Source organism: Mizuhopecten yessoensis, unplaced genomic scaffold (assembly GCF_002113885.1).
Source record: "Mizuhopecten yessoensis strain PY_sf001 unplaced genomic scaffold, ASM211388v2 scaffold9385, whole genome shotgun sequence".
Lineage (NCBI taxonomy): Eukaryota > Metazoa > Mollusca > Bivalvia > Pectinida > Pectinidae > Mizuhopecten > Mizuhopecten yessoensis.
In genome coordinates, this window is record NW_018408021.1 from 623,125 (window position 1) to 695,213 (window position 72,089).

The 72,089-nt window shown below is 35.6% G+C and overlaps 1 protein-coding gene across 2 annotated transcripts; it reads right to left on the reverse strand.

Annotated features, from left to right (window-relative positions):
- Nucleotides 1–2,041: 2,041 nt before the first annotated feature.
- Nucleotides 2,042–36,697, reverse strand: LOC110457942 (organic cation transporter protein-like). 2 transcript variants are annotated; one of them, XM_021509442.1, is made up of 12 exons: nt 36,608–36,697; nt 29,794–30,182; nt 27,017–27,272; nt 26,630–26,733; nt 21,013–21,167; nt 15,822–15,990; nt 15,050–15,082; nt 13,323–13,556; nt 12,840–13,066; nt 9,007–9,188; nt 7,284–7,429; nt 2,042–6,469 (listed from the first exon to the last, which is right to left on the reverse strand). In XM_021509442.1, exons 2-12 carry the CDS (start codon nt 29,934–29,936, stop codon nt 6,370–6,372), a joined length of 1,749 nt encoding a protein of 582 aa, XP_021365117.1. In that variant the 5' UTR covers nt 29,937–30,182; nt 36,608–36,697; the 3' UTR covers nt 2,042–6,369. The 2 variants fall into 2 exon arrangements, with proteins under 2 accessions (XP_021365117.1, XP_021365118.1); XM_021509443.1 differs by lacking the exon at nt 15,050–15,082.
- Nucleotides 36,698–72,089: the final 35,392 nt, after the last annotated feature.

The window sequence follows — 72,089 nt, forward strand, 5'->3', positions numbered from 1 at the left end:
CTTCAGAAGAGCATAGCTCATTACCCACGTAGAGAAACCTTTATCCTGACAAGTTTAAAGCATCCATTTCAGATATTGGTATTATCGTCGGCTGACTCCAATTTTACGGCGACGAAGTTGTATTATAGAACGGGCAATTTATCTTTACTTATGATTAACAGTCACCTACAAAAATAATAAGTTTACTCCCGATAGATATTTGTTACATTGATCAATCAATTGAAGACACAAAATCTGACTTTTAACTATCCCCGCTGAAGAACTTTAAATCGTATATCGTTTTCATAAGATTACAAAGAAGTGCAGCCAAAAATTCTGTAAATCATTACAATTCTGCGATTTCTTCTCGAAGCAGTAAATATCTCAAAAATTCTTGACGTCTTGAAAAGCGTTGGTGTGCTCCGAAATATATAACAAACCATAGGGACTTTAATTTTTATTTGACTTATATCTACAGCGTTTCTTTTTTGTTCGATGTCATTTCGTTTAGCACGTTTTTACTACCTTTTTGTATGACCTTAGCTGTTGATAGGACGTTAAACCCTACGAAGCCAACCAAACCAAACATCTTCTTTGTTAAAAAATATAGTTATCACAATAATGATAGAAATTAATATTTACCTATTGATGACCAGAGTATATGTGAAAATAACGAAATTCTACTTTTCTTGTTCTCAATATCACTTCCTTCTTTCCAGATAAGTTAACCAGATATTCAGTAGCTAGATAGATTATGACAAATACTAAGGCTATATATATATATCAATTCTTTCTTCTTGTAATATGATGTATATGTACATGTAACTGTTCTGTTTCACTGTGTCTTGAAAAGGAGCGGATCGCTCCGAAAATTTGACAACCTAAACTTGTCCACACTGTTGGAATTAATTCTTTGCCCCATATATATATATATATTTATATATATATCAAGCCCTAGCTTATGTTGTAACTCTATACATGAAGTAAAGACGTTCTGTCGAGATCGGACACACGGACGCCAGTAAGGGATATCGATAGCTCCTTTGGGTTGTAATGTCAATCAAGACAAGGTATTCGTCTGACTGATGTCATAAACTAAAGTTTGTTACTTATTGATATCCCGCGACAGACTGTCAAAGCAAGACAAGTCGGAGGCGATTGAACGGATATTGTTATGAAAACCCGTCACGTAACTAAGAAAAGTAAGTTATAGATCAATAAGCTCGTATAGAGATTACGATTGATTAAATCCGCATATATTACAACAACATATGTCCCCTTTCTATTTATGACAGAATGGATAATGATGGATGTCATGTCTGGTACAAGAGAGTTATCGTGTTGAATTCAGTTTGCTACTACAGGCGTCACGTTGTTGGTGATGTATATACGACGATTTTGTGTATAGAATTCCGAAGGTCATCTTTATCCATTCGGTCGGACTGGATATATGGTACATAGTATCAGGTTTTCAAATGAGCAGTGCAGAATTCTGCGGTATTGACCGATGAACCTTTACTAGTATTTAATATAGAAAACCGTTAACCATACCCTTTAAAGGTTTTCAAATTACTAAGAATTATCGTGAATTCTCTGGACCTACGAATTTTAAGCTTAACCTGTGGTCTTCCATGTCAATGTATAGTTCATTGTAGCACGTGCAAACCTTTACATTTCAAGAACTACGAATTGTTTAATCAAAAAGGATAAAGTTACTTTGTGATTAATATTAGGCTGTTTTTGATGACACTGTTGTATTCTATTTAGTTTTTTCATTTAATAATTAGTACAATAAATTTGGTATCATAAACTAACAGTGATATTTTATTCGTGTGTGCTATTTGTGCGTTTTTGCATCTGTTTGAACATGTTGCCCTTTTACTTTGTGGCAGTGGTAAACCTATATATTGAATATGTTTTTTTTCCAAAAATAAGTCTAATTGTCGGCGAACTTCAAAGAATAGAAAACAAAATCAAACGAAGTGTTCTTCGCCCTCATATGGCCCTTGCTGTTTCGAGGACGTTTTGCCGAAACTAAGCAAAAACAAATCAGACTAAAATGCACAAACACGTAAATACATCAGATGAATTTATTAATCAAGAGAATTCCAGAAAAAAGACAGTTCGACTTGAGAATCAAATGTTTCACATTTACATGTATCATATATACAACTCAACTGTACACTGTTTACCTGGTATAAAAGATGTAAAATAAAGTTATGCTTTGTGTATGCAATACCATATTACATGTACTATATATTTATAAACATAGGAATATCCTTCATTGCTGGTAAATTATAATGTGATGTCTTAATATGTGCAAAATACAAACAGAAAACAACTTTTTTTTTTAATTCACACAATTGTGCAGTACATACACTCAATGCTGTAAAGAATAGAAATGCTAACAGATCACTCACATTAACCATTGTTTAACGGCTACAAATTTTCTATAAACATATCTGAGTAACAGATAACGACAGAGTGCCTTACACCATGTGACAAAAATCCCTGCGTTTTGTGTGTGTGTGTGTTAGGGGTCGATAGTAGGTCCTGATATCTTGCTTTTGTTCAACTAGTTGGTAAGATTTGCTGTTACCGAAAGCTAATACATCATTGTTACGCTGACGGCACATAAATATTCATGTTTATCCGACAATGTAGCTACGAGAAGATCAGGAATAACTCATTGGTTTTCACACCCAAACACATGAAAAAAAATGACACAAGATCTGCAGATGACAAGTTTACAAAACCACTCGGACAATGAGAGTGTAAATGCTGCATATTTGCATTTTTTTCAGTGCTGCCCTTTTGGTGGTTCTTGACAATAACGTTTCCCGGATTTAAGAACACTAGGATCATAGGACGTCTCAACTTTTGCTGAAAGTTTGTGTTTAGCTATCTGATCACCTCTAGTCACGTTTTCTTTGTATTTATAAACCCGAATACAGAGGTCACGTGTAGACAGGGTTTACGTTTGATTTATTATTACAATTGTGTCAATTTCAGCCTAACAAAATATTTAATGGTAAAAGTGTATTAGAATCATACGACGTCACGCAATATACACGCAAAAGATATATATTTGAAGAATAAACATACATAAAGAGATGTATATGGCCACAAACATGGCGTTGGGTAGTCTTGGTATGAGCTTTCACAAAACTATTTACGCAAATGATATAGTACATGTGTATAAGAGTATGTTGTCCTTCTCCGTAAAAAAAACCGGTTAAACTTGGAATACAGATGCCCAAACTAAACTTCATATAGTAGAGTTACATGCATTCTTTATAGCATTGAGAATATACAAATATAAACAAGTACGAATTGTGTCAATGGCTGCCTGCACTAGCGATAATGCTAATAATCGCGAAGTGCTTAAAGACAAAAGTCTGTTTTATAAATTTGTTTGTAGTTTAAGCAAACAACATACGTCTTTTTCCCTTATACAATCCAACGCCTTAATAATTCAATAAGCAAAACATTTTACCAAATACATCACTGGAATATGTATCGTCAAGAAGTGTAATACATTTATTTTATTTTCATGAAGAAATAAAAAAATATAAAGTCTTTTTAAATGAAGACATTATCGAGAATACAAAAGTGTCGACTGATAAAAGTAGTTGACTACATATTTAATGTGAAATCTACAGTAGCTTATTGAAATATATAAACAACCGCTGCAATGTAAATTGTTCACCAGTTGTCAGTATTACGTGACTGGGTGAAACTCTGTGATATGTGCCTTTGGTATGGTAGTAGCGAAATAGCACTTTAAAGTCGGCATCAGTGTTATCACAAGGCGGCAAATGCGCCCACATACCCTGCCTCCAGCATACACACACATATGCACGCATACACAACACACATGGAGGCAGGCCCTTTCCTTACCTTAGCTGTTGATAAGAGGTTAACCCTTCAAAACTAACCAACCTTTATGAAATATCAGTGATATAGTAGGTCATATTGGCAGACGGATCGGTGCTGAACCAATTTCAATATATATAGCTTATTACATGCACAAGACATACTCTATTTATTATGCTTCCAGCTAGATAGCACGCGGAATTCTGTATCATCCGAACTATTTCAATACACAAACATACCGTTTCCTGCACACACACCGTTACACACATGGGTGCACATGACATTAGCTTATCATAGTACGCTAAACCAATCAAACATTATCTTAATTTACTAAGACACCTGTCATCACATATAAACCAAAAGTATATAACACCATTTGGGTTTCTGAATAGACACCACTCCGATACCTGTTGTCAAACGAGTTTTTTTATCCAGATAAGTAATTCTAAGACACTGATATTTGATAGATCTAAGCGAACAATGCAAAGGGAGCAATAATGTACCGTCATATGGTTACACGATTCTAAATGATCAATACAAAGATACTCGATAACATATATTATCTTACCAAACTGTATTCAGACACTTATATGAATATGTTACACGAATGTATCCAAAAGGCTTTACTAATATATCTGCCCTCGTGTGATTATTGAAGTGAGCAATATTCAATGTTGTACATTGTATCATCTGTGTACATGTATCTTAAAGTATAATTCACGAGATACCTTACATGGTATGGTTAATTAGATTAACAATATACAGGTACTTCAAATCATATCTGTATTAATATTCACCACTCAGGTGCAGGTTTTTTTTAATTGCATACACCTGAGCATTATTCAGAAAAACTATCACAAAACATACAAAACATGATAAAGACTATGGTTGACTGATGAGCATAACATTTAAATGAACACAGTCATTTGTGTAAAAATAGAAAAGGCATTTTCTGATATATGTGTCAAACCGTGCATAAAATGTCATATTAAACAAACAAAAAACACACAACCAAATTGCATAGGAAATCGATAAATCTATACCAGATTTAGCTTGCTTATTTTGACGTATATAAAAATGTGTCCCATACTGGTTTTGTATTGTTGAACGTAATTTAACTGTACTAAATATATATATGTATATATTAAGAACCGGGTTTTATAACCTAATTATCAATCGACGAACCAACCAACGATCGCTTACGTACTTTTTATGCAGTCATCGATAATTACCAATTGAAAATCATTGCGAGAAAATGTTAATCACATTTTTATAAAGCACATATATTTCACTCCATGTTGATTTTAATACGCTTTCAAATGATTATCTCTAGTTTTATGAGATAAATTTGGCGAAGGTACTTATCGAACACAATCCAGTAGTTACTACATGTATAATGGAGTATTAAAGACGTAGGAAGCATGCTGTTTTCTTTTGCAAATATTACAATTTAATCAGCTATTGCTGATGTCAATTTCCGCAGGACTGTCATTCTATAATATTTAATATTCATACCTTATTCCACCGGAATGACCTTGATGATGTATTTGCTTATAACACGACATAGTCATCAATCAGGGTAAAATTTTCTGAAATTAAATTTACGTCGATTTAATGAAATAGAAAATAAATCGGATTGAAAAATAGAGTAAGATATAATGTAATTTCCTCCAAACAGGCGTTTCTAGGACAGAAAGCAGAACCAAATTCCTCATTAATCTGAAACGCGTATCGTGCCCTTGAAATAGGCGGGTAATGATGCATTTTGTTTCGGCAGAGCCTGGCCTAAGATTATAACCTAGATTAAAATTGGCCATATGATTCGGTCCAGTGTGCCTTAGCTATTGTTCCAATTAATTTCACGTGAATGTCCCTAACCCTCGTGGTTTTATACGATAAGAGCATTGTGGTGTGGATTCGATGCAGCATATGAATCGAATAATTCCGTATTTTGAGGTCTTTCAAATTGGCATCAGATGCAGGCGGTAGATAACCTCAAACAGAAGGCAGTGTGTCATTTCTGTGTAATTTGTTGCATAGCCAAATAGCGCTTCATGGCGATCAGCGTCATTATGATGAATCTCAGAAGTAAGGACAATTCATATTTTAGTCGTAGACTTTTCCTGTCCAAATTTGTTCTTTAACAAAAACTATATTAAGCGAGTTATCTGAAAGGTCCCCAACACTACGATAGAACAATTCATAGCAATATGTTAATTTTAAATGTAATGATTGATTTGAATCTTGAGACATTTTATCACTGAAATATGTTTTGGTTCTCATTTTTCTTTAGAGAAGGGAGATAACTCTGATATGCATAACATGTGTAATGCACAATATAGCATGTATACTGATGACTAGCTTGTGCATTTGGAATGTTAAAATACATCGTAGATATTATGAAACGTAGGTTAGTATTTTGCATCTGTCTTAAAATATCCATTCTGTTTGACTTGTTGTTGCTTCCTTTCGTCTCTCATAGTGTGTTTCTATTGATACTTTAATCTGCACCTACTAAGCTGTAGTTTCATTTTCTTGTGCATTGTACCCATTCATCAATGGTTGGTTTGTATTAACGTCTATAGCTGTGATGTCTGGTCTTGACTTTCGTGGTCTGAAAAGGAAAGTAAAATCCATGATGTATGCATAATAAGATACTTTAAAGAGGCACACGATTAACGATTACCCTACTGAAAACTCGTTTTACGACGTTGTTATCGTTATATAAATTGCATGTTGAAAGTATCAATGTTGGTGGTACACCTATGGTAGTGTAAGTCTTAGTATATTGTTTCTGCAGTAGCTGTTGTACACGCAGTACACTTCAACAGTTGTAGTATCAGAATCTGAGACGAAGACTACCTTGTTTTATTTTTTAACAATACAGGTTGTTCCATGATAGAAAATTGTTACACACGCACTCACAAAAACATAAGTAAAAATATATTGTATCAAGTCAGGTTATTTATGTAATAGGGACGTCACAAACCCATATTCCGTCTTTGCGTATTGCAGAGTTATCTTCTCTTGTGAACATGTATTGATTGTTACGTCATTGGTTTGTGCGAGAAAATTACGTCATTTTCTCAAAAAATAATGACGTTACTCTCACAAACAAGTGACTTAACAATCAATACCTGCTCCCAAGAGAAGATAATTCTGCAATACGCAAAGACGGAATTGTCACCAGATAAGCTACCAAGATTGTTCGCAAAACATTTTTATTTTGTATATAACACATTGTTTGCAGTACTATCGACCATAGGTGTTGATGGAAAAAAACCTAGCTAACCTACAACATTATGTATGTGAACATATCAGCGAACTCGTTAATGAATGTCGTCTTTATAAAAAAAAAATATTTTCTTGTTACGCAAGACCCTTATTGTAATGTACAAAATATACAGCCAAAACAAAGGCTGACTTACTTTTTCATTGAGTCGGCTATTGTCTCTGGTAGGTTTTCGTGTAGTGTCTCTGGGAGATAATATGCCAATAGTCCCGATAAAATGGCACAAAGACCGAATATGATCATGGGAAGGGCCTTTCCAAAGTCTCCATCGACACTTTGAGCCTGTAAGTAAGATGTTCGATATGGAAATAATGAATCCTATAGTTTGTTGTGTCTTTGTTTTGCTTATATGGGATGCTGTCAATTTGATACGACTGATATTGTTCATATATTGACAGAAAGCAAAATCTATCATGAAGATATAACATTAATCTTTGACCAATCATAACAATTAGTTTCGAAAATAGATTTGAGATCTGTTATATTGATATAAACAAAATCAAACAAACACACAAACAAATCCCATAATTGATGTCTTAATTAATTAGTTCTAATCATTTTGCCATACGGTTGGGAGCAAACTAAATGTATCAACTAAATGTACAAACTTTTAGTACACAGTGAATTTGAGGTAACTATCGTGCAATGGGTTTATCACTAAACCATGAGAAGTCATTGTTTTTCAAATCCGTAAGGTCATTAGTTTTTAAACTATTATAAATGTATATATATATATATATACATATATTCCAACCCGCCTATTTCAATTGGACAGGGTGTACATGTATTATACTTTAGATATCCATGTTTCTTCTTTCCAATCACTTTAAGACTTTTTGTTATCAAAATATGAAAATACTTTCATATCCTCATGCAAAACAGCCTTTACTTTTCAGAGTTGTTATATTTCCCATATGATGCCTTATACAGAGGTACATTTATACCAACATAAATAAATACATAAATAATTAGAATCGATGCGTATTCAACAAATTACACTCTTAACAATTAAATCGTTGAATAATATCCCAGCTTTAGAGAAAACCGTCAAGATGGGTTATTCATACATAACCCATACTTATTCATTGAAAAGCGAAAGCCAGCATCAATGCATATCATGTGACGAACCATTTGCAGTAAAACACTTGTTAATAGATTGCATTGATCTTTAGACAACAACGGACATTTTCCATAATATTTTATTAAAATCTCGAATCCCTTTTCGAAACAGTATTTGTCTCTTCAATTCTTAACTACATGAAAGCTGTTGATCTAAAGGATAAAGCGAATCATAGCCACTTTTACGTTGTCAAGGTGAAATTTGTCTTTAAACTTTTCGTTTGTTTCATTTCATTTTCTTAAACATGTTTTATCAAAATTCTATTGGCAAACATATTGTTTTATATGATGACAGGCCACAAAGATTGTAATAAAAATAATGTATGTCTTCTGTTTGGTATTTCAGTGAAGTGACACTATAAAGTCGGCATAAGATCCACAGGGAGTCATATACAACAGCACACCGCCTCCAGAATGCATAAACACTTGCAGAAATACGTTTTACACATGGAATGACCTTATTTGTAAATATGACGCTTATCCAAAACAATTACAAATAAAACCAGTTTGCAGATACTTTGCCCGAGAGAGAAACCATGGCACGGTTCACAAATTGTGAGATTTAAATGTGCGTGAAACTTGCCCTTTAGTGGCACGATAACTTAGCCGTTGGCATTACATCATTCAAAAAACAGAGTGAAGCATACAACGTGTGCAGTATCGGCTATATTTATGAATCAATGTAGTGCTGTTGGTGAGGAAATATACGAAATGCTAACACGTCAATGATTTTTACTCACGAGATCTACAATATACGGCGATACCATCCCGCCAACTCTTGCACAGAAAGAGGCAGCTCCCATAGCGGAGTTTCTGATAACGGTCGGAAATAACTCCGCTGAAAACAAAAGCACCGTGGCAAACGATGCCGAAGCACCGACTTTGCCAATTGTTGCTAATAATACGGCAACCCATTGTATCTCTGAAATGAGAATAAAACGAACATTCACTTTTAACATAAATGGATTTTTTGACAATTGTTTATATTGCATCATTGGCTATGCGAAATTGCCTATCGAGTGTTGTTATGGAACGATAGATAAAACTTGTTTCTATCGAAGATTTTCAAATAATCTTGCTAACAATTCTTAGTTGTGGCCAAATTAAAAACAAATCATCTACAAAATGTACTTTGTTCTCCTTACTTTTACAGTGAGAAATCTCCTTTTTCTAACCAACTTTTAAGAGACCACATTTTTCAAAACAGCAAAAAATTAAACCCTATTCTAACACAATATTGAGAGACCAATTTTGAACTATCACTTTGGCTGTCATTTGCTAGAGATTTGACCTGTCGTTCCCAACAGTTTTAACTTTAAATAGAAATCCGTTGTTAATTGTATGCACTTTTGACGATTCTGTCAGCTATCACAACATTGTTATAAGGAAGTTATTGATACAAAGGGCTCATTGTTTGTGATGAGTTTTCCCAAACATCACCATTATTTAAAAACAAAAACAGATGATAGTAAAGATTTACAAACATTAACAGGGTCAACATATTTGATACAGGAATGTATTAGATTTAGAACTGAGTGTCCCTAAAATCGCAGAAAGGCTACGGTTCAGCCTCCTGTCCGAGACAACAACAATATTAAAACGTCGTGCTTTCTAATGTCCACCGAAAGGTTTGTTCATTTTTGCCTAAGGTTAGTGAATATAACAAAATGTTACCACTAAAGTAAAGCGATTTGCAACAAAAAACAATACTAAATATTAAAAACACAACAGTTTGATATATATATATATATATATGGCAGTGAAATTACGACAAATATTCTTGATTTGTTGTATGGAAATTTTGTTTTGTTTACTAACCACTAGTTAGTTCTAGTCACCCTTTGAACAACCGGGACATAGCGTCCGTGTTTAGATAAGTGATGGTAAGGACTGATTATACCGTTTTCAATGTACATGTACTATGACAGTGTTGATTTTTCAAGGTTATGACAAATGTAAAATAGCCCGTGGCTGGCCCGATCAGCCTTTGACATCTTGTTATATCACTTCAACTGGTGTGTGCACATACAACGCATAACCTCGACCAACCTTGAACTCTTGTAACTCGAGATTAATCCATATACTCTTGCTGGCATGTTTAACGATCGAGTTGTATTGCTGTTTGTGTTTCAATATTAATAGATTTGTAAATATCAACTAGTCTACAATATTGTCTTACAGATGTACGTACATGCAGCATGTTTATACGGGTTCCAAAGTGTCGTTATCAATATTTATATTTATCCGTTGACATAATTTTGAAGAACAGCTGATATCAAAAACGATGAATTTCAAGTTGTTTACATTAAAACGCAGTGAAACGGGAGTATTTGATGTACTGTCAAATGTTATTTCACATGTTTGTAGGAAGCAATCTATAAATCATTGTCCGTATATTTTACACAATTTACTTAAGCCCTTTTTATTTCCGTTTCACAATAAAGCTATATGAAATGCTTTGTTCATGATACAAAGCAAATTTTGGTCAACTAGTACTTTTATTCTGGTCCAGCTATGTATACATTCTTATTCATAAACCTTACTTTCGGTCACAATCTAGTTTAGTCCTTGTTTTTAAACCCTGGATGATCTATTGCTTGTTTGAGGTCAACGGCCGCGTTACATTTGCAATTGGAACAACAGATAAATCTGGGTGTCCTCAATATCTCCTTAGAAATTAATTCGAGTATTCTGGAAGCATATATGTGTGGCCTCTATCGACACGTAGTGAGATACGGCAGGTTTATTCTTTCTCAGAACCTGGTGGGGATACTTTTATAACAAGAATGGCTTGATTTTACTTCAACACCATGCAGGAGAAAATATATGCGCATGGATGGTCTTATTAAGTACCGTTGATGTAAACATAAAATAAATATGTTTTGGGGCGCATCACGTACCTTTAATACAAGCTCTTTGCTACGAATGGACGCTTTGCTTTTGACATTTTACCTTATCCGATGACCACAAAAATAAAATCAGGTGTTTTACTTTATTTTGGTGTAGAAGAGAAGAAAATGTGTCAAGGGGTTAATGAAGTAAATCGTACAAAAGCATTTTACTACGGACGGACGGACGGACGCACTGACAAAACCATAACATTATGTCGTCACTCAGTGGGGGATATGAAACAATAAAATCAGGGTAAAATATGAACAAACGATATATTTACATAGCGACTATTGAATAAGGACAAAGTGAAAGGGACAGTTGTTTCGAAAGTGTAATCGTCTTCTTCGTCTCTATATTGATCTATGACAGGTAATGTCACTTACTCCTAGTGATAACTGTTGTAGTGATAACGAAATAACACGGCACACTTATGATCATAACCAAACACATCGGCCTCCAATTCGCACACATCACGTAACATACATGCCAATGAAATCATAAAGGCGACCATATATCGTTTTCATAGCCATGATCAACTAGCTTTTTTGGAGTTCCTGTGTTGTATTTTTTCATCAGCTTCCGAGACTAACACAAAACCAAGATGAAAATTCACGATAGGCAAATCGTTACACTTATCTAAGATTTTAATAGTGAGTCGTCTATGTTTGTCATGCTTTACGTTCAAAGGAAAATTTAGTGATTAGGTTTTTTATAACCTTGTCACAAAACTCATCGTGATTAAATAGTTCGAACAATTCATGTCGAGAAATTGACAAGAGACAATGTTTTCTTGGCGTTTTTAATCCGTAATGTAGAAATCCTTAAATGTACAGCCGTACGTTTAAGCGACAGCTGTCGGTGAATTTCTAGCTAACAAAAATGTCTTTTCAGTCGAGGACAGAAGGTAACTTATCGCTTTTTTCGCCTAGCCTCTCTGAATACAAGTAGCTGCATCTATTTTTCTTACAGCATCTAAAACATCGTTCAAAATGCGTTTAAACATATTGATATCGTACTTTCTGCGGTTTGAAATTCTCCCTGCGGCACAATCTCAGTGCGTGCATGCTCTAATTGAACCTGTCAGTATTTATTCAAATCCAAATGTGAACAGAAATATCTGTTAAGGGGTATATAGTATGATACTTATAATTCTTACTCGCGGTGTATTGTGTAAATTCAAGATTTTGTTATGTGTGAACTCAGAATCATAACTAACACCGTGTTGTTGGTCGACAGCGTAGTGCTGCACATGTTTACTTCTCACTGAAAGGCCCGGATATTGCGCTATTGCGGTCGTAGCTACTTTTATCATCGGCTTTCCCAAAAGCTGAAAATGACCACACTGGACATTGGCTTCAGGCCATGTCATTATCAATTACGTCAACTTTTGTTAGAAGATATATATTTTCAGTGTCGACTAGATTTTCAGGTTATCAACAAAACTTACTTCACTAAATTGTCCCTTTAAGATTGAAGAACAAATGTTGACAGCTTAGGACTAATTAGCTATTAAAGACCTCTCCCGGATGTTTTATGATACGTACTTTTAGGAAATGCTCATTTTTGACTCTGTTAAGCCTTCCGTTGCCTTATTGCTCAGTTTTATTAGACTAATTATCTGGATTTAATAGGTCAGGAAAAAAAATACAAAAAGATCAAAAATACGTATTGATATACAAACCCGGAGAGCCGAAGATGACGGGGAACGTTGTGCACACACAAAACACCCCTGCACTGACAACGGAAAAGATATACACTGGTCGCCTGCCAAACCTATTGAGGACGAACAGCAGACTGAGGAAACCCAACAATTCAGCCACACTGATTAGAAAGAAGTTGAGGAATATGTTTCCGCTGATGTTTCCAACATTTATACTTAATCCATAAAACACGGAACTGCACACTGCCCTGTAGTAAAAATAACAAAATGGTAAAAAGTAAAACCAGATAAACAAAAGCTCTTTTATAATTGGTTAGCAATGGACCTCCTAGAATTTGTTGAGTTTGTTGTATGAGTGCACTGAAATTACGGCTGTACCCTTGTAACCATTTTCACGCAGACTGAACTGTGATCCCATTATATTATGATGCATCTCTTCCAAAAGAAGATTAAGGACATACTCCGCATCGAGTTAAAAGGGAATATTGTTAAATGGATGCCTACCAATTGAGGAAAATGATCGATGTCCGTCCCGCCATTTTAGCTGTCGAGAAGAGTTTGCAAACTGGAAAACACGACGACGGTTCCTCTGGTTCTATCTTTTCTTCCTCTTTTCCTTTCAGTAATATGTTACTGGGTACATGTACCCCGTTCACACGTGCAGCGTGCTGAATTATCTCCATCGCCTCATCTGTCCGACCTTTGATTAATAACCATCGGACGGACTCTGGCATAATCCTGCAAGGAAAATGTGGGCCTTGTGAGCAGTGCATTTTAGTTTTTTGTATATTTATAACAATTATAACGTTTTTAATTATTATTTGCTTAGAATGACAAACTTCGAAACCTCAGAATACACAGGTTTTACATTAGTGTTATTCATCTAAAAAAAAGTACATTCTTCTCATGAAAAAAATAACAATCAAAGTTGAACTTTACTGAAGGGTAACAAATTCATAAGGATCATGCTTAAAGCAGACGTTTTTTTCTAAACCAATGATACCAAACGAAAACATGACAAATAATTGCGAAGTTTGATGGTATGTACGTTATCAAAATGACTTTTATATTTTGTTAATTGTACAAATATTTTAACATTAACATTAAAAAAGCCCCATAAAAAGTCCGTGGCCATCTGTTTTCTTGATTATGCAATGCTATGATTAAATTTGTTTTTTCTTAAATCACTAAGAGAAAAAACATCATCAATTTTGATTTTAGTTCAGTAAAACATCATAAAGCAAAAGATATCTTTTAGTTAAGTATGTTGATGTTCAGGTATCACATTGTTTGAGACAGGTGTAATAGATTGTGATAACACCACCGGATATTTATTTTCTTTATTGAACCAGCAAACGAGCAAACAAGCAATATAAGGCTATAAACAGAAATATCTGGTGTCCTTTTTTATATCAAAATCAGACTAAATCAATTGGTATTTGATTGAGCCTTTTGAACATCGTCTGTACTTTTAACTGTTTTTGTTTACTATGTGACATTGCACTTATTAAACACTTAATATATGATTGCATTACCCTTGATTTAACAACATGTAAGTTCTTTACGATAGCGATCACATTGAAGTTGATCACAAGCGTATGGTGGTATCACAAGATATTTTCTGCTACATAAAGATTTGTTAAATGTCAGGACATCATATGTACATGTATGTAAAAAAGGAATGCGATATTAGAACAGAGTTCTATATCATGTAGTTTTAAACTGTCTTGGTTTAGAGCTGTCACGTGATACAATTCATTATTCGATCGAGGGTCAGTATCGCCTTTAAGGATAACATGGAAGCGCCTGTGCCCCGTTTTTTGAAAAATTGAAACAAGATTTAGTTGCCTCCCTATTACTTTGGAAAAGAATTTGACCTGGTCGTTGCTCAATTGCTGTTTCAATTTATTCAGCGACAATGACGGTCAAAATATATGAAGCGGCAGACGGAGTTCGATTGAACGAGGCTCTCAATAATCCGCCAACGAGAACTAAAGAGGCAAATGTAACATTTAAAAGAATTCAAGAAATGCTAAGTATGAAAAAAGAGATCAACGTCTTTTGGAATTCAATTCATTTTAACAACGAGAATTACCACATGACAGCTCTGAACTGTTTGAAGGGTCAAAAAGGCAATAACACATTTAATGATCACTTACTGACCCTCTATAGAAACATAGAGGTCAATCAAATACTTACTAACCAATATGTGACTCTTAAGTGGTCATTACCTCACTTCATTTGGAGGTATTCTTAGTGATGCCCTATTCGATCCATGTAATTAAATCAAACAAGAAAACTAAGATTTAGTAGACCTGATATAGATGTTTCGGTTAACGTAACGGTTATGCATCGTAAGTTATTATTTATAAAAATGGGATATGTGGTTTGCATATTTAGTATATGCTTAAGACCTGCTTACAAAAATTGACATGTTTTTTTTTAAAATCGTGTTGTCCCGCGAAATAATTGACTATTATCAATATTTTAACATTTTTTTTATTTCTATTAGTGAAGTGGAAGTAATATAGATATCCGTTTGTAACATGTAACTTAAATTTTTTAATTAATATGATTCACAATCGTGATTATAACAATATATATTATCTCCTGTATAATTTGAACGTGTTTTTTTTTAATCATTGAACCTTCTCGTTTCTGTCATCATAAAATGTATTCACTGTGTTGTTTTCTGAATTTCATGCTGACCTTATCTGGACAATTCAATGAAAAATGTAAAGATAGTGCTCAAAGGGGAACAACTCTTATCAAAGTATATTTCCACATAAAATGTTTAATACTACGCAAAATACACTCGTAAATCTTTTCAAATCTACTTCGTGTTTCGTGTCTTCTTATTTTCATGGCAATATATTATTGGTGAATCGCAAAAATAGAACAGGTTGCTTAAAAGAGTGCAAGGTGTACATTGCTGAAGATAGGAGAATATACAAAGGACATGTTAATACATTTGTGTGCACAGTATCCGTTGTGGACAATTACCATATATATGATAAAAACAAAACTGGAGGTACAGAAACGACAAGATTGAGATATTTCCAATCTCGAATAAGGTAGGCGAGTAGGGCTAGCAGCATGGTCCCGCTGGCCCAAAACAGTTCAATCACGATTCCAGCCCACATTCTCTTGCTTGGGCCCACAAACTCCAGTCCTGTTCAAACATACATATGACGCAAGCAAACTTAAAACCCAGAAACTATACATTGTATACATTTTTATATATTTTGCATGTTAAGTATTAAAAAATACCAACACAAAAATTGACACGGAGACCAATTCTTAACTTCTTGATTACTAGCTTTGCGGTCCTATTTTAGTTAGCCTTCCATCAGTGCGTTTGACTAGTTAATCCAAACTAGGCAAAAACACATCCCTGATATAAGTCAAAAGTGTTTGTCCATTTTTTCGTGAAAACTCGTGGTTAGATTATGACGTCACAAACCATTGATTGTAATGTGACATCACAATCAGCCGGTGACGTATGCTTTCTGATCTTCCAATTTGGAGTACATAAAAATAAATGTCACATGTACATGTAAAAAAAATATATTAAAAAAATGCAATTGAACATAACTAGAATGTCTCAAAAGACTTCCCGATTCAGCGAACCTCTCAGTGGCTGAACATTTATATAAAAGGTAATTTAAGTGAATCCGTGGCAAGATTAATTCAAAAGTTTCTGAATGGTTTTATTAGTTTCATATGAAATGACAGCGAATTAAATATATTTGTATGACATCAATTGTTTCAGCGAATATTTTGGAAACATTTTGCTGTTTGATACTATTCCTGAGGTCTTCAATACATGCGCATCAATTCTATATATATTGTCCGCATCTGTATCTCGTAATTCAATATGGAAGTCTGTAACGTCATTTCGTTACTATATATGACATCACAATAGATATATTAATGTATACCGAATTATAAAATTTATAAGCATTCATGCATTCGATCTTCAATACAGTAGTCATATGAAAATAATAAAACATTAATCCACTGTCACGTGTCAAATTGTATAAACGGAATGCCATTGCGTATTATATTCACGATTGCAGCAACATCCTTTTCATGTTGGTGTAATCTTGCAATATATGAGACTTAAAGTCTTTAAACACTGATAAAATCATCGATCAATCACGTGCGCTTGGAAAACAATAACGTGGACTCATTTGATAAATCAATATAGGCGTAAACGTACCCCCGTTTATTAATTGTCTTTTGTGTAGCTATATACAGTATATAATGATTAGTTGCAGTGACTAACGTTTTTAATAGACACGTAACACGTTTCCAGTGCTCGATTAGCCGCAAACAGGTACCAGATATGTATTGATATTAAAATATTTCATATTACATTTTAATCATATGAGATATCCGATGCTACTAAACCTGAGATATTTACATACAGAAATGTTTTTACCGTTTGAAAATAAATGTTTGGGATCAACAAACCGATTAAAGATCACAATACCACTGCCAAAAACTATCACAAAGTGTTGTACTTTTATTGATAATAATTAAGATGGGTATATCCAACAACAGTGTTCTGAGTGAAGAAGAAATCGGCGAGGAATGAAACACTTGACTTCAGATAGTTTAAGTATCGCTCTGACCAATTGAGTTATCTGGTCAACAGAAGTGTCCTGGCCTAACTATGCTACATTTATATCCAAACGGAATATACAGGGAGGTTACTGTTTATCCAAAACAAACCACAGTGCAGTGCGACAGGGATCTTTACCTATCACACTATATAAATATGACATTTATTAGCAGGTGACAGTGAATATTGTCAACCCGAGAAAATCATTGTCACCCGAGGCGAAGCCGAGGGTGACAATGGGTTTTTGAGGGTTGACAATATTCACTGTCACCTGCTAATGAATGTCATATCTATTTTGTTACACCAAAAGTCTTTGTAGCTCAGAAACGGCAGCAAACCTCGATAATGACATCCTGTTTGTTGATAGTCTGCTGTTTACAATCGCTATCGCACCGGTGCTTGATGAAATTGGCTGTTGCCGTCAAACGTTCTTGTGACCATCACGGTGGGGAAACGAAGCGGTGCACGCACATTTTTTGCGCATGTGATATTTTTCACTGTCTCATGGCAATATCACCCGCGCCCCTTAAAACCAATGTATTTTCAGAGGGTGACAGAGATTTTTGTTTAATTTTCTCCCAACCAATCAAAAAGCTAGAAATTCACTTGAGGTGTAACAAAGTTAAATGTACTTTATATATGCTATAGTTTTGTTTAATTATGACAGGTTCTTTTAACACAACCAATATGATTTTCTATGTGACGTTTCGATGACTAGTACGGTGTGTACACTGTCCCCTTCAGCAAACAAAGCGTAGCTGAATCAAGTCATTTCGGTACATATATAACACTTGTTGTACATTCACTTACAGCGTGGCCAAATGGACATAGATTTTGTAGACAACTCGTACACATTTTACACCTTTGTGTGCATACGCTTTACTGGGCATTTGTCCAATGAAGGTGACATTGTAATACTGTACTAGTCATCGAAACGTCACATAGAAACTCTTATTGGTTGTGTAAAAAACTTTTCATAATCCATACTTACCAACCTGAAGAAAATGTTTAGAAAAAGTTTTGTTTTATTGTTTCCAACTTAACATTATAAACCATCGCCCAAAATAGTATATATTGTATTTGCTTTCCCAACTACGTATATTGTTGTTAGTCGCAATGTTGGTGTTCATAACTATACAGGTTGATAAAGAAATGAGGAGGGTTTACGTAACACAACATTATCAACAGTGTGCATGTATATAGAAGTAGGTCAAGAAACACGTATCATGATACATTGCAGGTAAACAACTTATTATCCCTGACTTGGCCATTGTATGTTTAAAGGTAAGAAGAAAACAGGTTGAAATGAAATCTTCATGGCATGGCTTCAATCATCAGTAGCAAGTGAAGCGTATACACACTGGCGACTAATCTTGTTTATAACGATAATTATTATGACACCCTTGTTATATGTACTGAACTGAACGTTAACAGTTGAAGGACGTGCCAAGCTTGATATGTCATTTGGTGGAGCTTTCACCTTTTAAAACCAGTAATGACTAGTTTAAACTAGCACAACCTTGGGTATTTAATATTAAGATATCTTATTTGAGGATAAGGAATTAGCAATAATCGGTTTAGAAAAGTGGTAGATGTTCTCATTGGTATTTGATATGTCTATAAAAAATGACTACAATGAAAAAACAATAATCGTAATATTTGGTTTGATAAACCCAAAATAATACCACACCATAAATAAATAATCACTCCCCGTTTGCGATAATCATATAAATGAAAATTGTAGAAACTATCACAAGATATATATACATGGTCACACAGCGCAACATCAGCAATAAAGGATTGAACATTATTTATATTATTGTTGTGAGTAGAATTCTATCTGTTCGCTTTACTATTTTATTTTTATTTTTAATGAATCATTTTCAGAAGTGAGACTGCAACGAATGTAAATAGAAGCATATACTCCGTTTTTCTGTTGATAAACATAAATGGGTCTCGGAAATATGTTTGATATCAAATGCCTTACAATTCATACAATTTGCCTCAAGATCCAACGAGGTTTATACCCCGTTAACCTTAACATACCATAATTGAATCCTTTAACAAACCTATGGTTGAACATTGGCTTTATCGAATCCATACTAATCATAAAAATGGCATCATGAGTCACGTGTTTCGTTTTCCTTCATAATGAGGTAAAACAGACGCTGTGACGACACCAATACCCTTAGTAAATGACAAACCACGGTGCATATGGGAACAGAAAAACACCGGTCATGTGCCATTTATTAATTAGTCATATGGTGTAAGGTAGAACTGATATATTTAGCTAAATATTACATTAGATCGTTTTATATTTTAGACACAAACTCTTTTCTATTGATGGTTTTGACGTCATTGAGTGAATAGGAATGCATTTAAATGAACGCTTGCCAAACCATATGTTAAGCGATGGGTGTTAAGAAAAGTTTAAAATATTGAATACACACTTTTATTCATTGTGATGTATTTAAAAGATATTTCAGTATCCTGTTTGGACTTGATTTCATTGGCCGGGTCATGTCATTCAATCGGTGTTCAGATAACTAATGTGTTATTTCAAGTGAAAAACAAATTAAGGAAATCCCCAATCAATCAATGAATTCAAATAAAATGTTGTTAAACACATGTCTTTTAAAACAACTGCTATCCTGTTTGTTTTTTCATTCAATTGGCAAAATAATTAAACTTTACTTTCCTAAACTTTTTTATTTAGCCAAACTTTGTCCAAATAAGTATGTCACAGGTGGTTTTCTATTACAGTCGTCCTATGCACTTGTGTGAGCTTAATTGCATTTATTTATCGTTGTTTTACTACTACTCGACAATCTGAGTAATTTATGGCAAAATAACAATAAAACAAGACGTTTGAACTAAAAGGTTAAAATGTTTAAATCACGCGAAAGACCCAAATAACAATAATAGTGGTTGTTAATCATGATATCATATATTTTTGTATAATAAGTCTAATGTGGGTATTCATATACTAGTGACAAAGAACGTGTATCAAACAAGTACTTTATTACAGGCATTTTTATATTGAATTATACTGACTGCCCTTGTAAGATCGACTGTTATATATTGACAACAGCGCAGATAAATTAGCATTTTTCCCCACGTTTCCTTAAAATTCTACTTAAATCGTTGATCAAGTCAGCGTGTTCGTATGATATTCGATGTAGATTAAGATATCGTGTATTTGTGGAGCATTATTCGCGGAATTACAGTTCAAATAGAAAACTCGTCAAATATTGAAAGTCATAATTCAAAATATGACACGAATATGAAATTTTCAGTAGAATATGTAAAACTGTTGCATTTGAATAAATAAACCCTAGTTTAAACATATTGAAAGTTTCACATACATTAAAAACACTTCTTAAGCAGTTAAAACCTCTTTAAAACACTTCTAAAGCAGTTAAAACCTCTATAAGTAATACTAGCATAGCAATATGTACATTTCAAGAAAAAATAGTTGTATGAAAATATGACAATTTTTTCTCAAATATAGTAACATGTATCTTGTCAAATATAGTAATATGTATCTGTTGTCAGATTCTGTCTTACCCATAACGAAGCCAGTTCCGAGAAGACCACCTACGGAAACTCCCGACAGGAACCGACAAATGACAAACTGCTCAAAGCTGGTAACAAAGCTGCCACTGATATTTGGAATGATATACAACACGATACTGAGGATCATCGCTTTTTTACGTCCAACCCTACAAAAAAAGGTAAATTGATAATTCATCCGTAAAATTTAATTTATTCATACCTTGACAAAATACAGTTTATTATTTTGACACACGGTGTATAACAATTGAGATTTGAATAACAAAATATTTAACCAATTCAGTTGCAATGACAGAGAAACTGACACTGACATTTTTTGTTCTTGAATTCAATAAAAATATTGTATCACGCAAATAAATAATTCAATGGAAAATGTAATATATCCAAACACGAAACAAAATAATGTGTGTGTGTGCACTTTGTTTGGTAAATATAATGACAAGGCATTCAGAGTGAACTGCACTTTAAATTGAAAGTTCAGTCTGATGAAAGACTAAATGATTCTTACGTGTTATTACATTTACCAACGTTTTCTTTGTAAAGTCAAAATCGTAACCACTGTCTGGTTTACAAGTAAATATTTGAAATACAGATGATTTATATCACAAGCCTATATTTATATATGCATATGAATGATTGCCTCAATTTACTGTGCCAGTCGTTGTAAATACACATACATTAGTAATTTCCAATTCATTTAACAGCTTTCCACTCAAGCAAATTGTTTAACAAGTACATGTATTGTAGGATAGCCTTCGTCTAAACCAAATTTGTATTGCAATCGATGCTTTTAAGATCCTGATTCAAAACGCTATATATCCTGTTTCAACTACATATTTCCATATCATGCCTGAAGGCTGATATAGATCGTGGGTTTATTTTCGGTGTGATATGGAAATTGTTTATTAAATACTTGCCAGAAAATCTCCTCGGCAATTAAATTCTACGTACAGAAAATTGAAAAAGAAAAATTGAGATTTGTTTTTTGTCGATGAGAGACTCTTAGGACTGCTTCCTCATTTGCCGTCTTTCACCAACATAGCCCATTGTTGTTGTGAACGACGCCGGTGTTCCGAATTATCTTACATGTTGTGTATGGAACATATTGGATATATTCCGTAGGTATGGCTTAGGGTTTTGGGTCCAATACGGAGTGGGGTGGTATGAGTGGGACATTTTTGCGATTTAGAATACTAAAAACATCGTATTTAAAGTTAAAATGAATAGTCAATAGTAGTGCCAGTTGTATTAAGTGAGATATAACTCTAAAATAGGTTACAGATCCGCGCCATCGACAGGCGGCAAATACACTAGCAGTATTCACCAGCACACAGTACACACATACACGCCTACATATTACACACACGGCAGCTCGTCTTTGCATGATATATATTGATATATTTTTTATATCTAGACATATGCGTATTGTACATGTTATCATGCATCAATCATGTATAAAATCAAGACTACATTCCACTCAAGTGTAACAGCTAAGTTGTATTGATTGCATGATATCGTGTGCATCAAACAATTGTTCCCCATCATGTCATTGTGTTCAATAACCGATATTCTCTCAGCACACGCAATATAGAATCTTGTTGCACTAATAAACAATAGTTTAATGATAGATCGATGCAGCGTAAACTAGAACAAATCATACAAAATGTCAATTGAACACAACACCAGAACTCGAAATCGATTCGACAAAAACAAATGTTTCTCCCCTTTGCATGCCTAATTAATATATACAACACACGGGGTAAAAAAAAGTTCTTTAATGCACCAAGATTGTGCCTCCAGCTTACTCACATGCATTACAAATATAGAAGTACATCCTTAAATGATCTTAGCTATCTATTGAAGCCTAACTTATACACACTGAATAAAGGGAATTGGGTATATTTTAAGAATATTTTCTCACAAAACTGATTAAAAAAGTACAATGTCACCTTTTCTAAAAGTTCAACCACATGAAATCATAGTGATTTTTTTCTATGGCTTCATAATTATTTAAAATAAAAATCATATTTTCTAGTATGTACGTACCGGCATTTTGTTTCATATGAATGCAGAAAACAAGAACCATTCTGAAGAATATACTTTCCTCTCTCCATATATATATATGATATTTTATACGAACGGTATAAATATATATGTAAATAATTGTTAAATTTTATTTTAAGGGCTAATGGTTCACTTAAATGTAAGTATTTGTCTTTCAGAATGAACAACAGCTGAAGCGTCCCCATGCATACAGGGATATGGTGATTTCTGAGTAACTTAACGTGTTGTTGTTGTGTGTATGGGAATGAGGCACAGATGCTGAAGCCCTAAAGTCTTTATTTGATACTGCTGTTAGAGAACTGTTAGAGAGACTCGCCAGCGTAATTATTTGTGGAGTGCTTATAGCTCTTACACTTATTAAAAACACAAACATTACCAGCACAAATACACTAACGTGTTTGTTGGAATAATTAGTGTGAGACTTGTTATATACACTTCAATGGATATTCCGATGTACCTGATAAAAAACTTTAGTCGGTCTTGGCAATGTCTACATCGGGCGGCAAGATTGAAAGCACGATATACACTTCTAGAGCGTACGAACGCAGTATGTGTTCACTACAGGGGCCACGCTCCTTTATAATGTACATGAAACTAGCATACATTCGCCATCCTGTGTTCAAGTTGTTAAAGCATAGTTAGCTTAACAGTGGAATACCGTAAAACATTGTTAGCTTAACGGTGAAATACCGTACAACATTCTTCTAATTTGGTTATCAAAATATTCTGAATTTTAATTAATACAACTAACAGATTTAGAAAAATAATTAGCATGTATGATTAGCACCAACAAACTGGCAAACTGGTTTATGTCCAAAATATCGTATTTTATACTTTATATTGAAATACTGTTAAGCAGTACATGAATTTGCGGCAACTCGACTTGATCCACTGTTTATCGTATACAATCGTTGAATTTAGATAGGTAATTATTATCCGTTTTGAAAAACGAATAATGACATTTTTGAACTGACATTATTGGAACGAGACATGCTGTGGCTTGTAAACGAAAAATAAATGATATTAAGGCGAAATTATTTAGGGATCCATGAAAGAATAAATAATTTGCAAAGAAAACGATGAACATAATTTGAATATTAAATTACCCTGATTCAGTTTTTCAGCCTTGTCTTAGACACGTTTGGTCAACAATTGGCCTCGGTAGACTGTTTTGTATAATCCAGACCAGGACATTTCATTGAAATGACACTATAAAAACTGCCATTATATGGCTCCGGTATCTGTGACCATCGTCTTTATACGGGACTTTAAAGGTCTCGCAACTGCGAAAGTCATAAAAACGTAAGACTAGAGCGACACTGTCGGAACAAACGGAGATAATAAGAGGCGCATGTCCTATATGTTATAATGAGGTCATATGAGCGGGTATGGTGTCATCAATGACTTCTAGGTAGGAGACATGGAAGAAACTAGATCTTCGTATTTTATTACATGCACATGTTTCATTATATGATATGCTAATTCAAGACAATTTACAATGTAAAAACTACGACACCATTTACCTTCTGACACAATATGTAGATTCACCGTAATTTGAGTTACACTGTCGTGCGATAAAATGTTCACGATGCATTTTCTCAATAAACAACGTACTTAAACCTCATACTCACAAATATAGGCAAAGAAATTGACTACAAATCGGTTTTAATCTGACTTTTTGGGAAATCCTTAACAATTCACAGAGTAAAATCGCTTCTTTTGTGTGTATGACCCTGTTGTGTGATTTGACTAAGTTAAATACATGTACATGTTTCGTTCGTTTGCAATACAAATACATCAGTTTCTAGAACATTGCCCGGTGACCTTAAAAGAAGTACTTCGTTGAACAAGGAACACATGTTTCATGGTTAAATATTCCCTATTTGTCCGAATAACACTGATTGGCCGTTGATGATGTAATAGTATTGGACGTTAATTGTGTTAGTAAAAATCATTTTCATGCAGTGACTAATAATCAGGGAAACATGTTTCAGATTTTAAAAATAACTCGTAATATTAATGTATTTCATAATGTATCAGGATTTAATGAGTGGTTGAAAAAAGTTTACTAATACGGAATACCCTACAAGTTTGAATAAGAGATTCGTTATCAAAGATAAATGTACAGGTTGTTTACCAAAATCTTCGACCAAACAGTCCCCGTAGGTAGGGCGTAAGAATTGTATCTTCACATAGTCATTGCATGATCGTAAGAGGCGACTAAATTTGGGATCTTATCTTTTCTCTTCTTTCTAAGCAACTTTCTTCTTCCTGATGTCTCCCTTGCCATTCCTCACTTTTGGCATTTAGTTGAGCGTTCGCCCCTGTGAGGAGGACTTTGGGTTCTGTCCCCTGGCCGGGATAACCAGAGTCTGTAAATATGCTTAACGTTCAGCAAATTAGGAGTGGGACGACTGGTTCGCCCGTTGTCAGTATAATGTGACCGATAGGGTTTCCTGCTGGGTGTCTTCAGCAGTATGTTTCAGTGAGGTAGCACTATAAAGTCAGCATTAGTTCCGTGCTATCACAAGGAGAAAAACACGAACATATCACAGTCTCCCAAAACACACACGCATGCATCTTGCACACAGGGGAAGCTTTAGTATCGCGAAAATTTATAGCCCCGCCATCCGTAACACGTGTCATGCTTAATTTGTAACAGCTGGTGTCCTCTAATCTTGCTATTATAGAACGAAACTAGTAAAACTAGCTGGCATATATCTGAAGCATCATACAAATATTGGAAAGAATATTGTTCTAATATGGTTTTATTAACTTAATGTGTGCTTTTAAACTTGACTTGTTTGTTTGATGACGTGTACCCTATTTTGTATAGCCCTACATGATTATTGTCAGATTCTATTTTTGTTAATAAAGAGATCACGATATAATTACACACACAGCATATCTGAAGATGTAGCTCACTTATTTAGACAGGTATTATGAAAACCCCTATTTTGGGTAATGATATGAAGTTTTGTTCACTAATAATTGTTAATGTACTATTTATCCTTTTATATTTCAGTTGATGTTTATTTTTTACCTTCACCTTTTGGGCTTCAAGCAGATACATTTAGTTAATAAAAAAAGATCAATGTCATGTTTAAATCCCGATCGCTTAAACAAAGAAATTTATATTCTTCTTGTTAACCGACTTGTTTGCATTTTCATTTGTATATTAAGAATAGTATGGATTTTATGTTTTTCTTAATGAAAGTACTAACAATGGTTGATAGTTTCCTAATTGCATCAGGTAAGGTCACATTGTACCTAACGCTATTATATTGGACAATTGTTGGTGTGATAATGAAATAAAACGGAGAGCGACAGGGATATGATTGTATTATTTTCTAAACACGTGTCATAATGTCAAGAGTATTTTATTTTAAATTTGTTCCAGTTGTCCTATTATGCGTTATGCATCACTGAATCTCTAGACGACAACTATCAATTAAATCGCTAGTGCAGGGTTTGTGTCTTAAATGAAAAGGGATATTAAAGTGAAACATTGATAACTTAGATACAAAAAAAGGTATAGTTAACTTACACATCCGCCATTATTCCAAGTAAAAGCGACCCCACTGTGAAGCCAGCCATAAAGGACATCGTGGCATGTACAATGTATTTCTTCCTTTGACAGACAAGATTGTCCTGGAACAAAAAAAAATCCCCAAGTATTGAAACGTTGAGTGACTTGCGAACCAATTTTTGTTATGAATTCACCTATTAAGATCTTTGTTTATTAATCGAGGCAAATTTTTAAAATGTGCTTATTCACATTTCGTTGATCGTTACAAAGCGAATATAGCATACACAACCAATACGTACAAAGTACAATCATATAATTACCACGTGTGTTGTAAGACGATGAAAAAAAAACATGACACTGAACCATTGTCTTGTCATTGCCAGTGAAGAGGGATGGATAACTTACCTCGGTTGTAAAAGTACTTTGAAATATTGTCGTGTCAAATACAAATGAATGGCACTGGTATGTTACAAAGGAAGAGTTTCCGTCGGTATCATTGTTCCATGGGATGCTTCTTCTGACGTTGCATCTAGAAACCTGTGTGGTTGGACGTCCGTATTGGTCTACATCTTCCTCGTAAGGAATGGACAAGTTGAGCATGACCTGGTGTCGAATGCTTTGAACCAGGAACGTGTCATTATCATACAATGGAATACTACACCTGTAAAACAACAATATCACGTTTAGGAGTATTACTTATTTTGCGTGACCCTAAGATAGAAGACACTGCAAAAAGTGGACACCACACTAATAAATCAAATAACCTGCAGGGCTTAACTTATGAAGTGTCAAACTGTTCACGATTTTGTCTAACATTGTTCTTGGAACAAAGGCGTCCGTATTTAATTTCGCACAACATCATCGAAAAAGCCAATAAAGAGTAACCCTATCTGGCTCTATATCAAGCACAGCGAAATCGTGGGGTTTATGTTTGCATATCATAACCTTATAGTATCCACCGTGTAACATAAGCACTATAAAGTCGACACAAATTTCACGAGTTTAATATATATGGGAATTTATCACACAATACAATATCTGGAAGACGGTGTGATTTAATATGTTATTTTCGTCAGTGTATATCGTCCTTCAAAAACTTAAGTGGTGGTTAGGACGTTAAACTAAATAAAAAATTAAAAAATCATATTTGATACATTGGCTGTTGCAAGAACGTGACACTGAAAAATCTGCTTTTTCATTGCAACACTATGCAACATTTTTTCATTTCCTGTCTTTTCTGTCTACTTTTTTTATCTTTCCTCTCTACTTTCGTGTTCGGGTGGTGTCCCCCTAAGCACCCGTTTTTGTTTAACACCAAGCAAACAAGCGACTGTACTCTTGATTTTGTGAAGGAGAAAAATATAAATCAAAGTCAACTGTATTCTTAATTTAAAAAGAAAATTGTAAATCTCGCTTAATTCGATTGATTTCCAGTAATTTAGATTCCACGTGCTTAATATCCTTTCATCCTTATTTTTGAGGTGTAATCCTACTAGATCTATATTAAATTTTGGAGAACACACAGTGTTGTCAAGGTCTATTTGTGTTAAATATGTGACATACATATATATACAACGCCTGGATTATTTCTGTGTGCATGTTAGAGATAGCAAAACTGAAGGCTAGACACTTGTACAGTTTGCAGATCGATCTGTTGTGGATTAAGACAATGATAAATGCTACTCGTCGACGGCTGAAACAAAAGTGACAACTTCACTTTTTTTCAAAACTTCGGGCACTACAGATCATAATTTTATAATTGTCGATTTCCCAAAAAAATGGTAGCATAAAGATGAAGCTTACCGAACGATGCTATGAATGTTATTTCTTAAGCACTATATTTGTAAGAATTGCAAAATGATGCTAGGTCTGTTGTCTCATTAGCAGAGAAACTCACACACTGCTGAACGAGGTTAGGTCTGTTGTTTCAATAGCAGATAAACTGGCAGATTTCGAAATAAGTCTGGGTCTGTTGTTTGATGAGGTCAGGAATTGATGTATAACAGAATTGTGATATATTTGTTAGTTTATTATAACAGGAATTGAAAGATTATAAAATGAAGATGGACGTTCTTTTTCAAACCATCTCGTGATGTATATATATTAATAATATAAGATATTTATAAAAGGGTCTATCCTGTGTATGAATGTTAAAAGATTAAGCTTACTGGTTTTGTGCTTATGATATATATGACTTATATATGAATATGTAATATAAGTGTTTGTATCATGTGTATAGCGTTTTATAGGCAGGTCACGATGATATTTTTATTTATTTTTTATTTTTTTAAGTTGCCGGTGTTTTGTTATGGACTTGCCATATTCAGCTTAACTTCCATTGTGCAATTGTCTATTAATATGATGTTTTATATTCTAATTTATTACATATTGCCTTTGATGGTTTTATAATGGTTTTATAGTTGTTCTCTGTCAGTGTATACAATGAACTATTAGGCTATATTACTACTTCAATGTCTGTATTAACATTTAACTATTGTTTATAGTAAAAAATGCAATGGATCCATCTTGTGTTAAAAGCTAGACAAACTATGTGTATTTGCAGTAGCGTGTTGCATATTCGTGTAACTGAGTGTAACAACTTCCGGTATGGAGTTCATCTTTGCTTACAGGTGTCATTATAAACATGTGTGAGTAAACTAGCGGTTTTGTGCCAAACACTGCTTGTACTTGGTATATGCAAGATATTATGTCGATGACATGATATAGAATGTTGAGTCAAAAACGAAAACATGTGTGTTGCCTATTCCCCAACCTACGTGGAAAACATCCCACTACCTGCATTATTTTATAGCCAATGTTAATAAATTGGAAATATTTTTAATAAAATCTAAGAACTCCAAGCATTCCACGAAAAGGCTATATAGTTTTAAATGGATAAAACGGAATTTTCTTGCAAATTATATACATTAACATCTGTTCAATAAAAAATGTATGTTGTTCCTGTTAATGACTGAATTCTTTTTGGTAAAAAAACGTTTTGCTACCTTCCTGCACTCAATCTAAATGAATAGGAAAAACAGAAGTTTTGTATTTGGCCTAAGTGCACTCTTTGAACTGTTATAACTTTGTATTTTTATGGTTCATAGAGCTTTTCTTTTCCAGTAAAGTACGATATGCCTCATTGGTATGTTTATTTTATGATATCTATGCCTGGTTCTTACCTGTGCTCGGGGGTGAATAGAATGAAGATGGACAGACATGTCTGAATAGCACTGAAGATTTGCGGCACGCACTGCATAAGATATACTCTCTTCTGATACGTCCCAAATTCCCCTAACACTTTGAATACATCATCAAACGACATCTTCAAACCTTGGATATAGCACCTTAGTGTTTAAGTACTTCACTAGTTCCTCAGTCCTTCAAAGTCAGCACAACATACGCTAATGTAGCCGTAAACATCTAGAGAGCATGGAGGTTTATAATAAATTAACTCCTGTACTCAAGCTACGACAACGGCCACGTAGTGTGTCCGACATCAATCAAGTCATGGTAATATCCAGGATGGGAACACCAAAAAACTACCGCACTCTTTCCTTGTCACTTCGGCCTATAAAGAAAGAAAATTATTTTATTTCAAAATTTAATAGTAATAAACGTTATATTGTGCTCATACTTGTATGTCAAATATTTTAATGTAAGAAATTATATAACATGTACCAACTGAAAATAGCGAATCAGATACATAAAAGTATAATTAATACATATTTTAGCCAGTGGTTTAGATAATATGATGCATACATAACTTTGTATGGGTTTTTTTTTATCAGAGAGCGCGTTTAATTCTGATACCGATGAATATTTCTTTAGAATATGAGCTGCGGTGGTTTTCAACATTAATCCATCAGGAGCGACGGCGTAAGTTATAAATGCTAATGAAGAATATTTGTTTGCAAATTTTGAAAACTTTGTATGGTCCGAAAAGCTGTAGTTGTATAAGAACTTTGTTCACAGATAATGGACCTATGTTAGAAATGCCATCTCATAGAAAGTCATACTATGACACTCCAGCATGTCACCAAATTCTGAAAAGGGTCTCACTAGAGTTAACCAAGAGCCATCGAAAATAGAAATAACATAATAAAAAGAGGAATAACGAACGAAATAAGAAATGCATGCATGATTAAATCAGTATATATGTATATGCGACAGCTGAATGAATATCAATTGATCAATAGTGTCAATAGTGCCCGAAGGACCAAGTGAGCGTATGGCATACCGCAGCGTCCATCGTCTGTTGTCTGTCGTCCGTCAACTTTTGACATTTTAATCTTCTTCAAAACTACTGAGCCAATTTTGACCAAACATGACATGGAACATCACTAGGACATGGGAATCTGAATTTATGAAATTTACGGGGCTACGCCCACAGGGGCCTGAGGGGCGGGGCCAGATAGGTAAAAAATGGAGTCATCTTTAAAAATCTTCTTCTCTACTCCTACAAGTAGTAGCGAGTAATGGCAAATTTAAGTATAATCATCGAATAGCCCGTTTTTGAATTTATGACATTTATGGCCCTGGGATCAAGCAGTCAAAAAGTAGGGCGGGGTCAATATTGTGTACTTGTTATGTAATCATGTATTTATACATCACTAGGTCATGGGGATCTGACTTTATAAAATGTATGGGACTGCACCCCGAGGGGCCTGAAGTAAACAAAAATGGGGTAATCTTTAAAAGTCTTCTTCTCTACTTCTTCAAGTAGCAGAGAGTAATGGCACATTTAGTTATAATCATCAACTAGCTCTCTTTTGATTTTTTGAAATGTATGAGCCTGGGGTCAAGTGGTAGGGTGGGGTCAATATTGTATGGTATGGATCGTTGTTTCTATGAAACAGTTGAGAACCCCACCCCATAACCATATATAATATTGCTGGGCATCAAGAGTTAACACAATCATGATGTAAAAATAGACCCTGGGGTTTTTCTCCACCCCTAGGGACTTAGTTTCTGGGTAATATCTTTGAAACCTTTCAGATCCCCACCCTATAACCATATATGCAATTGCTGAATATAAATAAAGGAATGCATTGGGTCTTACCCACCTTTGGAGACTTCTTTTTTCATTTCATTTCAATAAATTTTATTGACAAAGTTGATACATGTCAATTGGATGGAATAACAGGCAAAGCCTATATAAATTCTCTCCAGCGGTGGCTAAATTAACGGATTCTATTATTTTTATTTGATTTTTTTAATACATCAATTTTGATATGAAAATTATAAAAAAAGATAAAAAAATTAAAGGGATGTAACTCCTTCTTAATTAACATAACTGAAATACAAATACATTCACACTTCACAAAACACTTCCACAGGTATTATTTATTTTTATAACATTTTACAATTGTGTATAAGCTATATAGCTATCAAATCACACAGATATTGACAGACATTGACCAAAAGTCCATGTGCAAATATATGCACAGGTCACAGTCGCCAAAACTGTTAAGTTCTTATAGTTTTATATGAAAATATATAGCTAGTCTATGTGTAATTTAATGGAGACTTAACCCCTGTGTCATAACTTTTAAATGGTTATGATCTCCACCCAATAACTATATATACAAATGCTGGCCACAACCCTAGGGACCTAGTTTCTGATTCACAGCTTGGAAACAGTTGAGATCCCCACCCGTTAACCATACATAAAAATTCTGGGCATGAAAAATCTAATACAGATTGCTACAATGATTGGACTTTGGGTCTGGTCTATTCCCTTGGATCGCATTTGGATAATATTTTGCCATAATTGCTTCGATATCCAGGTGAGTGATACAGGCCCTCTGGTCCTCTTGTTTTATAATTATTTCATGGAAATAATAAATGTATATTTACTTGTATCGTGCAGTAAATAATAAAACTTCTGTTTACAATTGTGTTACAGATGTGTATATGTCCCACATCTGCGCAAGTTTCAGCCATGTATACGGAGTTTCCTCCTCTTTAGTGCACAAATGGCGTGCGGTGGTTGGTTTTTTTGAGAGATTTTGACATTCTAGCCCAACGCGTAGACATTCTGTATAGCCTTTATTATCTACGTATACTTTTATCAAATAGAAAATAAAACAATGTTTCCGCGTTGTAGTATCTGCTTTAATGTGAGATGTTATGCAATTTTGTTTTTAAAAAGTTGTAATATGGTAATATGATGCTCGGCGGTGTACACCTGCTATCTACTTATTGTTTACGTTTCCTCGAAACATTATTTTTAACATTCTCTGGAATATTCTATGGAGCTTTATGTTACATAATTCATTTTATATATTTGCATTAATTTTAGCCTTTTTCAAAAATATACGTTGACGTAATAAAACTTACTCATCTGTTGCAGTGTTGTTAATCAGTTTGTTGTTCCGTACATTAAAACTAAAAAACGTCATTTGAAATACACTAATATGATGAATATGACTAAATTATTTTGATATATGCATCACGATCGTTTGTGTGTGATTGTACACTTGTGTATCATTTCAGTGTAGGGATACAAAATGGTAAGGTAAAGTCATTTTGTATTCGCCCGATTTTTATGTTTATATTGAGGGCTGATGACACAATCCTGTCCTCAAGTTCAAGCTTGTTCACTTTTTCACCATTGGTGTTCACGATATCGTTTCCAAAGTTCTGTTGTTTGCATTTTTCCTGCAGTTGTTTGAGGGCTGATGATGTAGCTCTGTAATCCCATTGTCAGTTTGGTTACTGTATTCAACATTGGTGTTCGCGATATTGTTCCCCGAGTTCTGGTGTCTGTATGATTCCTCTGTGGTTGCTTTGAGGGTTAATGATGTATTTATGTTCTATCATTGTCAGTTTGGTAACTTTATATATCATTGGTGTTCGCTATATTGTTCCCCGAGTTCTGGTGTCTGTATGATTCCTCTGTGGTTGTTTTGAGGGTTGATGATGTATTTATGTTCTATCATTGTCAGTTTGGTAACTTTATATATCGTTGGTGTTCGCGATATTGTTCCCCGAGTTCTGGTGTCTGTATGATTCCTCTGTGGTTGTTTTGAGGGTTGATGATGTATTTATGTTCTATCATTGTCAGTTTGGTAACTTTATATATCGTTGGTGTTCGCGATATTGTTCCCCGAGTTCTGGTGTCTGTATGATTCCTCTGTGGTTGTTTTGAGGGTTGATGATGTATTTATGTTCTATCATTGTCAGTTTGGTAACTTTATATATCATTGGTGTTCATAATATCTTTACCAAGTTTTGGTTTCTGGTTAATTGCTTTGTTTATCGTTGGATTTAGTTACATTTTTAAATCTTTCGCCTATTTATAGTGCATGCTTAGTTCCTTTCTCTATCATAAGGTTCTATTATATATTTTCCTTAGTTCTAGTTCCATCATGGTTCCATAGTTATGTTCGAGTTTCATTATCTTTTACATTTTGTGTAAGTCCTGGTGTCTATTTGGTTGATTTGTTTAACGTTGCTGTTCATGGTATATTTTAAGGCCATGAGGCTGATTGGTTCCATTGATCAGCGTGAAACTTCTGATATCCTTCTCTTAATGTCTAGTTTCTGATCGATTTCTCGGTAGTTTGGTTAATTATCGGAGGTATTTCGTGATATATTTGTCTGATATAATTGTCTAGTTGTTCTCCCCTTTGTGGAAATGTTTTTGATATTCCCTTGATTATTGAAGAGCCTCTGTGTACTTTTCTCGGTCGTTCCGGTGTCTCCTCAACCCCTGAGGATATTTCAAATGGTAACGTTTTGATATGTCTATTGCTTTGTTGAACCCCGGTCGATCTTGAGTTTCAATTCATCTATGAAAACAAGTTTAATCACCGAACTTACTAATGGATATTTTGTTTAAATTAATCGGTTGTTAATTTCAAAAGATAAAGATGAATAGTAACATATTTTAGAGCTTACAAAACATTACAGGTAATCCATATTTAAAGAGATATCTACAGTTTCGAAGAGAGCTTTGAGATTGTTTATATAATGAAAGATATTTTCCTGAAGGTCAATACCGTCTAAATAAGACGTTAATATCAGTAAATAGTTTTTGAGGTGCTATGCATCGAGGCTGATCTTCATACATTTTGTATCTGGCGGATACAGACAGGTATTGGAAGGTAGAAATAAATGATTTGGTGGATGGACATATTTATATATCAGTAAAAAATAAATGAATGAAATGTGAGGTGAATATCTAGCTGTATGGAATGAATGCGTGTTATCGTGACTTTATTAATGCATAAATGCTTTGCACGATGAATACATCAACAAAGCATGCGATAAAAAACAAACATTGTACGTGAATATGTAAGTGAATTAACAATTGACTAAAGTAGGTAGGAACAAAATATGGATGTTGATTTTTTATATATAATTTCACACCACTTAAGATCATTATGCCGACAGTTTAAGTACATTTTAATAACTTGTACATCATGTTTTGTGTGAATCTTGTTGTCGACAACCGGCTGTGATTCACAGAAATTTGTCCTAAAGTGCATAAACTACAGCCATTTGCTCTCAAAGTAAACAAGCTTGTTTACAACGTCTCACGTATGTGTGTGTTTGTCTGTGTGCTACTGCTTGCATTAACATTACTCGTAGACGTGTGTGTGTCTCTCATATTAAGCAGATTTTGAAAAGACCGTTCTCTCAATAAAGAAGTATATCCCAGAATATAATAAAAACACCTGGTACAGTGCATAACCTTCTGGGTTATTTTATCTTCAATCTTTACATATACTGATTATACAGTTATCTATACAATTTTCAACCTATTTAGCGTATATATTATTCAGTGCGACCTGCGACATGGTCGGTAGCCATCTGTATTTCACGCTTGGTGTATTTCACGTTTGGTGTATTTCACGCTTGGTTTATTTCAAATAGTACAACTTCATGAACCCAACACTGTTTACTGTTGATATTTCAGAGCTTCGCTGAAAGCTGTAAAATCAAATCATTAAAAATGCAAAAATGAACAAAACATTGGCCTAAATATATTTTACGAATGTTTTCTTTGATATTAAGAAATGTTACATTCATGTAAGAGCTTAACCACATGTTCTAGTCTATTCTATCTTCATGGCGAAATATTTGTACTTAGATATTTAAAATTAAATGGTGAAACAACAGATCCGAGGGTTTTTTCAATAGAAATGGCGTCAATCAGTTATCTGTAGATATTCCCTTTCAACTGACGCCAATGATCGGCACCTTGGCATTGTTTCCCCGACACATAAAGTAAATGTACAATCAGTGATGGTGATCAATAATCACTCAATTGTAGATGGCGCATGTCAGTCTAGACAACATCGAAATGAAAATTGATTTTTGGTTAAGATATACGTACACACACTGAATTAATGATGAAGTCTATCTAGCAAATTTTGATTGGGGTTATAGCATCAAAATGGAGTGAATATTTTTAATTATTAAAGGAGATCTATCTCAAAACTATAAAAAGGGAGCTTATCAATACTGAGAAGATAGTCCTTGATTGGTGGGCTGTAATTTAACGTGAACGATTGAGTATATAACAATGTCAAATGTGTTGTACACTATGAACAGGATGCAATAAACCCTGTCGTCTGATTAATGAATCAAAATATTTCCTTTCTATTTATGTATTATGTACAGTTGAATACCACGTTGCCACCTTAAATCATTCAGTTGCATACAATTGTTTGTGTAGCTAATGAAATCGATACTTTATATTCATCACTGGTATCGCCTATCAATCAACAACTGAAACAATAGCCTATCAAAAATTTGAATAAAGAAGATTTGATAAGATTACAGCCGTCGATAATGTTAAATAGTAGAGTAGCGATGTATATTCGGGTTCATATCAAATATCGAGGTGTATACAACTAGTACGGTCATTAAAGCTAGCGGAGAGAACAAAGAACGAATTCAGAGATTTATAACATGAAGGTGAATTATCCTTGAGTACTGAGTACAAAATGCTCGTGTCTTAAGTAGGTACGTATGTGTACTTACGTGTTCAGCTGGCGGGTCCCTATGTCTGTGTGTGAAAATCGGGTTCATGTAAAGGTTTATGCACACTTACAGAATACATATGTGACGTCACGTGAGTTTAGGACACGCCCTCAGGCATGACGGACGAATCAATATGCATCTATTTAAATGGTATGGGGAAAGGCGTGCGCCTTTGATGAGTCCTACTGCGTTAATACATGTTTAAAAGGTGTTACTGTGAAACTAGGTAATTCAGTTTATAAACCTTTTCACTTGTATTGGCGTTGACTGTGGTCGTATGGTTGTTAAAACAGGAAATACTTCGTATAAGTGCAGGTTCTGAAATTGACGGAAAGCCGGCTAAAACCGGAATAGACCTGTTTATGCCGGATATACTGGCCTAGACTTCCTTAGACAGGTTTTTATAATGCATTTTGTTAAGTTAAATATAAACGTTATTGTATTTAAAGGCAAATATAACTCGTTCTTGATTGTTGTGAGATATGTATGATGGAATATGGCAAATAGATATGTTTTAATTAAATACAGAAGTATTCCCTACTTATAGATGACGTGCAGACCTGTAACTGGACACAAACAGATACATATCTAACCGTTGCTACTTAGCATATCTAAAGATTAACATGAATCTAATTAAAGCGAAAACAGACGGTAAAAAGCTCACTTCATTTTCAAAAGAAGCTCCGTAGTTAACTATTCTGCCTAACCAAAAAGGTTTGACAGCACAGCACAACAACATGAGCCTAATATCCTAGGCAACCCTCATCATATGACCTGAGTAATTGCGAGAGCGTTCGACCCTGACCTGAGCTACAATGTAAACACATTTCACTCAAGTTATACACGCACTTTCTGTATATGTGTTAATGTGATATGAACACCTTCAACTAAGGATATCGCTCGTTTACGGGGTGTTTTTCTGACCTCTTGTCCAAATTGGTTAGCATTCAAGAGTTCAATATGCTTGTGTTGTCCACTCAACTTAGAGCAACAATATTGTTGTTCTAGTTCAGTGTACAGTTCGCTCAAGTAAACACTGCTCTAAATAGCACTTATCACTATCTTCACTGATGTGGAGACGCCAAGGTGAGAAAGGCAAGGGGTTTTGTCTCCACGCCTACACTTTCTTAGACAGATTTTGATAATGCATTTTATTAAAATAAACATGAACGCTGTTGTATATAAAGGCGAATATAACGCCATAAAACAGCCTTTGTCTACGGGCCATACCAAAGTCATTAAAAATGGTAGTTGTTATTCCCTGCTTACCGTTCAGCATTTAGGGTACACACACGTGAACGCATACAGAACACACATGGGGGCATATCCTTAAATTTCCTTAGCTGTTAACGAGTAATTCACATAATAAAACAAAATCGAACCCCCTTCTTCCTTGTCGTCTACGGAGGGGATATGAAGAGTCAAAACTAATCTGCTACCCTATTGCAACACTTTTTCGTTTTCTATCCTTACTGTCATCTTTCCTTCTAATCTTTTTTTTATTTATTTTTTAATTGTAAACTTTTAATTATTATAATCGGTAGAGGTCTTAGTCTCGCCGCTTTTGAGTTCTAATTACCGGATCGTTCACGCTTTCTATTGACGATGACGTAAATGATTTACGAATTATGTGCCGAAGATATATTCAATAAGATCTATTAGTTTTGATATATGTATTCAAGTTTTACATTATACCCAAACAATGAACACGAAGTAAACGTGTTGTAACGTAACAAGAACGACTAGTCCCTTTGTCAAGCTTTGAAGCTTGAAAGTTACGGCATGTTTGTGTATAAAATAAACCTTTAATAGTATACCGCAGATATTTCAACCTGCTATCATATTTTTAAAAAAAAATGAGATAAGTATTGTAAAAGTTTGTCAAAACAACACTTTGATTCGAACCAATTAAATGAAATGGAAACCGTTACTTTTGATTCACGTAATATTTATGAAATGTTTGAGATTTAGCTAAATGTGAAATGGCTGACATTTCGTGACAAACATTAACGCATTTTAACAAATCAAATCTCTTACCTTTTGGTGACACTAAAGGGAAAAAAATGGTCCTAGGCTTGGCCATACAAAAATTCTTAAAAAAATGGTAGTTGCTATTCACATCTTAATGTTCAGCATTTAGAATAATCGCAATAGATGATTCTTTCTTTGAATGATGTCACTGGTTGGAATGATTTGATGTGTGTCATTGGCATGGTATTTAAGTGAGGTAGGTTTAGCACTCTAATATTGGCATCAGATCCGCGCTAATGCAGCGAGGCAAATACACAAGTATACCCTGCGTCAAGCACACATACACACATGCACACATGTAAAAGAGGCAATGGGTTATATCCCAAGTTCTTGGCGTACATAAATCCTTAAAATGGGAAGTTGTTATTCCCTGCTTAACGTTCACCATTTCGGGTAATGACATTACATGTTTCACCTGCTGTCAGTGTAACGTTACCGGTCGAACGCTGTGCTGGTATTGCGGTGAGGTAGCACTACAACGTCGGCATTAGATCCGCTCTAAAACAAGGAGGCAACTACAACAACATACCCTGCCAACGGAACACAAACACACATGCACGCATACACGACACACATGTCGGCACGTCTTTAAATGACCTTGTTGATGGGACGTTAAACCAACCCACCAACCGACTACATTACACACATGGCGGGGTGTTCTTGGATAACCTTTGCTGTTCATAAGCCATTCAACCAAACAAATCCGAACCAAACCAATATTGATCCATATGACCTCATTAGCATTTGCTATTTTTTTTATCCGATATAATGTCGGAAGTTTCCTTTTATATGTTCATCCGTTTGCATTGTTTACTTAATAACAACCACGCTGTTAGTCTCATAAAGGGCGTATCGTTACCGACAAGCAGGAAATGTCCACGGGTTTGACCCTAAATGTTTCGTTGCAAAGCATCTAAATTTTGTCATGGAGATACAAGCGGAGAAAACCCCCTTCTGTAACCAGCTGTTCGTCGTAGAAAAAGACTTGTGTAGGTCCCCCTGCAGAATCCGGAGTTTTCTTATTTGTCTTCCACTCGGGAGGCATTTAAGAAACCAAAGTTGATTTGCTGCCCTCATTCAACACTGGGGATATTTGTCTTCTCTTTTTTTCACTTCCTAACGCTGTCCTTTCGGCTGTGTGTCCCTCGGCTGCCGTCTCCTTTCATATGACCCCATACATGAAAACATAATCTCTTACATAAGATGTGATCTATTACAAAACAATCCGTCTGCTGTTAATGCTTGTAGTGCATTTTTCATTTTTAAGGATGTTTTTGATGTTTTTAATTCTAAACGGGGTGTTTTTTTCACAGCAAACTGTGAAGCTCAAAAATATGTTCAATTGTCGATGTGACGTAAAAGCAATTCCAAAGCACACAAACAAGCAATCAAAATAGTTATGAGCCGAACAAAACCACTTTTTCCCACGAAAAATATACAATATAAGATATCATACACAAGTGAAACACAATCTAAATTTCAATTGAACATAATGTCAAAACTAATTGGAGGTTACACTGGGATATTATCATAACTTACACTAATCATATTGATATTTGTATCAACCGTAATTGCAGTGTCTGTATCAGATATCACTACATGTCGGGAAGTAGATACAAAGTAGTTGACCTACTTGATTTTGTATTTGATATAAATGCACCAACAGAATAGCTTTATATGACTAATCGCCTCAAACTCTTTCAATGGAGAACCATTGATTAAAAAGTCTTTCATATTAATTCGAAGCTGTCGATATTACATAACAATATACTCCATTGCATTCATTATTATTTTACCGTAATATACCATTCTTTTGTCCGTCTGTCATGATTTCGTTTAGTCTCCCATGCAGAGCAATGATCGAGAAAATAAAATACCTGTTGAAATCAACTGTGTGATTGTAAGAGGCAACTAATATAGTATGCTTCATAGAGGGGAACGCCAATACTATGGTCTGTTCTAAGTGTGGGGGGCCGGCGTACCGTAATGTATCCGATTAATTTCTCTCGTGTCTATTCAAGTTGTATTTATCTACGCCTTACTGGACAACATATCGTTTCTCGCAACAGTGTTGAGAGTCAGGTGAGTAATCGGTTTTCCATCCGACCGACACATACCGCTCTCGCTCGCTCGCGCTCTCTCTCTCTCTCCGCTTGACCCGTTTTAATGGAGACGGCCTAAACTGATTACAAAGGTATAAGAACAAGGATAATGCGTTTAATTTCTGTGTCTAGATGCGACATTCTCAGTGTTGAGGCACGTTGACTAAGCCCTTAGTAGTTTCTACGTCGGGTACATACAATTTCTAAAGGTTGTACCAACTGAGTATAAACATTATATCTTCGTGTTGACACTTTTCGGTGTTAACTTTAAATAACATGAAAATACTTTGTGAACAGGTCCCTAGCATCGGCATGATATTTCAGTGAGGTGTAGATACCTAAAGTCGGTATCATATCCGGGCTATCGTGATGAGGCTTGAAATACACAAGCGTATGAGGCGTGAAATACACAAGCGTACCGCCTCCAGCACAAGCGCAGACATTACACTCACTAATGACCTTAGATATTAATAAAACGCTAAACCCTATAAACCCAAACCCCGCAGGTTAAGGAAGATGAATAGGCCTGATGTGTTCCACTGTACGTCATAATAAATACAAACAATGAGGATACCTTCTGGACTTTCTGCTTGGGGGTATTGAAGAATCCTAAATCGATCTACTGGCCCAATTGCAACACTTGCGATACACATAGTTTTTTTTTCTAACTTCATTACTTTTTCTGTTGGCGGTGTCTCCCTACGGGGCCTGTTCGCCATATCTGGTTTAAGGACGTTAAACCGCATACAAACAAATGTGTTGGCTACATCAATCCTGCACTTTTGTATCCTCACCACAATTCATTTTGTGATAGCACTGTTCCCTTAGGTGAGAGAAAGGCCATGGGTTCTGTCCCCATGTCCTTAAAAACCGAAATCCTTATTTCCTGCTTAACGTTCAGCATGTAGGGTAATGGCAATAACTGGTTCACCCATTGTCATTATAATGTGGCGAAATACTGAGCTGGGTGCCTTCGGCATGGTATTTTAGTGAGGTAGCACTATACAGACGGCATTATATCCACGCTATCACAAGGAGACAAATACGCCATCATACCTTGCCTCCGGTACACGTACACACATGCAAGCATACACATTGAGGCACGTTCATAAATGATCTTAGCTGCTGATAGGACGTTAAATACAAAAACATGTACCATAAAACCAAAACAAAACCAATTCGCAAAAGGTGTATACCTGTATATATTTGTTCTGTAGTTCGGTGAAATGTCAAGGTCATTCAGTGTTTCATGTTCTTCCTGTATGTCTCATAATAATACACGTAAATGTCTATTTATCATTATTAAAAAATACGGTCAAAGTAAATTAGCAAAAAGTCTTCGTTTGTTTCCGTATTACGTATCATTTACGATGCTTTGAGGATTAATTTGTCAGGATTAATGTATTATATTTAGAAATTCATTAACTAGGGTATCCTGAACTTAACTGAACCTACTGCTAAGCAGACGTTGAATATCATTCACTTCTGAATACAATAAACTTTTAAGTTATGTCATAGCGACAAATACACATTGCCAAACGCATGGTATCTTATTATGTCATAATTATATGTGCGATTGAGCTAAGAATACACGTTACCTTACACACTGTATCTGTGATTGTGTTAGAACTAATGATACACGTTACCTTACACACTGTAACTGTGATTGTGTTAGAGCTAAGGTTACACGTTACCTTACACACTGTAACTGTGATTGTGTTAGAGCTAAGGTTACACGTTACCTTACACACTGTTTATGTGATTGTGTTAGAACTTAGGTTGCACGTTACATTACACACTGTAACTGTGATTGTATTAGAACTAAGGATACACGGTACCTTACACACTGTATCTGTGATTGTGTTAGAGCTAAGGATACACGTTACCGTACACACTGTAACTATGATTGTGTTAGAGCTAAGGATACACGTTACCTTAAACACTGTAACTGTGATTGTATTAGAACTAAGGATAGACGTTACCTTACACACTGTATATGTGATTGTGTAAGAGCTAAGGTTACACGTTACCTTACACACTGTAACTGTGATTGTATTAGAACTAAGGATACACGGTACCTTACACACTGTATCTGTGATTGTGTTAGAGCTAAGGATACACGTTACCTTTCACACTGTATATGTGATTGTGTAAGAGCTAAGGTTACACGTTACCTTACACACTGTAACTGTGATTGTGTTAGAGCTAAGGATACACGTTACCGTACACACTGTAACTATGATTGTGTTAGAGCTAAGGATACACGTTACCTTTCACACTGTATATGTGATTGTGTAAGAGCTAAGGTTACACGTTACCTTACACACTGTAACTGTGATTGTATTAGAACTAAGGATACACGTTTCCTTACACACTGTATCTGTGATTGTGTTAGAGCTAAGGATACACGTTACCTTACACACTGTAACTATGATTGTGTTAGAGCTAAGGATACACGTTACCTTTCACACTGTATATGTGATTGTGTAAGAGCTAAGGTTACACGTTACCTTACACACTGTTTATGTGATTGTGTTAGAGCTAAGGTTGCACGTTACATTACACACTGTAACTGTGATTGTATTAGAACTAAGGATACACGGTACCTTACACACTGTATCTGTGATTGTGTTAGAACTAAGGATACACGTTACCTTACACACTGTAACTGTGATTGTATTAGAGCTAAGGATACACGGTACCTTACACACTGTAACTGTGATTGTGTTAGAGCTAAGGATACACGTTACCTTACACACTGTACATGTGATTGTGTTAGAGCTAAGGATATACGTTACCTTACACACTGTAACTGTGATTGTATTAGAACTAAGGATACACGTTACCTTACACACTGTATATGTGATTGTGTTAGAGCTAAGGATACACCTTACCTTACACACTGTATCTGTGATTGTGTTAAAGCTAAGGATATACGTTACCTTACACACTGTATCTGTGATTGTGTTAGAGCTAAAGATACATGTTACCTTACACACTGTAACTGTGATTATGTTAGAGCTAAGGATACACGTTACCTTACACACTGTATATGTGATTATGTTAGAGCTAAGGATACACGGTACCTTACACACTGTAACTGTGATTATGTTAGAGCTAAGGATACATGTTACCTTACACACTGTATATGTGATGTGTTAGAGCTAAGGATACATCTGTGATTGTGTTAAAGCTAAGGATATACGTTACCTTACACACTGTAACTGTCATTATGTTAGAGCTAAGGATACACGTTCCCTTAACCACTGTATATGTATTTGTGTTACGATGAAGATATATGCTACCTTACACGTTATACTCGGGATGTATATTAAAGACAAGGTTTAATGCTATTTTTCACATGTTACCTTACACACTGTATATGTGATGTGTTAGAGCTAAGGATACACCTTACCTTACACACTGTATCTGTGGTTATGTTAGAGCTAAGGATACACGTTACCTAACACACTGTATCTGTGATTGTGTTACAGCTAAAGATACATGTTACCTTACACACTGTATATGTATTTGTGTGACGATGAAGATATATGCTCCCTTACACGTTATACTCGGGATGTAATATGTGATTGTGTTAGAGCTAAGAATACACGTTACCTTACACCCTGTATATGTGATTGTGTTAGGGCTAAGGATACATGGTACCTTACACAGTGTAAATGTGATTGTGTTAGAGCTAAGAATACACGTTACCTTACACACTGGATATGTATTTGTGTTACGATGAAGATATGTATATGTGATTGTGTTAGAGCGAAGGAGACATGGGACCTTAGAGACTGGATCTGTGATGGTGGTAGAGCTAAGGATACACGTTATCTTACACACTGTATATGTATTTGTGTTACGATGAAGATATGTATATGTGATTGTGTTAGAGCTAAGAATACACGTTACCTTACACCCTGTATATGTGATTGTGTTAGGGCTAAGGATACATGGTACCTTATACACTGTAACTGTGATTGTGTTAGAGCTAACGATACACGGTACGTTACACACTGTATCTGTGATTGTGTTACAGCTAAAGATACATGTTACCTTACACACTGTATATGTATTTGTGTGACGATGAAGATATATGCTCCCTTACACGTTATACTCGGGATGTAATATGTGATTGTGTTAGAGCTAAGGTTACACGTTACCTTACACACTGTATATGTATTTGTGTGACGATGAAGATATATGCTCCCTTACACGTTATACTCGGGATGTATATTAAAGACAAGGTTTAATGCTATTTTTCACATGTTACCTTACACACTGTATATGGGATTGTGTTAGAACTAAGGATACACGTTCCCTTAACCACTGTATATGTATTTGTGTTACGATGAAGATATGTATATGTGATTGTGTTAGAGCTAAGGTTACACGTTACCTTACACACTGGATATGTATTTGTGTTACGATGAAGATATGTATATGTGATTGTGTTAGAGCTAAGGATACACGTTACCTTACACACTGTATATGTATTTGTGTTACGATGAAGATATATGCTACCTTACACGTTATACTCGGGATGTATATTAAAGTCAAGGTTTAATGCTATTTTTCACATCATATACATAATTTGTGTTAGGGTAAAATGGAGCACGAAATTTGCGAAATTCACTACATTGTACCATTGAACACTATCAACGAATAAAACATCGTAAAATCAAAGTGGAACGTTGTAAAATTATTAGAATCCATCCTTAGACAACAAGTTAGACTCTACGATTGCTGAATAGTAGATAAGCAATATAATATAGTGTACGCATTGTTACTTATTGACGCGCGCGAAGACCAAAATCAATGCTTGACATGTCACCAGCAATTTACAGTAAACACTTGCTATTAGATCGCATTGACCTTCAGTAGAAAAAAGAGAAAATTACAAGAGAAAATAGAAAAAAGTATCAAATCTTTTCTCGAAACAGTAGTTGTCTCTAAAATTCAAAATTACCTGAGAACTGTGGGTCCGTTAAAAATATATATAACTAACCATAGTCACTTTTACTGTTTAGGTGGACAGGTGACTTGTTTGATATAATTTCCTTTATAATGTTTTGTCCACTTTTCATTGGCCCCAAAAGCATGTTCTTTGTTGTTAAATCGTTAATGATAGGTTACCAGACATACAAAACGTTGTGTCAATGTAAATTATTTTCCCTATATCATATACGATACACTCTTGCTACCACCTGTTTATTTTAAGCTTTATCTTACATATTTAAACAGTTAAACAAAATGTTGTAAACTCAAAGTCCCAATACATAGCAAATCAGGAACAATTAATAGTAAAACACTTGTTACATTTGTATAAGATTGCATTGGCATTAGGTCAACAAGAGAAATATTTCATAATAATATTACAGATATTTTTTCCAAAACAGTGAACTGAACTGTTGGTGTGGTCAAATAGATATAACTAGCAATAGCCCCCTTTTCTTTCAAAATCCACATTGTTCTTTCACCATTACGTTTGTTAGATGTGCATATTTCCTATAACATGTTTGCTTTCTAACTTTAATTGCCCTCAATAAAGGGCCGTTAGGAATCCAATTGCAATAGTAAGAATAATTTTGTTATAATATGCGCGCTCTTAAAATGATCATGTATGCATTGTATTACTGTAGCACTCTTAAGATGAAATACATTCTATTAAATTGTTTCCGTTATGGAAATTGTTTTCTTATTTACAAATAAAGCATTCATTTTCGCAATAGTTACAAAACGTTATAAATATGAAGGCTCCGCATTAGGTGTTTTTTTCGGAGGGGGGGGGGGGGATTGTATTTCGTTGATATATATGTCAATACGGAATTTGACCACCTAAGGTCAACATGTGGTCAGTGTTTATCTGACCGTCTAATAAGGCCAGGTCAGGAACACGGCAGCCCGCATCAGTCATAGTGAGTTTATTATAACTCAGTGTCTGTCTGGATGCGTACGTTGCGTCTCGTTGACTGACAAATATACGGCTGATATTTTGTTCTACTGGTACCCTACTGTTTTGCACTTGATGAAAAAAATGATTCTAAGCGGATAACTAATACTGTTTATAAGGACATATTATCCGGATCCAAGATGGCTGCTATGGCTTCTGTTTTGCTAAGACTTTTCGGGCTATAACTTTTGTTTTGCTGCTCTGATTTATTTCATGGGTGGTCATTACTAGTATATATGTTATGCTCTTTTGGCCCGGAGGGTCAAGGGAACTTATTCCGGTGTGTTGTGTCTATCCCGCGTCAACTTAAAACTTTAACCGCTTTAAATTGCTTCTTCTCAATAACCATATACGACCTAGGGTGGTTATACAATGTATGTGGTAAGTAGCATGCTTGGGTAAATGGGCTACCATGTTTGTTCAAATAATGACCTTAACCCACGTTTAAGGTCATGTGAGTCAGTTATGTTAACATAATTAAACGATATCCTCTCTATTACCAAAAGGCAAGGATGTTGATATGTGGCATGTAGCATGCTTGGGTAAATGTCTACGACGTTTGTTCAATTGGATGACATTGATGGTGTCAAATATGTTACACTATTTTAGCCACTTCTCGGTAGCCATAGAGTCCAGGGTAATAATATCTTGCAATTGGCATGCCTGTGTGAAAGGCTACCAAGTGTGTTCAAATGAATGACTTTGACACACTTTCAAGGTCAAATGTTGAAGGAATAACCTTTAAAAGAAGTTATTCTTATTAATTAAATGGCCTAGTATGATGCTTATTGACCAGTTACATGCTATGAGGAAGGGCTACCACAGCTGTTCAACTGAATGGCTGCGTTTCTCACATAGGTCAAACCTGTTGACATATTTTACCAAGTTCTTTGGAATGTAGGTCGAAGCTTACATAATGTAATTTAGTTAATTTGAATATCAACGGCATTGGTCGACTTTTAAGGTTACTAGTGTGAGATTAATACCAGGTGACTGATGCAGGCCTATTAGGTCGCTTGTATTAATGTGGCCAGTTACATGCTATGCTGAAGGGCTACCACAGCTGTTCAACTGAATGGCTACGTTTCTCACATAGGTCAAACCTGTTGAAATATTTTACCAGGTTCTTACGAATGTAGGTCGAGGCTTACATAATGTAATTTTGTTAATTTTACTAGTGTGATATTAATACCAGGTGACTGATGCAGGCCTATTAGGTCGCTCGTATTAATGTGGGCGTAATACCTTATAGTTCCTAGATCAAAAATGATCGTTGTGGTTACATGTATATGGGGATATACGGTAAAGCAAGTGGGAGGTCGTAGATGATATGTCAGTGCTCAAGTCTGTTTACTTAAGGATTTTCTGATCATGAGTTATGTAATAAACATTTTTTATGATAATTTTGTGAAGAAGGTTATCGCTATTACGTAAATGTCTTTACATACGGTGTAATTAAAAACATACAATCAGGGACGTATAGACTGTCCCTGATACAATGGAGAGAGAAAAAGTGTACGACGCCCACCTTCCATACCGTAGCCTATTTTCAAATGTTATTATAGTGTACGAGTTGGGTACCTGTAAATAGTAACATAGAAACTATATACACATTCACTCAGGCACCCTCAAACACTTGAAAGTACAAAAATGAGTAACGACATTATACATGTAATAGCAATTGGTATGATATATTTTCAAATGTTATTATAGTGTACGAGTTGGGTACCTGTAAATAGTAACATAGAAACTATATACACATTCACTCAGGCACCCTCAAACACTTGAAAGTACAAAAATGAGTAACGACATTATACATGTAATAGCAATTGGTATGATATATTTTCAAATGTTATTATAGTGTACGAGTTGGGTACCTGTAAATAGTAACATAGAAACTATATACACATTCACTCAGGCACCCTCAAACACTTGAAAGTACAAAAATGAGTAACGACATTATACATGTAATAGCAATTGGTATGATATACAATCGCTTCAGCAAACAAGTATAAAAACGCAACACGGAGATGGTTTGTCTGATTGTAGTCAAACAAATAAGCCAATCGTAAAATACCAAACATATCCCTATGTGCATCGCATACTTTCTACACTAATGTTTAAATGCAATCTTACCCGTGATGCCCTTGTTAGTTATGTCCTTACCCATGATGCCCTTGTTAGTTATGTCCTTACCCGTGATGTCCTTGCTATTTATTTCCTTACCCATGATGTCCTTGTTAGTTAATTCCTTAACCATGATGTCCTTGTTAGTTATTTCCTTACCTGTGATGTCCTTGTTAGTTATTTCCTTACCCGTGATGTCCTTGTTAGTTACCTTACCCGTGATGTCGTTGTGAGTTAGTTACCTTACCCGTGATGTCCTTGTTAGTTATTTCCTTACCCGTGATGTCCATGTTAGTTTTTTCCTTACCCGTGATGTCCTTATTAGTTATTTCCTTACCCGTGATGTTCTTGTTAGTTATTTCCTTACCCGAGATGTCCATGTTAGTTTTTTCCTTACCCGTGATGTCCTTATTAGTTATTTCCTTACCCGTGATCTCCTTAATAGTTATTTCCTTACCCGTGATGTTCTTGTTAGTTATTTCCTTACCCGTGATGTACTTAATAGTTATTTCCTTACCCGTGATGTTCTTGTTAGTTATTTCCTTACCCGTGCTGTCCATGTTAGTTTTTTCCTTACCCGTGATGGCCTTATTAGTTATTTCCTTACCCGTGATGTCCTTGTGAGTTATTCCCTTACCCGTGATGTCCTTGTTGGTTATTTACTTACCCGTGATGTCCTTGTGAGTTATTCCGTTACCCGTGATGTCCTTGTCAGTTATTTACTTACCCGTGATGTCCTTATGAGTTATTCCCTTACCCGTGATGTCGTTGTTAGTTGCCTTACCCGTGATGTCGTTGTGAGTTAGTTACCTTACCCGTGATGTCATTGTTAGTTATTCCCTTACCCGTGATGTCCGTATTAGTTATTCCCTTACCCGTGATGTTCATGTTAGTAATTTCCTTACCCGTGATGTCCTTGTTCGTTCTTTACTTACCCGAGATGTCCTTATGAGTTATTTCCTTACCCGTGATGTCCATGTGAGTTATTTCCTTACCCGTGATGCCCTTGTTAGTTATGTCCTTACCCATGATGCCCTTGTTAGTTATGTCCTTACCCATGATGCCCTTGTTAGTTATGTCCTTACCCGTGATGTCCTTGCTATTTATTTCCTTACCCATGATGTCCTTATTAGTTATTTCTTTACCCGTGATGTCCATGTTAGTTATTTCCTTACCCATGATACCCGTGATGCCCTTGTTAGTTATTTACTTACCCGTCATGTCCTTGTGAGTTATTCCCTTACTCGTGATGTCCTTGTTAGTTATTTACTTTCCCGTGATGTCCTTGTGAGTTATTCCGTTACCAGTGATGTCCTTGTTAGTTACCTTACCCGTGATGTCCTTGTTGGTTATTTACTTACCCGTGATGTCCTAGTGAGTTATTTCCTTACCCGTGATGTTCTTGTTAGTTATTTCCTTACCCGTGATGTACTTGTTAGTTATTTACTTACCCGTGCTGTCCTTGTGAGTTATTTCCTTACCCGTGCTGTCCTTGTTAGTTATTTACTTACCAGTGATGTCCTTGTTAGTTACCTTACCCGTGATGTCGTTGTGAGTTAGTTACCTTAGTGATGTCCTTGTTAGTTATTTCCTTACTCGTGATGTCCTTGTTAGTTATTTACTTGCCCGTGATGTCCTTGTGAGTTATTTATTAGTTATTTCCTTACTCGTGATGTCCTTGTTAGGTATTTCCTTATCCGTGATGTCCATGTTAGTTATTTCCTTACCCATGATACCCGTGATGCCCTTGTTAGTTATGTCCTTACCCGTGATGTCCTTGCTATTTATTTCCTTACCCATGATGTCCTTGTTAGTTATTTACTTTCCCGTGATGTCCTTGTGAGTTATTCCGTTACCCGTGATGTCCTTGTCAGTTATTTACTTACCCGTGATGTCCTTGTGCGTTATTTCCTTACCCGTGCTGTCCTTGTTAGTTATTTACTTACCAGTGATGTCCTTGTTAGTTATTTACTTTCCCGTGATGTCCTTGTGAGTTATTCCCTTACCCCTGATGTCCTTGTGAGTTATTCCCTTACTTGTGATGTCCTTGTTAGTTATTTACTTTCCCGTGATGTCCTTGTGAGTTATTCTCTTACCCGTGATGTCCTTGTGAGTTTTTTCCTTAATCGTGATGTCCTTGTTAGGTATTTCCTTCCCCGTGATGTCCTTGTTAGTTTCCTTACCCGTGATGTCGTTGTGAGTTATTTCCTTACCCGTGATGTACTTATTAGTTATTTCCTTACTCGTGATGTCCTTGTTAGGTATTTCCTTCCCCGTGATGTCCTTGTTAGTTATTTCCTTACCGGTGATGTCCATGTTAGTTATTTCCTTACCCATGATACCCGTGATGCCCTTGTTAGTTATGTCCTTACCCGTGATGTCCTTGCTATTTATTTCCTTACCCATGATGTCCTTATTAGTTATTTCTTTACCCGTGATGTCCATGTTAGTTATTTCCTTACCCGTGATGTCGTTGTGAGTTAGTTACCTTAGTGATGTCCTTGTTAGTTATTTCCTTATCCGTGATGTCCTTGTTAGTTATTTCGTTACCCGTGATGTCCTTGTTAGTTATTCCCTTACCCGTGATGTTCATGTTAGTTATTTCCTTACCCGTGATGTACTTGTTAGTTATTTACTTACCCGTGGTGTTGATGTCCTTGTTAGTTATTTCCTTACTCGTGATGTCCTTGTTAGGTATTTCCTTCCCCGTGATGTCCTTGTTAGTTTCCTTACCCGTGATGTCGTTGTGAGTTAGTTACCTTAGTGATGTCCTTGTTAGTTATTTCCTTACTCGTGATGTCCTTGTGAGTTTTTTCCTTAATCGTGATGTCCTTGTTAGGTATTTCCTTATCCGTGATGTCCATGTTAGTTATTTCCTTACCCATGATGTCCTTATTAGTTATTTCTTTACCCGTGATGTCCATGTTAGTTATTTCCTTACCCGTGATGTACTTATTAGTTATTTCCTTACTCGTGATGTCCTTGTTAGGGATTTACTTACCCGTGATGTCCTTGAGAGTTATTTCCTTACCCGTGATGTCATTGTTAGTTATTCCCTTACCCGTGATGTTCATGTTAGTAATTTCCTTACCCGTGATGTCCTGGTTAGGTAATTCCTTACACGTGATTTTATTGTGAGTTATTTACTTACCCGTGATGTCCCTGTGAGTTATTTCCTTACCCGTGATGTACTTGTTAGTTATTTACTTACCCGTGAAGTCTTTGTGAGTTATTTCCTTATCCGTGATGTCCTTGTGAGTTATTCCGTTACCCGTGATGTCCTTGTTAGTTATGTCCTTATCCGTGTTGTCCATGTTAGTAACAATACCCGTGATGTCGTTGTGAGTTAGTTACCTTACCCGTGATGTCATTGTTAGTTATTCCCTTACCCGTGATGTCCATGTTAGTTATTTCCTTACCCATGATGTCCTTGTTAGGTATTTCCTTATCCGTGATGTCCATGTTAGTTATTTCCTTAACCATGATGTCCTTGTTAGTTATTTCCTTACTCATGATGTCCTTGTTAGGTATTTCCTTAACCGTGATGTCCTTGTTAGTTATTTACGTTAGTTAATTCCTTAACCATGATGTCCTTGTTAGTTATTTCCTTACCCGTGATGTTCATGTTAGTTATTTCCTTACCCGTGATGTTCTTGTTAGTTATTTACTTACACGTGATGTCCTTGTGAGTTATTCCCTTACCCGTGATGTCCTTGTTAGTTATTTACTTACCCGTGATGTCCTTATGAGTTATTTCCTTACCCGTGATGTCCATGTAAGTTATTTCCTTACCCGTGATGTCATTGTTAGTTATTTCCTTACCCGTGATGTCCTTGTGAGTTATTTCCTTACTCATGATGTCCTTGTTAGGTATTTCCTTACCCGTGATGTCCTTGTTAGTTATTTCCTTACCCGTGATGTCCTTATTAGTTATTTCCTTACCCGTGATGTTCTTGTGAGTTGTTTCCTTACCCGTGATGTTCTTGTGAGTTATTTCCTTACCCGTGATGTCCTTGTTAGTTATTTTCTTACCCGTGATGTCCCTGTTAGTTATTTCCTTACCCGTGATGTTCATGTTAGTTATTTCCTTACCCGTGATGTCCTTGTTAGGTAATTCCTTACCCGTGATGTTCTTGTTAGTTATTTACTTACCCGTGATGTCCTTGTGAGTTATTTCCTTTCCCGTGATGTTCTTGTTAGTTATTTACTTACCCGTGATGTCCTTGTGAGTTATTTCCTTTCCCGTGATGTCCATGTTCGTTATTTCCTTACCCGTGATGTCCTTGTTAGTTATTTACTTACCCGTGATGTCCTTGTGAGTTATTTCCTTACCCGTGATGTCCATGTTCGTTATTTCCTTACCCGTGATGTCCTTGTTAGTTATTTTCTTACCCGTGATGTCCCTGTTAGTTATTTCCTTACCCGTGATGTTCATGTTAGTAATTTCCTTACCCGTGATGTCCTTGTTAGGTAATTCCTTACCCGTGATTTTCTTGTTAGTTATTTACTTACCCGTGATGTCCTTGTGAGTTATTCCCTTACCCGTGATGTCCTTGTGAGTTATTTCCTTACCCATGATATCCTTGTTAGTAATTTCCTTACCCGTGATGTCCTTGTCAGTTATTTCCTTACCCGTGATGTCCTTGTGAGTTATTTCCTTACCCGTGATGTCCATGTTCGTTATTTCCTTACCCGTGATGTCCTTGTTAGTTATTTCCTTACCCGTGATGTCCTTGTTAGTTATTTCCTTACCCGTGATGTCCTTGTTAGTTATTTCCTTACCCGTGATGTCCTTGTTAGTTACCTTACCCGTGATGTCGTTGTGAGTTAGTTACCTTACCCGTGATGTCCTTGTTAGTTATTTCCTTACCCGTGATGTCCTCGGTTTTATATATGTATATTAAATAAGTAGAGCAGAACAAATACCGTCAAAATGTCCCTACAGCTGTGTGATAGGACCACAATACTCAACATGTGTCGCAGTCGTGGTGATTCAGCGTTCAAGATAAAAGCAACAACTGGTTAACCCATTGTCATTATAAAGTCATTGAGTGGAACGCTGGACTTGATACCTTCGGCAAGGTATTTCAGTACGGTAGCACTCTAGAGTCGGCATCAGATCTGCGATATCACAAGAGGCATCTACGCCAAAATACCGCCTCCAATGCATTTGTATGCGTCACATACATGGCGGAACGTCCTTAAACTACATTGGTTGTTATTATAACACTAAACGAACTAAAATATAAAACAACACAACACAAATCTCGACTATGATTAGTATGTGTTTAGCTTTTTCATTACAATCTAAAAGCTCACAATCTGAATTATCACAACGTTCGTTATACATGTTCTGCTCACCATAATATTTGTTTTGTTAAACTATGACGATTATTCCGTTATATTCAAAATAATAAGGTTGAGGAAAGCTACCGAGCGTACGTATACGTTTAAATCTACGGATAACTACGCGTACATAAAAAACACATTTGTATATTCACAAACGTGTATTCAAAACTATGATTTTACAGATGTGATATTGTTTCTTCATAGACTATGAATTTTGGCTATAATTTCCATTGGTAGCCGACAACAACTGATCGCTTGCTTCATCGCTGAGGAAAAGTGATCTGATTTGATTGGATTTATAATCTTTTGATTTGTTTGATTAATTACGTATGCCGGCTTATTATTATTTTTGTTTATTTAAAATAAGTGACACCTATCTTTTGTTTTGCATACGGAATTGCAGTTGTCCGAGAAAGACATATATAGAAATGGTATCGAAAGGATAGATAGTTATACTGTGTACGCGCGTACGTATACCCGGACCGGTTTGGTGTGGTGTGGCGACACCATGTACCAGGTAAAGGAAGAGTTGGGTTTGGTTTTGACCTCAGTAAAGATCGTCTAGCAGACGTTCTCAGCGGGGCGAGGCATTATAAAAAAAAAAAAAAACACGTATTCGGGAGAATGATCCCCGAAGGGTTGGACATTTTTGTACGGTGCTTTTTCACCTAATCTGCAGACCTTTTAGTCGTCTTGAAAGAAATGTTTTCGATGTTTAAGGATGAACTTTTCAGCTGTCTCTATTGACACATCAGAGAAAGACGCCATGATGTGGCCATCTTAAGGACGAGTAAAGTTTTTCAAATAAAATAGACTTAAGGATGAGCATGGCTGACCGGTTAATGTATTGTACGTATAGGGATACCCGGCGTGTCCGTTAACGTTGAAACTATATATGCATGTACTAAAACTAAAAAATAACAGAAGCTATTAGCCTGTATGCATTTTGACAAACTGTATTTAAATAACCTGTATGTCACAATTAATATTATCATGAAACCAGAAATAGTCTTCCAATGTCACACACGACGAGTACAGGTTCATGTTACAAAGCTTTAAGGTTGCGCAGCTCTCCCGTGACGTGACGTTCACTTATACATTAAGCTATTTTATTTAAAATGTACATTTTGAATTTCCTGTGCGACTTTAACGCCAAATTATGTTAAAATTTGTATTTAACACGTAACAGTTACTGTCATTTAACTGGAGCAATTAACCGTATTTTTACGTCAATATAAACACAACACCGAATTGTCAAATACATTACATTTTTGTATATAAAGAGATATAAATGGGGTGAAACAGTTTTTTTTCTCTTTTCAAATGGGTCGGGGGCGGGGGAGGGTCGTCACCTTTCCAGGTTTCATTTTGTTCAGCACATGAGGACTTTAAAAAAGTGATATTACGCAAACTTTATATGTAGGTTTATTTCGATGGCAGTGTCCAGCCTGGGTTATAATTATCAGCCGTTACACGGAGTATCGGATATGAAGCAAATATTTCTCTTTCATTTCCAAAACGTATTCACTCGGGACTGTACTTTTAATAAACGAATTACTTCTTACAATCATCTCGGAAAAACCGGATGAAATATGACGCCTGCAAATGTTAAAACTAAAATCTTGACTTAATAGATTAGTTGAGTGAAATGTATTCGTTTTAATAATTGCATCATGTAATATCAAGTAAGAAACACAATATATCGTCATCAAGCGTGTTTATATAATACATCTCTGAAGCTATTTCTGATAATACAATGACAATCTCTGTTCTGATAGCTTAATAAAACAGTAATATAAACTTATGTAAACTTATGTAAACTCAATTCAAAATACTTTTATAATGACTACAAAACTTAGTTTTGAACACGATTTTCAATAAACCCTCTTGAAATATAGGCAAGAGGTCCGGGGAGCCTTAAACGTGTTTTTGTTTTAAGCGACCTTTCCCCTCGCAAACTTCACACTTTAATTGAGCATTTTAACACATGCTTTGAATATAGGTCAAAGTCATTTCCATTTTCACAAACAAATGTAGCACTCTTTAGACCAATAGGTGTTCAGCATTAACTGTTTAAGTGATGTAACTACATTGTATTTGACCCGTGCGATCTTCATTCAATTTCAGTTAAGTTCACCTCTTTTCCAAAACGTTTATGAAACAAATACCAGTAGGCTACAGGCTAAATTATGCCACTTCGCCTCTTCGCTCTTCAGAAGAAGTCATTTGATTTGACCCTTTTCATTTGGGATTTAAGTTAAGTTATCTCTTTTACAATTCTTATAACACACTTTACCGAAAAGATTCCGGTCACAGATGTTATTACTGCGGGCCTACGCGTCCTCAGGTATTTTTTATACAGGTAGCTCTATCGGAATCCTGTGTCTAATAATAGATTATTGCAAACAGCCGAATTCAAGGCCATGGCTATTGATACATGCGTTTCACGATAATGACTCAAAATGCTTATTTCGCATTATTTTTATGAATTTAAAACAAATAATATGCTGTATGGAACACAAGATCGTACAATCATTACCAACAAGTTTTTGAAAGGATTTAATTTCCATTGATACTGCCTGCGTCATGCCGTTACATGCTTTTTTACAACATACACATCTTGATTTTGTTTTTCCTGCACATATGAATGGCAAAAATGATATACATCATTTTAGAATAACATTTCTTACACGTGTATTGCGATCCTTACTTTCAATTTGTGCTACCGTCTTTCTGCACTTCAAACAAATGAGACTGTCCGCAACGATGAATTTTCCCGTATTTTCGGTAATTGTTTGCGATAATAACAGTTCATTTTTATTGGCTTGGCCTTTTTTTTATTCTGACGCAACAATCCCACATTATTTGGTATTTTAGCATCATTTGTCCTAGATAAAATCGCTCGGATTGGAGGGTAAAACAATTCATAAATATTATTTAAAATGATGTCTTATCTACAAAGCGTAGCTGTACTGTACACGTGTACAATGAGTTGTTGACATGCTCATGATTCAATAGAAGATAAATCAATAGGTATATTATTAAAATAAAATAAAATGTTCCGTTGGTTTGAAAAATATTGTATAACTTAATTAAGGAAAATGATCACATGCCTAAGTATTTAAAAAAAACAACACCTAAACGTTGATTCGAACTTGCACCGTCCATTTCGTCTGGTCACAAGTCAACTGCGTTACACATTCGGCTACACCGGACATAGACGAAGACGGGAATAAAAGTTTATTCAAAAGTCGGACCTCGGATGGGAAAGTGTTGATACCGTTTTTTTAAGTCTGTGAAACCCCATCACTTTCATAGATATAGTGAATATGGCTATATTTGCAGTATCATTTTAACAATACCTAATATCTCAGCAGTTCAAAAATCCATATATAATTGGTTTTATATCTATTCTATGGATTGTCGCTGCCAGAAATAATTTATTCATTAATAATTTTTTTCCGTTTTCATCAATGCCGACTTAGGGAAATATGGGCAGATTTCCGCCATAGCTCTTTGTGAATTAAATGGTTGCCACCCCACGGGGCTCTAGGAGCGGGGCTAAAAGTGGTCAAATTGGCTTAAATCTTTAAAATCTTCTTCTCCAGACCCAGAAATGCTTGAAACCAATACTCGTCATAGATGGAAGGGTCTTGAAGTACTTTATCAAAATTGTGAATTTCATGACCCTCAAGATTTACGTTTGCCCTTGGGGAGGGGTGAAATTTACTATAGATTCTATAGGAAAATGTAACTTTTGGGTATATTTTGTTCATTTTCTACTGAAAATCATTCAAACTTGATTTACATTATAACCATGAGATGACCAAATGGGGTCGTATAGCCAGAGCTTTCAACAGTCATCTTCTCCAGACTGAGATAGGCTTGAAACCAGTACTCGTCATAATAGATGGAAGGATCTTGAGGTGCTTTATCAAAATTGTGAATTTCATGAGCCCCAGGCTCCATGTCTGTCCCGGGGGATGGGGTGAAGTTTACTATACTTTATATAGGAACATGATACTTTTGGGTATGTTTGGTTCATTTTCAAAATTATTCAAACTTGACAGTCATTATAACTACGAAACGACGGTTTGACACTTTGACAGTTTGGGCCAGGGCCCACCCCAAAGGGCTGAGGGGCGGGCTAAAAGGGGTCAAATTGGCTTCAATTTTACAATTCTACTTCTCCAGACCACGTGGTTATTGGTTTAATTTGACCTAATATGGCAAAAGGATCTGAGAGAATGTGTTGTTTAAAACACAGGTAAATATCGGGTATTCACAGGTGAAATGCAGGTTTTATGAAACAGTATATAACTGACTTGCCATTGTTTCATAACACAACACCTGCCTATTGTTGGTAAATATGTTGGCCTCAGAAAACACCCCTACCAGACGTAGACGTGACATTGTACCTGGAATATAATTTATTCTAATGGCGGCCTGATTACCTTGCTTCATAAACCGAAAGAAACATTTGGCAAATGTCAATCATATTGTGCATTATGTCAATGCATCTCGTCATGTCTTTTATAACTAACTTTTGTTTTACAGATAACTAAAACACACAAAATATAACCAGACGGACGTTCTAAATCATTGTGCTTCCTGCTTGCCGGCGATTGACCAGATCCAATTATGATACATTCCTTTATTTCTCCTTCGACCCGAAAAACCCATGAAACCCTTTACCACCTTCCGTTGGTGACGTTCTCCTGGTGCAAAATGTAGCAGGAGTGGTTTGGTTTGGTTTAGTATTGTTTAACGTCCTATTAACAGCTATGGTCATTTTAGAACGGCCTCCCCTGTGTGCAAGATACATGCGTGTAGTGTATGTGTGTGTGTTTTCGGAGGCTGCAATTTTTTCGTGTTTGTTTCCTTGTGATAGCGCAGAACTGATGCCGACTTTAAAGTTCTACCTCACTGAAACATACTGCCGGAGACACCCAGCAGGACATCCCAACCGGTCATATTATACTGACAACGGGCGAACCAGTCGCCCCACTCCTAAATTGCTGAACGTTAAGCAGGAGTAGAAACTACCATTTGTACAGACTCTGGTATGTCTCGGCCAGGGGACAGAACCCAAAGCCTTCCTCAGAGGGGCGAACGCTCAACTAAAGGCCAAACGTGAGGCATTGTCAAGCGAGACATTAGGAGAAGAAAGTTTTTTAGAAAGATGAAAAAAGATGAGATCCCAAATTTAGTCGCCTCTTACGATCATGTAACGGGGGCAGCAGGAGCGGACAAAATGCACGCCCAGACCTGGATTCGAACCCGGGACCTTCCGAAATATGGACGGACGCTCTAACCATTAAGCTAGCTGGTCGCAGGTGATCGCAAGTTATCAACAGTAGTATTAATACATTATTTCCTTTAGAATGCACTAATGGGTATTACAAAGAAACACAAAAAACTTCTTGCAACTTGTGGTTACTAAAATATTGTTATTACTAATATTCGGAATAGGATTCATCAGATTGGTATGAATACTAATTTTACTGCTGTATTACTTATACTTTGCATATCAGTATTACGACTATAGTACTTACGACGCATGCCCAAGTCCCTGTATCCTGAGTCCCTGTAAATCTCGTATGTCCTTGCTACACTAGTAACACACGTGGCTGACCTGAACAGCTGATCTGTACCACTGACGGGAGATATTACAGGAGATATATAGAGTATATATATATGTTATTTTACTACACGCGGAGTCGTGTTGCAGTCCCCACGACATGGTATACACGGTCTTTATCAAAGTATCTTTATAGAAGGTACTTTAATGTAATCCTATAAGTCAATACTATAAAAAGAAGAGTTTGCTTGTAACGTTGCACGACTTTAAATGACCTAAGCTATAATGGACGCTAGTGAACTGAAAAGGAGATCTGTTTTGGTTTGATTTTATAATGGGGCTGTTATGGTCTAGATCCTTGGTTTATGTATATTTTGTAACCCAGTAAGTCTTGTTAGACTGGACAGATTTGTTTCGACGTACAGCGAACCTTGTTAGACTGGACACTATATCGTTTGTGTGTATAATGGAACCTTGTAAGTCTGCACATTATATCGTTTGTGTGTATAATGGAACCTTGTTAGACTGGACACTATATCATGTGTGTGTATAATGGAACCTCGTTACACTGGACACTATATCATGTGTGTGTATAATGGAACCTTGTTAGATTGGACACTATATCGTTTGTGTGTATAATGGAACCTTGTTAGTCTGGACACTACATCGTTTGTGTGTATAATGGAACCTTGTTAGTCTTGACATTTTATCGTATGTGTGTATAATGGAACCTTGTTAGTCTGGACACTATATCGTATGCGTGTATAATGGAACCTTGTTAGTCTGGACACTATATCGTTTGTGTGTGTAATGGAACCTTGTTAGTCTGAAGACTATATCGTTTGTGTGTATAATGGAACCTTGTTAGACTGGCCATTATTTCGTTTGTGTTTATATAGAACCTTGTAAGTCTGCACATTATATCGTTTGTGTGTAAAATGAAACCTTGTTAGTCAGGACACTATATCGTGTGTGTTCGTATAATGGAACCTTGTTAGACTGGACACTATATCCTTTGTGTGTATAATGGAACCTTGTTAGTCTGAAGACTATATCGTTTGTGTGTATAATGGAACCTTGTTAGACTGGACACTATATCGTGTGTGTGTATAACGGAACCGTGTTAGTCTGGACACTATATCGTGTGTGTGTATAATGGAACCTTGTTAGACTGGACATTATTTCGTTTGTGTGTATAATAGAACCTTGTAAGTCTGCACATTATATCGTTTGTGTGTATAATGAAACCTTGTTAGTCAGGACACTATATCGTGTGTGTTCGTATAATGGAACCTTGTTAGACTGGACACTATATCGTTTGTGTGTATAATGGAACCTTGTAAGTCTGCACATTATATCGTTTGTGTGTATAATGGAACCTTGTTAGACTGGACACTATATCGTTTGTGTGTATAATGGAACCTTGTTAGTCTGAAGACTATATCGTTTGTGTGTATAATGGAACCTTGTTAGTCTGGACACTATATCGTTTGTGTGTGTAATGGAACCTTGTTAGTCTGAAGACTATATCGTTTGTGTGTATAATGGAACCTTGTTAGTCTGGACACTATATCGTTTGTGTGTGTAATGGAACCTTGTTAGTCTGAAGACTATATCGTTTGTGTGTATAATGGAACCTTGTTAGTCTGGACACTATATCGTTTGTGTGTGTAATGGAACCTTGTTAGTCTGAAGACTATATCGTTTGTGTGTATAATGGAACCTTGTTAGTCTGGACACTATATCGTTTGTGTGTGTAATGGAACCTTGTTAGTCTGAAGACTATATCGTTTGTGTGTGTAATGGAACCGTGTTAGTCTGGACACTATATCGTTTGTGTGTGTAATGGAACCTTGTTGGTCAGGACACTTTGGTTTCTGTGTACAGTAGAACCTTGTTAGTCTGGACACATTGATTTGTGTTTTAAGTGGAACCTTTTAGTCTGAACACTTTCGTTTGTGTGTGCATGTATAGTGGAACCTTGTTAGTTCGGCCACTGTGGTGATTTGAGTGTACAGCGGAACATTGTTAGTTCGGCCACTTTGGGTTGTTTGCACAGTGGAACATGTAACTTGTTTGTCAGAACACTTTGATTTGTGTGTGCAGTAAAACCTTATAAGTCAGGATATTTTGGTCTGTGTGTACAGTACAATCTTGTTAGTCTGGACACTTTCATATTTGTGTGTACAGTGGAATTTTATTTGCGTATACACTTTGGTTTGTGTACAACCTTGTTAGTCTGGAAATGTGTATGTGTGTGTACAGTAGAGACCTTGTTAGTCTGGATCCTTTGGTTTGTGTGTACAGTAGAGACCTTGGTAGTCTGGATCCTTTGGTTTGTGTGTACAGTAGAAACCTTGGTAGTCTGGACACTTTGGTTTGTGTGTACAGTAGAGACCTTGTTAGTCTAGATACTTTGGTTTGTGTGTATGTACAGTAGAGACCTTGTTAATCTGGAAAATTTGGTTTGACCTTGGTAGTCTAGATACTTTGGTTTGTGTGTACAGTAGGACCTTGATAGTCTGGATCCTTTGGTTTGTGTGTACAGTAGAGACCTTGGTAGTCTGGATCTTTTGTTTTGTGTGTACAGTAGAAATCTTGGTAGTCTGGACACTTTGGTTTGTGTGTACCGTGGAATATTGTCTGTCTAGACGCTTTGTGCACTCTGTTTAAAATATAAACATGCTTGTTCGGCCTTTCCAGTGCGTAAAGTGAACTCAGCTAGTGTTTTAAAGCAAAGCCTCTCAGAGAGAAGAAAGCTAAGGCATGTTATCTAATCCTCACTGCAATGAAAGAAGCACTATTGCAGCTGTGTCCTATGCATGGTCCACTTGGAGTAATAGATAGCCTTGAGCTTAAATCAAAATTGATTTAAATTGACGATAAAAATATTCTCCTTTATGTCAGTTCACGTAATAAACTAATGTGCATATATAGTAACATTCCTATACAAATAATATATATGGAAATGCTACCAAAAAAAAATGCTTTCACAGGGCTCTGGACGCAATCGGATAAGTGTCATTTTGACGCTTCTCCACTTACCTTGAATAACGTGAAACAATCGTACATGTATACTTTGGAATGAAGTATTTAACAAAACGCACAAACACACGAGACAATCAATTATCACTGACAATAAAAATGTATATTTAACATATTTTATTACTAAGATTAAGTCAATAGGATTAGACATCAGTCATGGTCTCCCTTCTAATTTGTAACACTCTTTCTGATTGGATATCTTGCCGGGGTCTATATTTCTATATTTCTATAAAACCAGAATCTCTCTTCATGACATCAAAGATGGCGTCCGACACACACAAGCGTTCAAGGTTTGCCAATCATTCAGAGAATGAAATACCCTACAAGGAATCTAAAACGACAGCAAATTCAACAAAAAGGCAATGAGGGGGGCGCTAGGGTGCTAATTACTAAGATAGTTTTGTATTGTGACTATTGTCCGAAATATTGCCGAAAAGCGAAAAGGTGTCCGGTGGGGCTTTTTTGAGTAGCTGTCAAGGTTAACAGGTTGGGCACAACAGCGCATATGTGTAATAATCCTGTATTTGGGTAACAGCTACCCATTTGAGTAACACTTTTATTACTGAGATGGGGAATAAAGTCAACAAGAAAAACATGCAGTTCTTTAAAACACCTGGAGCAAAAAAGGGCGTCATTCTTTCGACATAATCCATATATGCGCCGTTGTGCCCAACCTGTTTAAGTCAAACTCACAAAATGACTTAAAATTTGGCAGAAAACAGTTATAAAAGTTTGTCAGGGTGACAAATTCGTTATCTCTGGGTTAGGAGGGGTCTATGGGCTCAAAGACCCCCTTTTTCTTCATAGACCCCTTGCCTACGGCTCGGAGTTTATTAAAACCAAACGGGGTCTATGCGCCCGTAGACCCTCCTAATCAGAGATAACTAATATTGTCTATTTGGTCCTCTCCCTACAGCAACATCATGTGCTGAACATATATTATTTATATATTTTAGACATTTAAATTTTAGTTACATAGAGGAAGTAACTCTCCAGAAGCAGATCGAATAATGGATGTGTGAAGATATAGAGTCCCTTTTATTTTAGAACTATTAGTACCCAATTTTGCAAAACTTATGTGACTCAATTTCAATGAAAATATGTTTTATTATTTATAATGAAATTGTGTTATATATTTGATAGAATTGGCCTTTTCTCCACAAAAGAAACAGGTCATACACAGTCCATATTAGCTAGAGTTAAAGATAACAAGTTTTGCAAATTATACCTTTCATTCACTAAGATAAATGTTCTTTTGTCAATATTATCAGAGACAAGATAATGAAGTCTTCCATTATTTAACATCAGGATCCAGATCCGTTCCATTTTAAGATTTTTAACGTTCCCGTCTTTGGTAAGTTTGATTTTTGTTTAAATATAAACTTTATTTATTCTACAACAATTATGAAACAAGTTATTTCAACTTATATTAATCACTCTTGTTGGACCGGTTGTTAACGTGTGGGGGTCTTGGTGTGGGAGGAAACCGGAGTACCCGGGGAAAACCCATGTGTTCGGGCAGATGACCCCAACCTTTTCACGCCCGATCGGGGAATCGAACCCCGGCCGCTTTGGTGAAAGGCAAGTGCGCTATCCACTGCACCACTGCTTTTTGTTTGATTTTATTTCGTTTAAGGTCCTATTAACAGCTTAGGCCATTTAAGCACGTGCCACCGTGTATGTTGTGGATGCGTGCATGTGTGTATGTTTGCTGGATACCGGGTATGTCGGTGTACTCTGGTAAGTACACGGGGCGATGAAACCAAGTTAAAAAAAATTGTACAAACATAACATTGCTAAGCATTCTTACTTACATGTCCAAAGTTCTGCACACATTTTGAATTGAATCTTGAAGTATCAATGATAACGGTAATATGCAATGCAATTTGTTTGTGGTTAAACATCCATGTAATAGCCAGGGGTACGAATGCCTAGGGAGACATCACAGGAAAAAGAAAGTAGAAAGAAAAGAAAGAAGACAGGAAAGATGGGAAACAAAAAAACAAGTTATTGCAATGGGAGCTGGAAATCATTGTTGATCTCTTCAATGTCATCCTAGTGGAAAACAAAGAAGAAAACACTAGAAGTGTTACCATTGAAGAGCTTCGCTCGGGCGCCTTCGTGGACATACGTACAGACGACAAAATAAAGGGCCGTCTCATCCCCGTTGTCGTGAACACACGACAAGAGACTTTGATGTAACCTGCCTGATGTTTAGTTGGTTATCGCACGAGACTGTCGCGAAAAAACAATTAATTGTCGCTAAAATCAGAACCGATCAATTTGGAAGAAATAATTTTATTTGTGCAGAGTACACTTTTTTTTATTATGTGACTTAAAGTTCTCGCATTTGACGCAAGATGTTTGCGTTTGGTGCCTCAAATGTAAACAAGATGGCGGCAACTTAATTCGATACGAACACTCGTAAATACATCATCAGATATTTGTTGAGCCTTATGGAAGAAAATTTGAATATTCTAATATAAGCCTTGATAAAATCTACTTGTATTAAGAAAAAAACTCAGCGACTCCACATTCGTAACCATAATCAATCCCCATTGGAAACCTGCACTACAACGCTGTGTTAAATACGAGGAATCGTATCGTTTATTGCCAGACAAATGTCGATTTCTCAGTCATAATCAGCTGCCAGTTAGTCATTATGCTGCGAAAATGAAGAAGTGTTTGTCTATGAACTAGAACATGAAACAATAACAATAACAGCTATAAAACGTCACACTCACCTTATACAAATGTACATGTATGCATAACCAGGGTTAAAAGATGGGGCGTAATTTGAATTGATTCCTGAATAAACTTAAATATACAGCGCGTTTAATAAGAACTAGTCGCTGTCCGAAGAATGGTAGACAATTATGCTGACCTTAATCTGTACTATACAACAAGTACAATATGAAGATTGGACTGAACACCCGTCCGGTTACACGTTGTTCTCACTTAACCCATACACATAATAAATATACACACACATGTACACCAGCAGTATAAACCTATACATAGGTACATAATGTATGATGGCACGTGACCAATGAGACAACTTACTGTCACCATTGACTACTACTGCTCCTCTACGTCGACTTATTGTTATAAGCATCTCGTTATGTCGACTTACAAGTGATAGTTACATGTATAGAATCAAACATTTAGGTGACGTTTGGCTGTTCCATGAGTATCTTTTACACTAAATATTATTGATAAAGATACTTCGATGCCATATATAAATTACGTATTTCTTTTACTTAAAGATCACCAGTAACAAAACATTTTGAATGTAAATATATACGTATTGAACGGAAATCGGTTTTCTGTCATATTAAGTATGAAGCCAAATTTTTAAAGCGGGCTCTGTACAGTATCGACGTATCCGAGTAATGTTCATACCGGCCTGAATGTTTAAAATGTTCATTCAGGCCCCATTTACAGTACGCATGTAATGTACATTGTTTACATCTAAATTTTAATACTCCGTGTGAATATGATGTCTACAACATGACAACAATAGCGTTGTCGAAAAGATTGTGTGTGTTCCCCATTAATATACATATGTATAAGAAGGTCAGTAATCACGTGATCACGCGAGGAGCTAAATAGACGACAGAGGTATGGTATGTACAACACAGTCTAAATTTATCGGTTTAGCTTCGTCATTCTACAATATTCAATATCCGCGGGGCATAAAACTGTCTCGAATGTCTAGACTGGTCGTTTGTTTGTTGAGGGACGGACTCTGAGTGCGACATCTACCACAACAAGTGCATAACATCGACATTTTCATTCACATGTACTTGTACAGTCAAACGTTTTATGACAAAAAACACAGATTTTAAACAAACGATAATTTTATGATGTACCAGTCATAAAACGTGTGTATGATGCAACTCTGTGCCATTACACATATTCGATTATTTACATAAACTAATTTTTACCGTGAGATAAATAGAGGTTACACAACGAGTGGTTAATTGTTGAATAAGGTATTTATTTCACTCGAGTTAGTTAATTTTCAAAAGTTAAAAAAAGACATGAGCTTTAGCGAGTGTGTTTCTGTAACTTTTGAAAATTAACTAACGAGAGTGAAATAAATACCATACTCAACAACCACGAGTCATGTGATCTGTTTCTACCACAATCTCAGTCGGAAACAGCCGGAGTATTTCCTAATTTGAATAACATACACACATGTGTTTGTTGACAATGCTGGCGTAGTGATATGACCCATATGTAAAAAGTAACTCATTAATATTCAAAAATGACTTTTATTTTCAAAAATTAAATAAATTCAAAACTAATGTTTTGGCAAAAACTTCATGAAAAAATTTAATAGATGAACGTCTTTGAATATTGAGAGTATGCAGTATTGCATTAATTAATATAAATTAACCGCGGACTTTATGCGCGTAAGCATATCATACGAAGTCTGCCTCCCGCCAAGTCATGAAGACGAACTAATAGCTGTCAATGTCCAAAACCATAGGCCTGTGACGTTTCTTCGTGACGGTTCTATGGTTGACGTTTATAGTGAGAGTTCGGCCATAGGGAGGACCTCCAAATAGTGATAACGGGACGTGGGGAGAACGAAATATTTTCCGACACTGTGACAGATCTTGAAAGATCTTGTTTGGGCTCCACAACCTGGACACGCGACAGTATGACGTCGAAACGATATCGAGCGTCTGTAGCAAATTTGCCTAAAACTAGTGATCAAATCTTTAAGTATCATCTTCTTTTGATATTACCTTAACAACCCCCTTTTCCAATATCATAACCTCACAAAAGTCACCAACATTTGCCAGATGTTGACAGCAGACGACGTAAACAAAACAGCACGCGGCAAAAAGCGCGTGAAAAAAAGTCGTCCGGTCAAGCTTCATCTTCTCGACCAATCAAAACTACGGAAGGTCATATACCAAGTGTGGTGTATAACTTTATATTTATCAAACAGTGTACATGTTTATAAAATGATCTGAGAGTGGAATAACACGGCGTATTGTGGTAGAATGTGTTATACCACCAATTTGTTTGCTTTTGCGCTTTTATCTTGTTTTGTTTTTGTAATAGGGTTGATTTTATTACCGCGTCTACCGTTAGCTGTGCTGTTTCGGTATATATAGAGTTGCGCGAAACCGCACCTTTGCGTCATATACAAGGAGCCACTAATGTTATAGTAAGTTCAAGTCAATTTTGTTTATTACAGTGTCCTATGTCACAATTACATCGTACAAGTATAAAGTTACACAGTATAAAAACATATAATTGAATAACAGGGATCAATCATCTTTATGTAAAAAAAATATAGACCATATCATAATTACAGCTATTATACATAATAAACTAATAAATTAAAACAAACTATCACATGTGCCAATCCAGAGAGCAGGTGATTGGACAGCCCCTACCTAACACACTCCTGGATTTTGTAATTATGTATTTTATACTACAATAGTTAAAAGGTTTCTTTTACATTTACTGCCTTAAAGCATGATGTCTTTTAAAAAAACAAAAAAAAACAAAAAACAATTGGGATAAATAAAATGAATAATTTCCTAGTTCTACATTTTAGTGAAATTTAGGTTTCCAATGGTTGGGGGAGCCCCTTTCCAGCGAAGTCTGCTAAATTCACAGTAACTAGTAGCCAATTATAACGGAAGATTTCATATACCTGTGTATGTATGTCCACTTTACCTGTGTGACGTCATTGATGTATGTGTTCATGTATTGTGTCGTTGGTTTGTTCTCCTTTCTCCCACTTTTTTCTGATCAGAGGAATTATATAAACACTGAACAGCCATAGATGTGTCATTATTGTCTGTTCTCCTATAGAACAGGTAGATTATTTACCTGTATTTACCTGATTACCAATAGGAAATACTGTGTTAGTTATAGGAATATTTAACAAATATATTTCTTGATTTTTCGTAATATTTACTAGAATTATGAATAAAGATATACAATATTCCAGTTATTACTTAATAAAAACACATCAAAATACATTAGGTAAAAATCTGCGTTTATTAATTTCATATTAAATCAATTTTATAAATTTTTACTTTATATTTCCGAGTCCGAATTATTCTGACGTTTTATCGACTTTTTTCATATCGGTCTGTCGTCGATCGACGACAGACCGATATGAAAAAAGTCGATAAAACGTCAGAATAATTCGGACTATATATTTCCATGTATGTTATATATAGATTTTATAAAATAGAACTAAATTTAGCAAGCAATGTATGACAAATATAATCATTAAAGACAGAGATCATGTATTATATTAATAAATATGCAAAAACAGATGCAAAGCTGGGAATGAAAATAGATAAAACGAGTTAACTACATGTACACATGGAATACTCAGCGCTGGTTGATCAAATCAATTATATTCATAAAATACACGCATGCACAAAGATACATGATATAAAACTAATATAATAGCACTAACTTACTAAAGTTGAAATATTGGAAAGTAAATAAAAATCACATATAAGTCCATGATTTTAAGAAATCCTAGCAAAGCACCAAATAAAAATCCCATAACAAGCACATTTATCAAAATGTCACTCTAAATGCAAAATATTGGTTGTATATATTTGTGGATTTCACGTTACTGTTTTGTATGATCTAGCCAATGAAAATGGTATATGATATGAAAAAAATGTCTAAAAATGATGAAAATAGACTATATCAAAGCTATGTGTACATGTATATGACAGTACTGCATACATAATACAGATAATGTGGGAGAACACAGGTAAAAACCAGGTAAAATACATAGTAAACAGACTATAACTGCTATCACAACATTACTGCCACTATGGGTTTTTTTTAAAAGTGGGAGAAAGGAGAACACACCGTGTCGTTTTGGTTATGGTCAGTTTTTGTCCGTGTTTGGCGGGATTTAAATAGAGGCAGCCATTGCCGACAGCTGACATTGTCGTTTTGATACAGAATTTAGTTGATACATATTGTAGTGGTAGTCCAGACGAAAGTCTTTTCTGTAATTAAAAAAAAGACGGGACATGAAAGTGGTATCTTCCCTCGTTTTTACATTTTTGAAGTGGAACAGCTGTATGATGCAGCGATATTCACTTTTGGCCTAATGTTTGTTTTTTAACAAAAACGTAGCAAACACACCTGTGTGTGTTATGTTGATAGTAAACGATTTTCCCCCCTCGTACCGCTGTCAAAAGCTGTAACTACGAATTGTAAATTGGTTTTCAGTAACTCAATTATTTCTGAATAAAAAAACATAACTTGCAGGACTTTTAGGTGAAAAATAATTCAGATGAAACACACGAAACATAATCAAGAACAGTAACTATCCAAGGCCAGCTTTGCCTAATCTGAAACCTCAGTTTCGTATCTTTAACTTGGAATAAAGTATGCGAAAATGAAAGTAGAAATGTTGTTTTCTCGCTATTTGACGGAAAAAGAAAGTGTGTCTCCCACACAAAAAAACCAGATGTAGTTCACAGTAGGAACAATACCTACATAAAGTAAACATTCCTGCCAGCGGATATCTTGTGGATGAGATCTCGAACAAACATATGTTGATTAAATGTTGACAATGCTGCCAACACAAAACGGAAGAAACTGACAACGATCGCCTGATTCTTAACATATACTGCTACACAATACTCTAGTATGTCCTGTTTGTAGGACAAACTAGTACAAACGTACTTAAACATGGACGCTGCCTAGGTCATTCTTTATGTAGAATGGCTAGAGGCATTCCATATTTCACAAAGGAATTATATGCGTATGTCCCCACGTGTTTGCCATGTATGAAGTACGTGCAAGTGCCAATGCACTCATGATTGTTGTATGCACATTCATAGAACGGTAAGCATTACGTGAATTGTAGTGCATGCACTCATAACAGGTTCATTCAGAACACTTGTTTTCTGATTGACAATAATCATTATAAATAGAAAGTAATCAAGCAATTAATTAAAAAAAAAAAAAAAATCTATTCATAGAGCCTGTGTGTTTACTGCGCTGTGCAGCCATTGTTTTAAGACACATCAGTGGTACTAAAGGTCAAATGTCTTTTTCGAAACAGCAAATATCTCTGAAATTCTCTTAATACAGGAAGGAAATGCTTAACCTACAAAGACTCTCCCTGTTCAGGACATAGTTACTTGGGCGTGCGTAGTAAGTACGCTAAATGTTGTCGGTCGGTTCGAAATGATCTAACTAAAATTGGCCACTTTTACTTTTCAATTTTGCCTTCAACCTTTTTGTTGTCTGGTGTAATTTCCTTTAACATGTTTGTTCTCTTAACCTTTTGTTGGCCCTAATGGCATCAACTCTGTTGATGGACAGCATAGATTATTGTAATAACTAACGGTCAAAAAATTGGAAGTCCTTACTTTAAAAATTCCGAGATGTCTTTAGAAAATAGCAAAGAGCAAAAGATGCCAAGAAAACCCTTTATAACCCTACAAATCAACAACTTTTTCTGCATCAGATGTTGCTTTTTTGTTAAATAGACATCAACCGGACATACCATTTAATACAGGCATACTTTAACATGCAGACAAAGGCAGGGCTTTTTCAGTCATCATCATTGTAATCAGCATCAAATACCATTGGAGTGTTTTATTGGCTAGGTACATGTAAGATGTCAACCTGTTTTGTATTGTTTTAAAAAACCAGATGTATATCTTATCCAAAATCACAATAAATCGACTCCATATCACCGAAATCGATGCCGTAGCTCGCAATTCGCTTCCATATAATGTAAAATAATTATATGTAAAATACATTTTCGGACGAAATTACGGACGGGTGTCTATGGTTGGGTTTTATAGGGTTAAACATCCTATATCAACAGATAATGTCATTTAAGGACGTGCCTCTGTGTGTATTATGAATGCGTCCATGTGTGTATGTGTGCTGGAAGCAGGACCTTTTTGGTGTAATTTTCCTCCTTCTGATAGCGCGGATCTGATGCCGACTATATAATACTACCTCACTGTAATACCATGCTGAAGGCACCAACCACAGCATGACACCCGGTCACAATATACTGACAATGGTTGAACCAGTCGTTGCCATTACCCCAAATGATCAAACTTAAGCAGGGGGTAACAACTACCATTTTGATTTTTAAGAACTTTGGTATGTCCCGTAATGGGAACAAAGCCCATTGTCTTCCTTACCTTGGCGAACGTTCAACATCGAAGCAAAATGTGAAGTATTGCCATAGCAGGCGCTAGGAAACGAAAGGTAGTTAGAAGTAGAGAGAAACATAAAGATCCCACATAT

Excerpts from the sequence above, each read along its gene's own strand:
- LOC110457942 (XM_021509442.1), bottom strand. The coding sequence starts at position 29,936 with ATGTCGTTTGATGATGTATTCAAAGTGTTAGGGGAATTTGGGACGTAT. Across the intron at positions 13,557-15,049 it reads ATACCTCCAAATGAAGTGAG|GATTATGCCAGAGTCCGTCC; the intron begins GTAATGACCACT and ends TTTTCCTTGCAG. Across the intron at positions 9,189-12,839 it reads CGTCATCTTCGGCTCTCCGG|AGATACAATGGGTTGCCGTA; the intron begins GTTTGTATATCA and ends TTCTCATTTCAG.